We start from the raw sequence: 72,089 nt of genomic DNA, 5'->3' as shown, positions 1-72,089 counted from the left end.
CGTCAAGGATCTTGAACTAGAAATACCATTTGACCCAGCAATCCCATTACTGGGTATATACCCAAAGGATTATAAATCATTATACTATAAAGACACATGCACATGTATGTTTATTGCAGCACTATTTACAATAGCAAAGACTTGGAACCAACCCAAATGCCCATCGATGATAGACTGGATAAAGAAAATGTGGCACATATACATCATGGAATACTATGCAACCATAAAAAAGGATGAGCTCATGTCCTTTGCAGGGACCTGGATGAAACTGGAAACCATCATTCTCAGCAAACTAACACAGGAACAGAAAACCAAACACTGCATGTTCTCACTCATAAGTGGGAGTTGAACAATGAGAACACATGGACACAGGGAGGAAACATCACACACTGGGGCCTGTTGAGGGATGGGGAGCTAGGGGAGGGATAGCATTAAGAGAAATACCTGCCCAAGCGCAGTGGCTCATGCCTGTAATCCCAGCACTTTGGGAATATGAGGCAAGCAGATCACAAGGTCAAGAGATCAAGACCATCCTGGCCAACATGGTGAAACCCTGTCTCTTCTAAAAATACAAAAATTAGCCAGGCGTGGTGGCACATACCTGTAGTCCCAGCTACTTGGGAGGCTGAGGCAGGAGAATCGCTTGAACCCAGGAGGCAGAGGTTGCAGTGAGCCAAGATCATGCTACTGCACTTTCAGCCTGGCGACAGAGTGAGACTCTGTCTCAAAAACAAAAAAACAAAACAAAAAACAAAACAAAGAGAAATACCTAATGCAGATGATGGATTGATAGGTGCAGCAAACTACCATGGCGCTTGTATACCTATGTAACAAACTTGCACATTCTGCACATGTAACCCAGAACTTAAAGTATAATTAAAAAACAAATTATAAAAAAACAGCTCCTGCCTTCAAGGAAGGAGAAGAAGGGTGTGACAGACAGTGAGTAGAAATTGTGACAGTGAGTCACACAGCAAGCAGACGGTGACATTCTCACACAGATTTTGTTGTTTAACACAACACTCCTGTGATACAGGTATTATTATCCCTATTTTATTTTATTTTATTTTATTTTATTTTATTTTATTTTATTTTATTTTTTGAAACGGAGTCTCACTCTGTTGCCCAGGCTGGAGTGCAGTGACGCAATCTTGGCTCACTGCAAACTCCACCTCCCAGGTTCACGCCATTCTCCTGCCTCAGTCTCCCAAGTAGCTGGGAGTAGAGGCGCCCGCCACCACACCCGGCTAATTTTTGTATTTTTAGTAGAGACGGGGTTTCACCGTGTTAGCCAGGATGGTCTCAATCTCCTGACCTCGTGATCCGCCCGCCTCAGCCTCCCAAAGTGCTGGGATTACAGGCGTGAGCCACCGCGCCCGGCCACTCCATTTTAAAGACTGGGGAATTGAGGCTTCAGTTAGTAATCAATAGAGGCAAGATTCAAATTCAGGGAAGAGCAGAAGAAAAGAAGCAGGGCTGGGAAAGAAGGTGAAACTCAAGTGAAACACTGTAGGTAAAGCACTTTCTAGCAATACAAGACTTTGCAAACAGCTATGATTGTAATGTCAGTGAGTGTGAGGCAGAGATGTGACAACCAAGTGGAGAATACCCAGCTGCCTGCTGAAAATAAAAAACCTGGGCAAACGTTAGTTGCCAAGAGAGTCAAAACTTTAAAAGGGCCTAAGGATGGATGTTGGGTGAACTCAGGACAAGTGGAAGGAAAAACAAGTCAGAAGGAAAGCCAGGAGTATTTACTAGCCCCAAAGCCAACAGTGTCAAGCACAAAAGAGTCAAATGCAGCCAAAGGGTGGAAGAGAAGGAGGCCCAGAAAAGAGTCACTGGATTTTGGAAATTGGGAGGCCACTGGAAACCATCAAAAGAGATGGAGGGTAGGTGACAGAGATGTAGGTTAGAGAGAATGTGGGCAGTGAGGCAGTAAGGACATCAGCGTAGAATCCCCACTCAGAAAGTTTTCCCAGGAAGGAATAAAAGGAAATCAAATGCAATGATAGTTTAGGAGATAGGAAGAATCTAAAGAAGGAATGAGCTCTTAATATCCAGGAGAGAAGGCAATGTAGAGGTTGAGTACCATTCCCAACTTCTTCACCTGCATGACTTTGGGACTGTTTGTGTAAAGAGAAATTTCTGTCATTGCTGCTGTACCTAATTAGAAAACATCTCCTCATTTTTCATCCTACCAAATTCTATTAATTCTTCCTGTTCAGTATCTCTTGGATTTGTCTTCCCTTTTCTGCCATACTATCTGAGAGCAGGTTTGTCTCATGGACTTCTGTGCCATCCTGCTGGTTCACTTTCCAAGCTTCCCACCTCTTCCCACAACTTGAATCTGAACCAGATTAACCTGTCAAAAAATCTAGTTTGCAAACATGAAAAACACTGTGTGGTGAAAGCACCCCAATATGCATTGGTTCAAGTCAGAAACCTCCAAAAGTGCAAGAAGTTCATCAGGAGCCTCCATTCCTCAAAGCCAGCCTTTCCTTAGACCCCTTACACCTTGACAGTCCGAAGACTGTCCTCAGCCCTCACTGCACACATTACACTCATCAGGGAAGCTCTAAAAATGCTGAGGCCCAGGCTCATTCCAGAGATTCTTTTATTTGGTCTGCAGCAGGTCAAGGCAAGGGTATATTTTAAAAGCTCCCTTGTCAATTATTTCCTGGTTCTCTTTACCATTCTATGGGATACTCATAAACCCTGCTCTGAGCCTTTGCTCAGCAATGCTTTCCATGCCTGAGACACTTTCCTTCTTCCTTTCTATGAATCTGAATGCCACATTTCCCAAAGGCCTAATACAGTCTGACTTTTTTTAGGAAGTCTTTCCAGACCACCCCAGTCAGCAATTATCTTCTTCATCTCTAAGTTCTGATAACTCTTACAGATGGCACTGCAAAATGCAGCCCTTAATTCAATCAACATGTGCCTTCAAGGAGTTTATAGTCATGGTTTGGTGTGGTTGGTATGTGATGCACACAAAGCAGAGAGAGCTGCATGGAGAAGGGCAGGGCAGTGTGGAGGCCCCAGTATAGCCAGGAGGCCTCCGGAGCTTCAGGCAGCAGGACATGGGTCTGGATCTGTAGTCGATGGCAAGGTCAGGAAAGAGCTTGTATACCAGCAAAAGATTGGATCCTGTGGTCCTCAAACCCTTATTAGTCCTGGAGCTCTGTTTCAAGGAAATTCTGCAGAAGAACAGCAGGTGGGTTCCCTCCTCACCTCCCCACCCCCTAGATATTCCCTTGAAGGTGTCACACAACTAGAACATTTGAAAACCATTGCCATGAGCCATTGAGCTTCTCGAAGGCAGACATAGGTTTTTCTATAATTATTTTATGTGAACAAATCTCAACTCTCCAATAGATTTACAACCCTTAAGGGCAAGAAAACTGACTCATGTTTTCGCATTCCCTAGAGCACCTTGTCATTCTGGAGATAGAGTATAATAAAGAGTTAAAAACACAAGCTTGAGCAAAGGAGGCTACCCACAGTTGGGAAGCATAGAAGACAGAATTTTCAAAGGACTATTCATCATTTCAAGATTGATTTAAACATCTAAGTGGTACATGAGGAATAGAAGTGAGGTGACTTCCAAGAACTTGGAAATGCAGTTGCTCTTGAAGATTTAGGTTGGCAAAATTCATTCACAATGGCTGAAGTTAGCTATTATGCTAAATGAAAGAAAACCATAGCCTAAAATAGTTTCTGTGAGTGTGTGCCAAAGATTTTGGGAACACCTGAGATTCCTTTCAAGGTGACAGGATTGAAATGAAATTGGATTTAACCAATGGAGAATGAATCAGCTGTTTTTCCAGGCAGTATAGCCTGGAGAAATTCTGTAGAAACAGAAAGAGAGTGAGCACATAGAAAAAGGGAAAATGCAGGATCAGAGGCTGGCTGTGTTTACCCATGACTTCCAGAGGAAAGAGAGACAACTAGGTGGACAGAAGCCACAGCAGTAGAGGAGTGTACCTTCTGTGAGGGTCTAACCGAGACCTGCATCTGCCAAGGCTTATGGCTGCAAACTCAGCAACCGACTCTGGACTATTTCAAGAAAACAGTTGGGAATAAGGGGTAGGAGGATGTTCTGTTGGATGGAGTAGTATGGAAAAGCACAGAGGATCAATATAGGGGCTGGAAACCAGGTTCAGAACAGATGAAAACCTGAAGGTCTTGGTCACAGAAGCTATTGCTCAGCCTCACCTGGGTGCTCTCCCCAGCATAAATAAACTCCAACCATACTCCCGGCATTCCAGACACAAAGTTCTGGGAGAGAGTATGATGGATCAAGCTGAGGTCACGTGCCTATCTCTCAGAGGAAGGCTCTGTTAGGAGGAGCCTTCTACCTTTAACAGAGGAGGGTATATATTGGACCAACCAGTCCCAAAGCCTGAACATGATAGTAGAGAGAAAGATCCCTAAAAGGAAACTGGGGTGCCCAATGGGAAAAGTCACTGGACAGTCAATATTCACAACACAGTCTGAGGAACTGCAGGGTTGTTCTCTTGCCTTTGTCCCGACCCTGTGCTCACCTGGCCACCTTTCCACTTCCAATCCACTGTCCCTGCGCTGGGGCAGAGGCTTCTTCCCTGACAGCAGATGTAAACCTTTCTTTCCAAAAGAAGGCAGATCCCTCACTGTAAGTTAGCAGGATTGTCAGTCAGCTAGGATCATGTTTACCTCAAGGCAGATGTCCTGAGTCAGGTCTTGGGATGCGCGAGGGTGAGAGCCAGCCTCTGACAGACAGCTGACCTCACCCATGAGTTCCACCTGGCTGCACGCTGCGGCAATGACAGGCCCCACATGGCCAGTCTGGATCCAGAAATCTGCCACAAGGTTGACTTTCCTTGGATGTATTTTGTGAATTTCCACTTTCATCCATATGAAATTAAAAATCCATCTACAAAGTTTTCATTACAAAATAAAGTCTGCCTTTTCCAATCATTCCTGGACCATCTGTTGCTACTTGAGTGATTTGTCCATCATGTAATGGAGATTGGCTCCCTGTTACATCGCTAACCACAGGCTTGAGGAAGTCAGTCCTACAAATATGCTACTCGGGCAGGAATAAATGGGCCAATGACAACGGGTCAGGCTGCTGAGACTTCAGAGTCAGATATACTAGGGCTGCCATGATAATATTTATCCTTTGGATCATATCTAGAGTGAAAGGCCTTTTAACAAACCCTTGGTTTGGTTTCCTTATTTTTCAGATGAGGAAACTGAAGCCCAGAAAGGGGAAGTGACTTGCTCAAAGTTATCCAGCTCATAAGTGGAAGAACTAAGAAAACCTGATCTCAGCCATCCTTTCCATTACATCATTACACTGTCCTTAAAAATGAGAAATTTCATCAACTTTCCAGGTCTCTTAAAATTAGTGAGTGCTCTCATCACTGGCCCTTTGTATCCAAACAGGAGATGTTGATGCTGTACTTGCTTCAATATGATACTCAGTGAAAAGCTAATAATTAGGAAACTCAAGAATTGTAGTGCCCTGATAATTCACATTTCTGGTAATCTACTGGAAAAAAAAAAAAGGGTGGGCAAGATCTTTTTTAGAAATACATTATTACAAACATTCCTAAGTTGTATGTGTGCGTATACATGTGTGTGTATGTATACGTGTGTGTGTGTGTATGTGTGTCAAAAAGAAAAAGTAATTTTCCACCCTAGTAAATATCATCAATGTCAAATGCAGCCTCCAAAGTGAGGGCCCCGTCAAATCACATTTCTGCTGCATCACCTTGAGCAAGTTCCTTATTTGAAGGTCAGTGTCCTCGTCTATGAAATAAACAACCTACCTCAGCATGTTGTTTTAATTAGACAATCCACAGAAAACATTTGGCAGAGTCTTTGGCCAATAGCAAGCCCTTGAGTTTTTTAAGTTCTTAAGTTATATTAACATAATGAAACCTTTGGTGTTTGCTTTTTTGCTTTTTCACAAGGCCCTAAGAACACCTCCCTGATGTTTCAAAGCATAGCACTGGTTCTCAAACTTGGCTTGTTTAGAATCACCTGGGGAGTTTTAAAAAGTGCAGGTGTCAAGGATACACTCCTGAAGATTCTGGCTCAATTGGTTTAAGGTGCACTTGGGACTCCCCCCTCCCCCCGCCGCCCATTTTATAAAGCTCCCAGGAGACCTTGTATGCAGCAAAGTTTGAGAATCACTGATCTACAAAACTGAACCCATAACCAGAGAACAGGCTAGGCAAGGACCATCAAGCAGTCAAGCTTACAGTCACCGCAACATAACTCTATCTCCCTACCTCATGAAGTTCACACTGAGATCTCGAAGCTTCTCATTCCAAAATATTTAAGATAAAAGAGGCCAGGCACAGCAGCTCATGTCTGTAATCTCAGCACTTTGGGAAGCCAAGGCAGGAGGATCTCTCGAGGTCAGGAGTTTGAGACCAGCCTGAACAATGTGATGGCACCCTGTCTCTACAAAAAAAATTTAAAATTAGCTGAGCATGGTGGTGCATGCCTGTGGCCCCAGCTACTCAGCAGGCTGAGGTGGGAGGACTACTTGAGTCGAGGAGTTCAAGGTTACATAGACCTATGGTCATGCTACTATGCTCCAGCCTGTGTGACAGAGCGAGACCCTGTCTGAAAGAAAAAAAAAAAAGGAGACAGAAAGATTAGACTAAAATTGAACTAACTCCAGACCTTACCTGGTAGATGATTTTGGAGTGGGGAGAGGGAGGTGGAGGGGATGTCAAATCTTTTCCCATTTTCTCCTAAAAGAAGAGCAGCTTGGGAAAAAAAAAAAAAAAAAAAAAAAAAAAACCCAGCTCACCAAAAGTACAGAGATGACGGTCCTAGAAATTCAAGGAGTCATTGTTTTATTTACAATATGGAGTAATGGATTCTTATTTTTTCCTATAATTTTTTTTTTCTACCTGGTAGCAAGGCCTCGAGTTTGACTGCATTTTAACAAGACACAAGAGAATCAGGGAAAGCTTTTGATTAGGGCTGGACTTTGTTTTCCAGGCTTGCTGAGACAAAGGGGAATCAGGCATGTGATCTCCTTTTCCAGCTAATTTCACAGAAGACCTGGAAGAGGAAGGCAGCCTGGAGAGTCCCCATGAAGGTCCCCACTGGCCCAGATTTCGCCCTTTTGCTGGCCTGGCCTAAAGGATCCCGGCATGCTGCCACCAGGCCACTGCAGCTGTTCACGTGCCCCTGTTTGGGGAAGTGAGGCCTGGGAAAGCAACGACGCAGGGGTACAGTTTGTCCCACATCAACGGAATTTTGACCTGAGAGTTGGCTTCCTCCTCTCAGCATGCTGGTCCTGGCAAGTCCCATCACCAGCCAGCCTTCCCAAAGAGGAACGCCTTAGAGTTGGCTCCAGCCCCTCAGCTTCCTCTTTCTTCCCTAGTTCCCTTGCAAGGATGACCCCAGGGCCCCTGGTTCCCAGCAGCTCCAAGATGGTGGGAATCTGGAGGATGGCAGAACAGAACTGGGACCAATGGTCTGAAGCCAGCAAGAGGCTGATTTCAGCTCAAAGTAAACAATAACTTCCCAAGAGTACCATTTGGGGACAGTCTCAGTGGTTAGAGATCCACATCAGGGCAGGTGTTTGCACAGGGCCATAGAAGAGATTCTGAAACCAGACGAAGTTTGACCAGTTGTTCTCAAAGACTCTGTCCCTACCAGAAAGTACACGTCTATGAATCTCCAACTTAGTGTCAATTCACCAAGACAACAATAGGAGTAAGAAATCATTTTCTTACTGTTTCAAACTTGTAAATATGAAACATTTCAATCATACTGACATGTAAAGAAAATAATATACTAGATCTGTGAAGCCCATCACCAAAATTGAAACATGTTTTGCCATACTGGTCTTAGATTGATCTCTCTCTGTCTCTCTCTTTCTCTCCTTCCCCGCCTTCAAAGGAAAGTGTCCAGATTCAACTGAAGCTCTATTTCATCATCCTTTCCCTCCTTCTCCAAAGGTAACTATTAACCTGAAGTTGGCTTGTATCATTCCCATGTGTGTTTTTATTTTTTAATAAATATAAATGTATTAATAAAATTATATTGTTAGGCCAGGCGCAGTGGCTCAAGCCTGTAATCCCAGCACTTTGGGAGGCCGAGACGGGCGGATCATGAGGTCAAGAGATCGAGACCATCCTGGCTAACACGGTGAAACCCCGTTTCTACTAAAAAAATACAAAAAACTAGCCAGGCGAGGTTGTGGGCGCCTGTAGTCCCAGCTACTCAGGAGGCTGAGGCAGGAGAATGGCATAAACCCGGGAGGCGGAGCTTGTAGTGAGCTGAGATCCAGCCACTGCACTCCAGCCTGGGCCACAGAGCGAGACTCCGTTTCAAAAAAAAAAAAAAATTATATTGTTTACATTTTAAGATGAATTGCATCTATCTATGTATATACTTATGTACTTATGTGTAGCACATACCTGTCCTTTTACAACCAACTTTTTCATTCAGCATTGTTTTAAAGTTTATACATGTTGATAGAAATTGGATCTAGTACATTTCTGTTAACTGCTACATAGTGTAGTATTCAATTCCATTACCACATTCCATAAACCACAGCTTGTGGGCTATGTAGTCAGCACTCTTTCATGTGTGTACATATGTTGTGTGCACACATATACATATACATGTGTGTATATATGTGTATCTATATGTATACATACAAACACAAATCTGTATACCTGTATGACGGTTTCTCCAGGCTGTTTATTCAGGAGCAGAATTGCTATTTCATAGCAGAAATGCATCTTTGACTTCAATAGATATTGCCAAATTGTTCTCCAAAGTGACTGTACCAATTTACACTCCCACCAGGGAGTTCCCTTACGGCCACATCTCACCATCCCTGTTGTCATCACACTTAATTAATTTTTACTAATCCGGTAGATGTGAATGGTATTTCATTGTTTCAATTTGCATTTCCCTTATCATGGGGAAGCAGTTATAGTTTTGAGCCAAAAGAAGAGTCTAATCCCTCCCCAGCCCACACACATACACTCAGTGGAGGCAGAAGGATGCATGGGGGTGGGAATGAACCCAGATAGTGAGGTTCCAGAGACCTAGGGCTGGAGCAAGGATTTTGCACCTCGGGGTCAAGCACAGATTAAAGTCAGAACAGAAGGTTGACTTCCAAAAGCACAGACCAAGGAGCTGCCAAAGAGAAGTGACCAAGACCAGGGATAATAGCAGCTTGGATAGAGCCAGAACCCTGAAATCGCAGAGGTAGACAGGAGCAAAACACACTGGAGTCAACGGGAAATGGTCCAAGTTATTTCCTAAATAACAAAGGCAGTTGTTTGCAGCTGGCAGCTGGAGAGAACAAGATTGAGGTTGGGGCAGCTGAGCAGAAAGGAAGGGAGAATAACAAGTGCCAAAGTCCCTGAAGCCCAGCCTGCCACTGTCATTCCCTGGCACGCCATTACTCTCCACTGTGGAACCTGAGTGCCCTAAGTAACTCTTCATAGGTTCTGCCAAACAAAGCCCCTCAGGTCAACAGACCAGCAAATATGGGCCACACTTTGGTCTGAGAGTTTGGGGTTTTCATTTCTTAAGATCTAACAACAACCAAAGCACTGCAGTGGGTAAATGATTTATTTTTGGCAAACTGTTTCTCTTTCTGGTGGCTTCTTTTCAAAACATGTTTTGGAAACATTTAATAGTCCTTCCCATAGCACTGCTTCTCAGGGAAGTTAAACAAAGCTAAATTGACCGACTGACTTCAAGGCATGTGTGCTAAAATATGCCTCCCATATTAAAGATATTGGCGCTTTCTGGAAATAACTCATTTCCTTGGGGGACCCCAGAGGCTGTGGGAATCCCATATATCTCTATGTCCTTTTACCAGGCAAAACTCTGAGAAGCAGAGGCATCTATCAACGTGTGTGACAGATATGGTCTTCTTAATGGGGACAGGAAACCACTCTAACCTCAATGGGTCCACAGTTTCAAAGTCAACTTTCCCTTTGGCTCCCTTTTCTAAGGACAATAGTCAAGGAAGTGTCTAGAGAGACAAGCATAAAGGGGCTAAGAAACCAAGACCCTGAGATCTCCTTTCCCTGATTTGATACCATGCGAGTATAAAATAGGATGAATCCCTCTGTTCAGAATAGACCGTGTTTAATAAAACTCTAGAAACATAAACAAGTGTCTAGAACTATTCTGCAACCCCAAGCTGTGTGAGGGTCAATTCTCACTATTCTGACCATTTTAAGATAAAATGTGACAAAGATATACTACCTTTCTGATGACTCTTGAATAACAAGATCATGCATGACAGTGCTGGTCATTTCTAATTCCTCTTGGCATTGGAATCTATCATTGAATATTTTATCTTTAAAGTAAGTTTTAGAGCCAGTTTATTCATACATTTGCCCACCCCACCCCCCAACACACACAATAACATCATGTTTATATAAGAACATCAGTCATGTCCTCTGGGATATCCAAATGCCACAGAGCCATTTCATTCAAGATTCTCAGTTGAGCATCTGCTATGGTTGATTAGAAGAAGCTACAAGTAGGTCAGGGTCAGAAGGGTGCGGCTCACAAAGCATCACAGATGGTTCAAATGAAAAGCCTTTAATGAATGGACCCTTCATAGAGTTGTGGGCCAGGTTGAGGGAACAGAACAAGAAAGGTGAGGCACCCGGGGACCAACCACCAATGAGAAGCAACAGCCACACCAAGGCTGAAGGGACACCGGAAGGAAATAGTGTTACTGGAGCCCAGTCGAAGCTGGAGTCCTGAAGGATGGCTGCCAGTGGGAATTGAGGTAATGGAGGGGCGCAGCTAATATCAGAGACCCGGGGCAGAGAAATATGCCAATGTCCCTTCCCTCCCACCCTCAGCTCTCCTGCTGGGTTCCCCATTTGTTAAACCCAGCTGGAGCCCAGCTGGCAAGGATGGCTGAGTGATGCAGTCCTCAGGTGTCAGGCCCCACTGGCCACGGAGCAGGGTGGGGAAGAGAAAGAATAGATCAGGAGCTGGAAGGCGCTGGGGGTGCCCAGTGACTAGCAGGGTGGCTCATTTCCCATCCCACTGTGCTTCCTATTTGAATCAGCTGCATGCATCCCTTGGTCACAAGGCACACACAGCAAACTTGACATAAATCCTCTCTTGATCTCTTAATCAAATAACTCATAAATCCTCCTGATCCACGGTCAGTCTCCACATTTCTTAGGAGAAAGATAGTCTAATTCAGAGTCATTTAATTCAAGAGTCAATCAGGCCGGGCATGCATGTAATCCCAGCTCTTTGGGAGGCCAAGGTGGGCGGATCACCTGAGGTCAGGAGTTCAAGACCAGCCCGGCCAACATGGTGAAACCCCATGTCTATTAAAAAATACAAAAATCAACCGGGCATGGCGGTGGGCCCCTGTAATCCCAGCTACTCCGGATGCTGAGGCAGGGAGAATTGTTTGAACCCAGGAGGCGGAGGTTGCAGTGAGCCGAGATCGCGCCATTGCATTCCAGCCCAAGTGACAGAGCGAGACTCTGTCTCAAAAACAAAACAAACAAACAAACAAAAGGAGTAAATCAAACAAGAGTTTCCCTTATAACTTGAATAATGTCATATTCAGTTAGGTGGGTAAGGACCCACACTAGGCTTAAGCAGCAAATTCCATTTCTTCAGACCAATTTGCTTCCGGTTTTCAGCAGAGAGGAGAGGGCTCTCTGTTCATTTTCTGGAGAAATGGCCTCGGATAGGCACCAGGCAGTTAGTTACCATTGATGGGAATAATGGACACCACTTAGTCCTTACCAAGTACAGGCACTGTTCCACAGGTTTGGGGTGTGTGCTGGTTGCTCCCCACTTGCTGAGGCACGAGATCAGAGGGTGAAAGGGGGAGGTGGGGTACTGATTCCTCTGCTCCCCTGGCTGTGTTGGCAGTGACTGCCTGCCTCTCCCTGTGCCCACAGCTCCCCAGCTAAGGGCCCCTCTCCCAGGGCTACACTTCTCCCTGAGTTTTGAGAAAGCACTCCTTCTGCTTGCCCCTTCAGATCTGGGGTGATAACAGCTTCTCTTGCAGGTTTCTCCTTCCCCTTTGGTTCCCAAACCCTCCCCACACCTCTGTAGACTGTCTTTTCATTAAACCTCTCCTCCATTATTATCCCTTTCAGTGTGTCCTCTGCCTCTGGTGGTTCCCTGGCTGATACAATGCACGTAAACCAGGTTAATGATGCTGAAGATCCCGACTAGAGCACCACATTCTCAAGTGCACCGTGGGAACTGATGCTGGCAAGGATGCATCCGTTTCCTCCAGGGACATGGTGACCTGATCTGCCTTCAGCAGACACAGCGTACTTCATCTTGCATTCTTTTTTCACAAAAGGAGTAGTGAACCCAGAAATAGGTTGAGTAATCACTATCTTGAGAGAGTATTTGGCATTTAGAGAAAAACACCAGCTTTGGGATCAGCCATCCCCAGCTCTCCTACCTCCCTCTGGCTGATATCAGACAAGTTACCACTCTGAGCCTCAATATCTTAGTCTGTTAAATGGGACAAAACAAATTTAGTCTACAGGGTTATTAAAAAGTAACAAATTTTAAATGCCTGGTCCAGAGTATGTCTTTAATAAATCTAAATTCTCTCCCCCTTTACTTTAAGGTTCCCATTGTTTTCTCTCGCGTCCTGGTCTTGCCTTTGGGTCTCAGAATCCTCCTCCTGTTCTCCTCCTTAACATGAGTTGAGTTCACTTTACCCAACCATCTTGAATCCTTAAGTCCCAAGGGCTTCATTCTTAGACTGTAATGGGAGGATGGGTTTCTCAATGATTCTAGGTACCAGCGATTTGCCTTGTGATGTAACACACATACACACAGACACACACTTGAGCACGCACATGGAAATCTGATCCAGGACAAGCTCATTCCCACTTATGACTCATGCTTCCATTCAGATAATAGTAATTGGTCTCTAGAGAATATTACAGGCGATAAAACGGCAGGGAGAACAAATGGATCGGAGTGAGAACACTTTTTGGAAATAATAGTCACTAAGGGCCCAGGGAGCTGATGCCCGGCTTGGGTAGAATTTAGTAGGTATTTCTTCCAAGGCAATTTTTAATTGGTGCTCAGTTCTTTGTGGCAAATTCAAGAGAGTTTCCGATTAGTTCAGTCATGACCATGGGGTGGAACCAGTCCGTGCTTCTTCTTCTAGTGATTAGATCTGAAATGATGAAACCTATGAAATTCCAATTTGGAGTTCTCCAACAAGCCATCACCAGCCTTCATACTTTAGGAAAACATTTCAGGCAGTGGTTCTCAAATGTTCATTCACATCAGAATCACATTCCCAGAATCATAATCGTATACCCCATCCAATGATTTTATAATTACCCTTGCATTTTTAAGAAGCTCCCCAGATGATCCTCATGAATATTAAAGACTGATAACAAATGATGCTAAGGGACTTGAAGAAGAGTTGTCCCATCTCCTCAATGCACCTGCCAGATGAATTAGAGGAAGGCGATCTGTCACTGGTGAACACATCCATGCACGTTGCCACTGGCCGATGAGCAAGGCAGCAGCAGGGATGACCCAAGGGGCATTTCTCTCTGGTTTTCAAAAGGAGCTTCTCTCTGACTTATTTCTCGCAAAAGATTTGGCAGGCACATTCAATACGAACTTTCCACATAGTAAAATTTCTGGTGGACAACTGATGAAGCATGTTGCTTGGTAAGTGAAGAAAGTAGAGAGTAAAGTAGAGAGTATAGGCAGTAAACTGGGTCTCAATTTGGAGAGTGAGGGAGCAATTCTGGGTGAGGCAGAGAGTGAGCATATGGCAGAAGCACAGATGTTAAGGCTGGAAGACTCTGGGCTGCATACATTTATATTCTGCCTTCACAGTGTTGCCCTGCCTGCCTAGGTCTCCACACTTCCAGCACAGTGGCCACAAGCCACATGTGGCCATGAGCTCTTAAAATATGCCTGGGTCATATCGAGATGTGACATAGAACACACACCAGCTTTTGATGAGTTATTACTAAAAAAAAAAAAAAAAAAAAAAAAGTCAATTAGGGCCGGAGGCAGTGGCTCACCCTGTAATCTTAGCACTTTGGGAGGCCAAAGCAGGCAGTTCAGGAGTTCAAGACCAGCCTGGCCAACATGGTGAAACCCCATCTCTACTACAAATACAAAAATTAGCCGAGCGTGGTGGCACGTGCCTGTGATCCCAGCTATTCAGGAGGCTGAGGCAGGAGAATCGCTTGAATGATGCTGAAGATCCCGACTCTGGGCAATAGAGTGAGACTCTACCTTTCAAAAAAAAAAAATCCATCAATAAAATCTCTCTCAATAATGTTTCTAGTGATTACATGTAGAAATGGTATTTTTGACATACCAAGTTAAATAAAACATATGCTATTAAAATAACTTTACCTACTTATTTTTTGTTCCATGTGACTTTTATTCCATGATTTAAAATTCCACAGAAAATTTTAAATCATGTATGTGGCTCTCATTTTGTCTCCCATTGTATTTCTAGTGAACAGTGTTAACCATACTAATATTTACCTGATTGTTTTTTCTTTAAATTTGACTTCTCTTTTTTACCTAACTAAACTTAGTCTTATCCCACGTACCAATAACCATGAAATAATAAGTTTGATGTGCCAATTAAATTTTTTTCTAATAAGCATTAAAATAAATATATAACATAGCCTGTCCATCCACTGCCTAAATTTGGTTTGTGTTTTGCCGGTGGTACCCAAAAGCGCGTTTGGGGAAACAAGCGTCTAGTGTAAGCCCTTTGACACCCAGGAAGAGGGAAAGAGAACATGGCGTCCGAGGCAGAGGCAGCCGGGGCTGTTTAGCATCATCTGTGAGTTGCGGCGGGCTGGGGTTACCCAGGGCTTCCAGCTGTGGGAACAGCCCCACACAAACAAGCTCCCAGTCACTCACAGGCGTGGACCAGAGATTGCGTGACTCTTTTCTGGTAACGCTCTCTGGGCTTCCACTCTGCCCTGACATTTCATAAGGTAGGTGCCGTTCTTAAAGGGCCGGTAAGAACTGCAGCTTGCCTTTGAGTAATCGTGGAGGCAGGCCATGCCCTTCAGTAACCCCTGTCTGCCCACTGCCTGCCCGACCACCACCGGCCTCCCTCGGCCTCCCCCTCCCCCCTCCCTCCACCGGCCGCTGCTTCTGGGTGGCAGTGGCCATTGCCACAGTTCAAGGCTCCTCTGGCTCACAGCCTGGCCCTGCCTGATCTCGGGGGAGGAGTTTGGTTTTGTCCTTTGGACACAGTCCTCCTGAGAGGCTGTGTGAGCCCCTTGCCTTGGCCAGGGCTAAGGATCCTCCCATGAAGAGGAGAAGCCAAGCCAATAGCCCTGTCCCGCAACTTTTTGTAACCCCCTAACCCAGTAGGTGCTCCATCAGTGCAGGTGAGGAGGCAGCCAGGGGCCGGGGCCGGGCTGGGGGTGGGGGGCAGTAGGTTCCTACTGTTTCTGCCTGGGTCTCTTCTCCAACCAGCAATGTTTCCTCCTGAGGAGGAGGAGGAGACTTGGGGCCAGTCCCAGCAGCCAGGACTCAACACAGGTGCAAGGTGAGAGAACGCTGGCTTTCCTCAGAGGAGCCTTCTAGAACATTTTGGGCCCTTTAAACCGGCCCCCACAAGAGGTCCAAAACAGTCTCCTCACAGACATCAGGGCACGCCCAGCAGTGGTCCCGGGCAGCTCCCCATTTTGTCAGTCTTGCTGCCCTGGCATTCTCATTCCTCGGAGCTCCCATCTGCTCTCGGCCTTCGTCATGTCTCAGGCCTGCCCCAGTGGCTCCTTTTAGCTAACATGATTTCAACCTTCACCCAAACACCAGATGTAAGCTCCCCACAGCCCCAGCTGAGTTAACCCCTACCCCAGAGCCGATGGTCTCACTCTGTCACCCAGGCTGGAGTGCAGTGGCCCCATCCGACTCACTGCAACCTCCACCTTCCAGGTTCAAGTGATTCTCCTGCCTCAGCCTCCTGAGTAGCTGGGACTACAGGCATGTACTGCCAACACCCAGCTAATTTTTGTATTTTTAGTGGAGATGGGGTTTCGCCATGTTGGCCAGGCTGGTCTTGAACTCCTGAACTCTAGTGATTCACCCACCTCGGCCTCCCAAAGTGCTGGGATTACAGGCGTGAGCCACCATGCCTGGCTCATTTATTCACCTTTAAATGGGCACTGGGATGTTGTGAAGTCACATAGCGTTGAAGTGTGCAGCTTGAAATGCTAAGGAGATGAGGGAACACCAGCAAGGACTCAGAACTCTTTGTGCCTCACTTCCATGAAAATGATAATAGTGAATAATCCTGGAGCAGTTACAACATGCCGGCCTGTGCTTAGCAGTGTATCACCTCTTGCAATCTTCATCACAACCTGAGGGAAAAGATTCAGAGAGGTTAAGTCACTTGCCCAAGGTCACACAGCTTCTAAGCGGCAGAGCCAGTCTGTCCTTAATCTGCGTGCACTGCCTCCTTCCCCGTGCCTTGTAAGATATGGCGGAAAGGGAGAGCGGCAACCAAGGGGGGAAAGGAGGAAATATATTCAGTGCAGCTGCCCCAACGTCCCTCAAGGACGAGCACAAAGGGGCGGTGTGGGTGAGCACAAAGCAATTGGCCCAGGTGGCTTCCTCTCATTTGTCCCTCTTATCACCACAGTCCCACACTCAGCAGAGCCCCCTCAAGGTCGTGCGCCACACGCCTGTCCCCAGGGGTCTGTGACAGGCTTTCAGGGTCTGTGCGGTTGACAGCTTGAATTTGACAAGATCTGTGTTGAAAACGGAGCCCCTTAACTGACTCACAGAAAGCCCCCCCCGGCCCTCCCTGGGGGTCCCCGTGATGGATGGGCCTCTCTCTGAGGCCTCAGTGGGCCGGCTGGGGAGGACCGAGGTCCACAGGGCCTCACTGGAGCTGCCAGGAGGTCAACTGCTGTCTGAATGACTGCTCTATGCCAGCCGCCTCTCTCTTCCTCAATCCAGGCCAAGGTCTGTCTTTGGCAAACCCCACATGCCCCAGGGGACTGGGCACACTCCTGTCCCGATGCTCCCCTTTCTCCCTGCAGGAACAGGGTATAGACCCCACTTCCAACCCCCATTTCTCCTCACAGTCCAGGGCCTGGAGGGGACCTGCTGGATGCAAAGCCGAGGTAACCTCTCCTCCTAGCGTGCCATTGCCTGTCCACCTCTGTAGACACAGACACACACAGGGTGTCAAGAAACAACAAGATGGTATGCATGCCACACCTAAAGGGAATCAGGGAATGAATTCATTCATTCAACAAATTTTTGCCTGGCACCAACTAGATACCAGGCCCTGCTGTGGTCACAGGGGACATAACAGGGATGGAAACAAACGTGTCCCTGTCGTCAGGGAGCTGACTATCTGGTAGCAGTTTTATATGCAGGGGCTCCTGGGAAGAAGAAAATGCTGCAGGATTTTTAGAGGCCATGATCCCAAATGCAAAGGATAAGGCCGTGGCAGCACTCCCTACTCGCAGCCTCTGTCTTGCTTCTTGCCTTCTCAAGGTATTTGCTACTCAGCAGATACACGTCAAGGTATTGCTACTCAGCGAATTCCCTGACTCCAGGTTCCCCAAACCAGTCGTGTTCAGAGTCGGGCTATGAGTATCTTAAATATACAGATTTCTACAAACCTGCTCCTAGAGATTCCGCTTCTGTAGGTGTCCAGCAGGGTCCAGGAAACTGTATTTGTAAAAACTTTCCTAGGTGACTCTGAGACATACCCAGGTGTGGGAAACCCTTACGCTTAACTCTGAGTTCCTTATTTGTCACACTTTTTTTTTTTTTTTTTGTCTTTTTTTTTCCTTTTTGTAGAGAACGGGGTCTTGCTACATTGCCCAGGCAGGTCTCAAACTCCTGGGCTCAAGCTATTCTCCCGCCTCTGCCTTTCTAAAAGCTGGGATTACAGGCGTGAGCCACCGCGCCGGGCCCAAGTTAATTATTTGTCTAGGGATCTGTAGGACCTAGATTAGTGTGGGAATGAATGAATGAATGAATGAATGAATGAATGAATGAACAGACAAATACATGTTTGAGGCATGTTTGGAAGCTTGCGTGTGGCTGTGGTCAGCAGTAGAGGCTTAGAGGACTGGTAAAGCAGTGTGGGCCAGAGCTGCTGGGCTTACTAATACCCCACGATGGGTACACAGGATAGGGGCAGGATGTGGGTCACAATGCCAGCAGACCTGGGTCCTCTTGCCAGTAGAGGCAGATGAGCTCAGTGTATGTGGAGTGCTGATGACTCAGAGGAAAGTGGAGTTCACAGTCCACAGACATTTTGGGACATCTCAGGTAGCCCATCTGTGCCAGGTCACCCAGAGATGGAGATGGACAGACAGTGTGGGGTGGCCCTGCACCCTGAAACTTCCAGGTACCACCTTGCATTGTCAGTTTCTAATTTTACACACAATGGGGAGAGGTCTGCTGTGGGCCAGGCTGGCCACCAGCGCTGGCGAAGTAGGGACTGGCCTAGCCACAGTCCTCAAGGATGCCAAAATCTGGTGAGGGAGACAAGCATGGAGAGAGACAGAGATGGCAGAGGCCAGGACAGGAAAGCTCTGGACATCCTGGCTGAGGACACGGTGGCACACCCAGAGGAGAATGAATCCTGGAAATGCTGAAAGCTAAAGAGAGGGTAGGAACCCCAGGGCTGGGGTAAAAATGTGTAGGGTTCAGTTGGAGAGTGATGTGGAAGGATTCCCACACTGAGATTTAAATGCAGTTTCAACCACTTCCTAGCTATGTGACCTCAGACTTGAGCTCCCAGAGCCTCAGTTTCCTATCCCATAAAATGAGAATGACAATAATTCCTACCTCTCAAGATTGTTGTGTTGACAACATAAGAAATCAGGTGTGAGAACACTGAGCACACAATAAGTACTCAATAAAACAGAACAACGACAATCACTCATTGAGCCCTTTTCATACATTTCTCACATGTATAACACAACCTGAAGGAACTGTCTGTTCTTAGCCCCAGCTCTCAGATAAGGAAACAGAGAAGAGAAGGAGATAAATGGTGAAGCCAGAACGTGAACCCAGGTCTGTCGCATGCGAGAGTCTTCCCTGTAATACTAGGCCATAAGCAAATATATTTTTGAAAGAGAAGATGTTTAAAAATCATAGTATCTGTGATTAGCATGATAATCAAAAGTAGCAGCTCATTGGAATTTCATTGAGGGTTACAAAAATTGGACTGTATCCAGAGGATACTACTAATCTCTTCCTTGTATTGAAGACTTACTGGGTGCCAGGCACTATAGCAAGCACTGTTAGAACACCACACCAAACACCTTGGTTTGTTATTTTACAGATACACCAAGAGGGACTTGAAAAGATTAAGTGCCTCCCTAGCGCATTCAGTAAGTGAAAATAGCTAAGCCAAGATTTGGACGGAAGTCTCCTGGTCCTTGTTGCCTTGTTCCAATCCAGTTCCGCTGTACTGCAGATTCCCACCAGAGATCACAGAGCAGAACATGCAAAAGGTAAGACTCCCTGGACACATGAGGTATTTCCCAGGTGACATCCTCACTGGGACTGGAATCAGGCTTGGTGGAGGTGAGAAGGAAGAAAAAGAAAGGGAACAGAGACAGAGTCCAATCCCAGGGTGAGCTGCTGTCCTTTCTACAGGCCATCAAGAAACTCCTACTGCCCTGGTTGACCTCTGTTAGAGCTTCAGGGACAGGGTGTAGGAGGACACCTTCCTACATGGAAGCAGGAATTAGAGGGACTCTAGAAATCTCATTTCACTGCAGGTGTCCATCCCTTTCTGATGGCATTGATAACTTTGTGATGGCACCATCTGCTTTGGAGGGCTTCCCCATAAACTCCAGGCATGTCAGATTTCGTTTGTCTGTATGGGTGAAAGGCCATTTGTTGTTGCTTGCTGGTTGGTTGCTTTGGTTTCTTTTGTCAACTAAAAATGAAATGCAAGCCTTCTAAACTGACGCTGGACGTGCAAGCCCATGGACAGGTGGGTTCCTTCCTCTCCCCATCTAAAACCTCCCATCCATCAATGATGCCTGTCCTTCCAACCTCATGAGGTGGCTTCAGAGAAGAAACGAGGTCATTTAAAGTATTAAAACAAAACAAGGGGGTTTTTGTTTGGTTTGGGATTTTGTTGGTTTTTCTCTTGTTTTAAGTCATGACACTGAGCAGTATTGCCTCTCTTTCAATGGGTAAGGTAAGCACTTAATTCTGTAGTTCCAACTGAGGAATATGAAGGCCTGAGCTGGGATGTTGCTGGGCATGTGCGTCTCACATGTGCGCGGGCGCGCGCACACACACACACACACACTTACACAAGTAGCCAAATAGACTTCCAACATGCCCCCCCATCATCACCCAGGTAAAAGACAAGTGAAGGGAGAATTCAGAGACCAGATTTTCCTTGCTCTTGTGACCCTGTTGGCAGAAACACTGGAGGCCCAGACATTTCCACAGCTCCAGTGGTCCCACCGCTCAAGGAGAAAGCAGGAGAGAAGAGGAGAGAAGATTTGGCCTTCACCTCCCATGTCCCTGGGAAGTAGGGCAGTCAGAGGCTGTTCCTCTGGGAACCGAGCCTTTGTGAAGTCCAGCTACAGCCTTGGAGATGCCAGTGGAACACACCCACAGCCATGCTCTGATTCTGCACAGCTGCCACGGCTAACCACTGCTCCTGCTCAGCAAAGACCCCACATGGAGAAGGAGCAGAATGTCAAGTCTCAAGGGTTTGTTTCAATTTTTTTTTTTTTTTTTTTTTTTTTTTTTTTTTTTTTTTTTGAGACAGAGTCTCGCTCTGTCACCCAGGCTGGAGTGCGGTGGCGCGATCTCAGCTCACTGCAACCTTCGTCTGCTGGGTTCACGCCATTCTCCTGTTTCAGCCTCCCGAGTAGCTGGGATTACAGGCACCCACCACCGTGTCTGGCTAATTTTTGTATAGTAGAGATGGGGTTTTACCGTGTTGGCCAAGCTAGTCTTGAACTCCTGACCTCAGGTGATCAGTCCGCCTCGGCCTCCCAAAGTGCTGAGATAACAGGCGTGACCTACCATGCCCAGCCTATTTCGATGTTTTTTATAGATTCCCCCCGCCACACCCACAAGCTGCCATTGCCTTTAGGTAGGACAAATGTCCTTTCTTCTTTATTATCTTAGACAGTTCCTTAAATCCATCCCTCTACTTTGACTAAAAACTAAGCTAAGTCTGGAAAAGCTCAGGCCAGGAAGCTGTGTAAGCTATATCATAAATGTTCTACTCAGGGATATAAATATCTTAGGGCTTTGTCCCCTTCCAGCAAAAGGCAGGCCATTCTGTGGAAAGAAAGGTTAAAAGAAGTGAAAATTGGTGACTAAAATGTTCCTCTTTCTTTAGTGAGATAAAGCAAATCTGCATTTAGCAGCTTTTCTGCTGTCCCAACTCCAGGTGTTTAATTGGAGCTAACCACTTTTGAAGTGGAGAGAAAAAGGGAGAGAAGTGAACCCAAGGATGGGAAAGGAGACAGGGGGAGATGCCAGAAGGATGGCTGAGCCTGTTAGGCCCAAACACCCTCATTCTAGAGCTGCAGCCGTGGGACTGGTAGTTCTCCTTAAGAGAGAGAGAATCACTGTTGAATTATCTGTGCGGGCAAGGCAGAGATCACCCACTCCCACCACATCCACACAACGGGGAGAAAGTCCCAATGTCTGAAAAACAAAAACTTATAAATAGGGAAGTGTCTGAGGCTGAAAAAACCAGCAGACACCTGACAATTCTCCTTACGCAAATCTCAACTAGTATACCAAAACAAGTGACTAAAGCCGGCATCACTTATGAAGAAGTTGACCTCTGTTTTCTACAGTCAGATGACTGGAGTCAGAGGCTTAAAAAACAGGAAGTGCCAGATGTAATATCAACTGACCCAGACAGTGAAAAGTAAGGCAGAAAACTAAATTGGAAGACAGGAAGTCACAATCACACCACAAACAATACAGATATTTGTCTGAGATATGCTTGGCGGCGTGCCCTATCACGGCCAGAAAATGGAGGAGCACGCCTGAGATGTTTAGCAGAGGCCAGGCCACCCCCAAGGGCCAAACTGACGCCCTCCTGGAAACCTCTTCTCTGCCGCTGAGAAAAACTTCAGGGCTTATATTGCTGGATGAAAGTGCCATTTGTAGGCTTAAGGCCAAATACCATTACTAAGCCCTGGGATTTAGCTCCTGAAATAAAATCTCTGGCCCTTCCCCACTCCACCTCCTCCTTGTCCAGGGTAAGAGTAGTGGCCCTCTAGTGTTCCCGGCAACGATTCCTCCTTCAGGTAACTGCATGTTCACCTTGCCCATCCCTCGCCTACTCTCAGTTTCCATTCAGCTGATTTGAGTTGGCCCATGATGCTGCAGGCAAACCCCTGGCCACACCAACTGATTCAGGGGTTACCCTTCTGAAGCCCGCAAACATGACTCCTGAGATTCTGCTGGAACTACTGGGAAATATAAGCTCCTCATCAACTGGAATTACTAATCGGGTAGCATAAAATCTTACAGCTGCCAGAAGGCACCAGGTGGACAGAACCTGCTGGGGAGTTAAAACCAACACAAAGGAAAGCAGCACAATTAATACAGAGAAAAAAAGACTTTGTCTTTAGGATTTGATTCCAAACTCCTGGATCCATCTTTACCTGAAGCTAGGCCACACTGCTGGATGTTTCAGCAGTGATGGTTTTGGATCGGAATCTGTTTAAAGAGTTATAACACAGTAAGCAAAGGGTCTAGTTTCTGGTCTTTGTGAGGTATTCAGCGGGACCTTCTCTCCTCTTCATTTGTACTGAGCATCTGCAACTATATTCACCATGAGCCTTCAGCAAAGCTTCTTTGTCTCTCTGAATCTTTTCTCCTCTGGAATAAAGAGTTTCAACCAGAATAGGACTCTAAGGTCCTGTGCTAAAATGATGATTCCAGAACTCTGTGATTTTCTCCTGAAATGTTTCAGACAGACCCCTTAAAGCTCAGAATACACTCGACTTTCCATTCCAGTGAATGATTTCTATATGTTTTCTATATAGCCCAGAGGGTCAGTATTTGCCTGGACAGTTTTTCAATATTACAGAAAACAACAATATTTCAACATTACAATAAAACAAATATATTTCAATATTACAGGAAAGTTAGCTGGAAAATACTGGTTGAGGAAAGTTCTTCAACTAAACATTACCTCTGACTCTCTTCTCTAAAATCAAGGTGGCCAGAAGCCACAGGTATTGGAGATGTAGAAGTACTGCCCGTTTCTGCCACCCAAGATTTCTGTGGTCCCTGGGTGGGTGATAGACTGCTAGTACCACAGACAATATGCAAAGGCACAGTCCTCAAGAAAATACAAGTTCCCCTTAAAAAAACTTTTTTGAGACTGTGTCTTGCTTTGTCACCCAGGCTGGAGTGCAGTGGTGGGATCACAGCGCTGCAGCCTCAAAGTTCCTAAATTGTATTGTACACCTTTTTGATGAACTTTTCATTATCCGAAATTATTTAGGCTGCAAGTGACAAAAACACCAACTCAAAATGGTTCAAACAAAAAAGCTCATTTATTTGGCTTCTGTAATTAAGGATCAACATTCAGGTGCCCAGGTGCTCAAACGCCGTCTTCGGAAACATGTCTCTCTCCCTCTGCCTCTTGGTTTTACTTTATTCTCTGGGAAAGCTCTTCTTATTTATTCATGTAGATAATCTACCAGCAGCTCCAACTTTATACCCTACCAAGTTAGCAGCCCCAGAGGAAAGCAAGAACCTCTTTGTCAATAGTTACATAAAAAACCCTAGAGCTAATACCCGTCGGTCCAGCTTGACTTATATGCTCCATCAAGCACTATGATGCCAACTGGCTGGACCTAGGTCACACACACACACCAGACCTCCAGAGGGTGGGGTCAGCTCTATCTGGCCCACATTGGCTAAGACTGAGGAAGGGATGCTGACCCCAAGGAAAATTAGAATGCTGCTTCTACAGGAAGGGGAAATGGATGTGTGGCAGGGAAAAAACAAACACTGCACAGCTCTTGAGCCAAACGCAAAAGGCCCAGCCTGGAGTGCAGTATGTTTCCTTCTAAATGGAGGAATCATTCTCTTCTCAACGAGAGTAAAAAGTCCTATAGATGGGGTAGTGAAGACGACGCAGGAGGTCAGCTCCGTGGGCTGGAGATTGAGGGTCAACACAGGCATTTGTCCTATGTCAAACAGCAACCAGTGTTTTGCAGGGCTGCGGAAAAGATTCGTTATTATGTATGAGAAGAACCTACGAGGCATCTGATGTTGTCAAGGCTGTGCCCTGAGATGTGTTTGATGCCTTCCCTCTGCTCCTTCAGGCCCCCATCTGCCTGGACCACTAGGCACTGCCACCATCATCTATGTGGTTAGCCAGCACACATAGACCAGGGCAGCCACTGCAGAGGTAACTGGCACTGCCAGGCATCTTGCAAGAGCATTGGCATTGAATGGCCTCTCCTTCTATCATGGCCAGCTCAGTTCCACTGATATTCCAGCTGGAGCATGGCAAAGACCTATTGACGAAAAACAATGGGGCTAGATCAAGGCTTTGGTGCACCTGAGTCACTGTGAGTCATATCCCCTGGGGGACCTTCTCAGCTCACCATTGTCATTAGTTAAAAAGACTCACGTAAGTCCGGCACACAGGAATGTCAAGCAGCAGCCAAGTTTGGGGATGTTGTCCTTTGGCTTGGAAAATAATTCTCCACTAAGAAGTTCACTGATAATGGCATTCAAATGTCCCCCAAAGACTGTTAATTTCAATTAGGGAGAACTTAAACTATAGCATCCAAAGGGATGACTAATACTTTAAAGAGTATGAGGTATTTGGTTTGCTTTGCCAGTCCTCTTTTAGCAATTTTGGTCATTCCTAATCTTCTGCAAAGACTTCCAAGGCTGAGTCTTAAGTCTGGCTAAGCAGAAACCACCCTGGTACCTCCAAATTTTCCACCACCTTCTTCTTCACAGTATAAACTTGTGCCCGACCACCATCACTGACGTACCCCTTTGTCTCCTTCTCTTCTCCTCTACCCCAGAGAAGTTTGGCTGACAACCACGATAAATGCTAATGGAAGAGATGTTGTAACTAAATAGCAGTGCATTTATATCTACATGTGTCTTCTGCAATATAAGATAAACAGACTAATCTTCCTCACCAAGCTTAGAGGGATAACGAACAAAAATTATAGTTGAGTAACCTGCCAACATAAATATTTCACAAAAGCTAAGCCACAGTAAATGGAGCCAAATTGTAGAATTGGAGTGGGACTTTCCAACGAAGATCTCCCTGAAGCATTCTCAAGTTCATTCTCTTAATAGGATAATTTCCAGTTCTTTTAATATTTGGTTTTTCTAGATTGACTACCATTTCTACCAGACTGATGAAATATTTGCATCTTTATATTCTGGAATATAGAATAGAAATATTCTACCAGACTGATCTTCATTTGCTTATAACAGCGATTTATTAGACTCAAGCAATGGGCCAGATATTATGCTAAACACTTTATATGGATTATCTCTTTTATCCTCAGAACAATTTTAGGAGAAGGGGCTTCATTATCCCCATTTTGCAGATGAGGAAATTGAGTCTCAAACAGGTAACCTGACGTGGAGCCAGGAGTCAAACACAAGCAGCTCACCCATGGCCCATGTTCTTAACAGGGTTCATACCACATTTCCACATATGGGAAGAATCTATGACCCAAAGTGGTTACATTATAGCACCTCCTCCCCTGAGAGCCACACAAGGGCCCCCACCACCTTCCAGCTCATGGCTCCACCTTTGTCCTATTCTCAGGGCCTTCCCAGACCTGGCCTATACCCACGTCTCCATCACTTTCCCACTCGTGGCTGCACATTTTCTTCTCTGTCCCCATCCATCACTCAGTTCCCCACCACTCCTAAATGAAATACACAAGCCAAACTTACTCCCACTGCCAGGCTTTTCTGCAAGCTGTCTCCTTCCCTGGAAGGCCTGCCTCCTCTTCGCCACCGTTGGAGACCCTGGGTCAAGTCCCATGTCAAAACACCACCTTCTTACACAGCCCTCCTACCCTCTCTACCTCCTAGAAACTCCTGTGGCCCACTTGGTTTTCTTTACTATTCATTGTGAAACTTAAATACAGCCTTCTGATATTGGTTAGCTTTGAATGCACACATATTATTAGCCCAACTAGCTTGCAAACTCCTAAACAGCACGAAACACACAGCCTGGCTCCTCTGAGTCACTTTCGCACCTAGCACAGGGCCTGGCTACATCACTCAGCTCAGCCCCAAGACAGTCAAGATAATTGAGTGCCTTCCAGCTGCAGGGATATTTGGTATATATAAGACATCCCACTTAACTGTTGGTTTGTGCTTGATTACCATAACACAGCCCAAATTAATCCCTGAAAATGGACAGCCCACAGTGGAACCAGCTCCCAGCTGTGACACCCACGTGGCCGCCCCTCACAACAGTGTATCTGGGGCTTATGGGAGAGCCCTAGGAATAGCCAACTGTTCTTGCACATTGGAAGCTAAGGCAAGGATGCTGCATTGGCCTTGGGGTGGAAACATGTACAGCATGCTTCTCAGATCCTCTCCGATCCTGAGTGTTCAAAAAAAATACCACTTGCTGTTTTTATTTTTGTCATTCTCTAAGTAATACTATTTATGATAAAAAATAAAATAAAATAATGGGCCAGGCGCAGTGGCTCATGCCTGTAATCCCAGCACTTTAGGAGGCCGAGGCAGGTAGATCACCTGAGGTCAGGAGTTCAAGACCAACCTGGCCATCATGGTGAAACCCCATCTCTACAAACATACAAAAATTAGCTGGGCATGATGGCGGGTGCCTGTAATCCCAGCTACTTGGGAGGCTGAGGCGGGAGAATTGCTCGAACCTGGGAGGCAGGGGTTGCGGTGAGCCGAGATTGCGCCACTGCACTCTAGCTTCAGTGACAAGAGTGAGACTCTGTCTCAAAAAAAAAAAAAAAAAAATAATAATAATAATAATAATAATAATGGCAAATATGAAAAAGTGTAAAGAATACATTTTTATTGTCATCTATTACTTCATCTTTTTGGTGTATTTCCTTCAGTTTGTTTTTTTATATCTGCCTGGCACTGTGCTAAACCATAGAGATTTTTTAAATGTGAAGACCCATGCCAGCCCTCAAGCCACTTGCAGCCTAGGAGTGAAGCTTACAAGATAAGAGTAAAAGATCACACAATATGAAGACTGAGGCAAGTACAATGGACAAGGCCATGGAGTATGGAACACACAGAGGGAGAAGTAAAGACAAAAGCTGAGAATTCTGAAAGGGCTTGGCATTTGATTTTCACCAGCACTGTTACTGAGATCCTGCTCTGCACCAGAATGGTGAGGAACTGATGAGATCCAGAGACAGGAACTGACTTGTTCAAGGTCACTCAGCTAGTTAGGACCTTGACAGTTATTTCTGCAATACTCACTGGTCCTCTATTCTGAAACCGCAAGATCCTAAAAATCATTTCATTTAAATAAATACACACAGCAAAAAAGTGTGTACGTATATTTTTACTTATATAAAATATATATATACTTATATATATTTATTTTTATTTTACACATTCACATACACAAAGATGCCTTTTATCAGGCTCCATGTTGATGTATACAAAATGCCCTTACTTTATTGAAAAGACTGAAATTACTTGAAATTGGGGAACATCCTGGAAAATCTGGGACACATGGTTTGGTCACCATAATTATACTATGTGCTTTTTCTCAATCCAATAGGGATTTCTTAAAATAGCCTTGCATTCCAACAGGATATAAAACCCTGTTGAAGATGCCCCAGCCTGGAATCAAAGAGTCAGACTGGCTAGAAACAGATCTGGTTCATTTCACCCTCCAACTAAAATAGGATGCAAAACTAAACAATGTCATTAGAGAGACAGAGAACTTCATTTCCCCCAAACAGTCCTTTTAACCTAGAAAGCAAGAGGGCCTGGGCCACTGGCAAGCAGAACAATTTCTTGCTATTTTGCATTTCCTTCCTCAGAACTATCTTTAATAGTTTGAGCCATGGAGGAGAAAGAGAACAAACTAAAATTAATTTTTAATTGAATACAACAACAAAGTAAAGCACAGGCAGAAGCTTCCTAAGCCCCAGAATTCTACGTGCTCTGAGTCCAGGGCTCAGTTCATACAGACAAAAGGAACAAGGAGATTCGGGCTCTGTTCTGCCTGATTAATTCAACATTGTTCAGCAAAGGTCTGTCCCAATGGTTAGAACAACGACTAGATGATAATCACAAAGCCCTCAGTGAGCAGTTACAAATGAATTTGTCTGAAACGTTCGCAGTGTCTACTGAGCAACATCAAAGGAGCTCAGGGCACAGTAGACTTTGTGGAGTAACAGGTTTAAAAATGAACATTTTTCTGCCTGCTAACTCTAAAAGCCCAACTTGTGTTCTCAGAGTCCAGGAGAATCAATCATCCAAGCAAAGAGATAATACTGAAGACACATGATGCAATTCCAAAAAACCCATTGTATGCCAATTATTAAACCAGAATGCTGATCACATCCCTATCAAAACTGTATGTCACCTTGTAGATCATAGGAAAATATGATCTAGAAAAGAGGATAAAAATCACACTGCAAACTTCATGAAAAATGACTAAAGGAACTCTCCTAGTTCAGCAAAAAAAGGTCAGGCTGATCGTCATTTTTTGATGACTTTCTTGTAGAGATAAACTCAAATGCATTTTCTTTCTCCCTTTCTGTTTGCAAGAATAATTTGTTTAAGAAAACATTTACGGCATCCTGATAAGCAGCACCTAGAAGATAACATTCTGGCAACAGGAATTCCCAAGACAGCAGAAGCTCCTTCCAAGCTCTGAGGCTGAGGAAGTGGGGCGTTTGGCTGGTTTTCAGCATCCATCCAACTCACAGATCCTCCCGCCTTGCTTTATTGTGTGTGCTACTATTTTCCACACATCACTGGTTCCAAAGTTTCCTCTCCCCAGGGCCCTTTCATCTCATTCCCCTTTTCTATGACTCTCTGGGTCTGTTTACTTTCCTTCCCAACCTTCATTAATTTCAGCAAATACATATATTAAGCACCTACTCTTGCAAGACTCTACATCACTTTATCTCTCTTTGTAACACTCCAACATACCCATTTTCCTTCCTCAGAAACGCTACCTTCTAGATTCTTTAAAAGTTCTGTGTGGATAGGAGGAGGATGATAAGTTCTTGGGAAATATTTCAGACTTACAAAAGAACTACAGAGTAATATAGCAAAACACCTATGTACCTATTGCCCACATTAAAGGATAAAACATGAATACAATTGGCATCTCTTGTGTAACCCCTCCCTGGCCACATCTCCTCTCCATCTCCCCAAATATAACCACTAAACTGAATTTGGTTTTTATTATCCCCATGCATTTTAGAACATTTGTACTATGTATGTCTATATCCAGTCACAATTGGATACACAATATATAGTATGGTTTCACATTTTCTTAAACTTGATATGCATGGTTTTTCTTTATATACACATTTTCTTTCTTCTGTTTGCACTTTTGCTCAGCATTGTGCAGTTGAAAAGCCATCCATGTTAATACTTGTAGCTCTTGTTTATTCCAGTGTCACTACTGTCCATTATTCCATTAAGTAAGTTCACTCTGGTACATTTATCCAGTCTCTGCTTGATGGACATTTAAGTTAATTCCAATGTTTATATTACTACAAGCAGTGCCACTGTGAACATTCTTGCATGAGGCTTCCTGCACACATTCCCAATATCCTCTTTAGCTTCACCTACATATTGAATACCAGAGGAGTTGCTATTCCTTAAGTTGTCAATAAAACTCCTTCTGACCCAGCTATATTTCCCCCTGCCTGAACTCTGGCCCTTTTCCATCTCATCCATGACTTAAAAGGACGTGGCCAAGCTACTTTGATCAGTGAGGCTGAAAGATTCCAATAGATACCACCCCCAGGCTCCCTGGTCTTTGGTTCTGCCTCTCATCAACATGCCATGGAGCCAGGGAAGTTGCATTCTCATTCTGTGAACCTCGGTGCAGAATCAAGTCCTGGAGCCGGGGAAGTCACATTCCCATTCTGCAAACCTCAGTGCAGAATCAACTCGTTGCTGTTGGGTTTTATATGACACTTCTGACTCACTGTTTGTTCCCTGACACAAAGTAGGTGATGCTATCCCAAGAAATTAATTTGGATTTCCTTTACACTTTAAATTGTAAAACAAAAATGAGCATCTTAGCCTGGGTGGTCTGTTTCCTAGCTTATTTTTCCTAATCCCTTTCCCCGCAGTCGGCTGAAAGCACCATTATCCGCTCCTAGGCAAGGTCTAGGATGTCACATCCCAGGCTTGTTCAGTTCATTTGGATTGCTTTATTTCCTTTATCATCTCTCTTGTCTGTGCTTCCAGATGTTATTAAATAATCTTCTAGATATGCCTTTAGGATTTGCTGCAAAGACACTTGAGATAAAGTGTCTGTCAGAACCAACCTGATAAGAATAAATGGGAAATATTTGGTATGAGAGTTGGGACCTTCCCTCCAGCAGTGATTATTCCAAGACAGAACAGTTTCTGACTGAAGACAGAGTCTTTTCCAGAGTCTCCTTTATCAAGACATTAAAATCTTCCTCGTACTGCCTAGAAGTCAAATCTCCTTTTTATCGTTTTCCTGAATACTGTTTTCTTAATGACTTTACAAAAAGGATATATGTGGAGAGTCTGAATAAAACCATGATAGAAATAAGGATATTTGAGAAATAAGAATATTGAGAAGGAATATTTGGCTAATAACTAAGTGCAATAGACTTTTAATAGCCATAATCATTGACAATCCAGGCACAAAAGACAAGTTGTTGTTTTTTTTAATGGAATGATTTTTGTTTAAATTTCAATAGGTTTTGGGGGAACAAGTTGTATTTGGTTACATGGATAAGTTCCTTAGTGGTGATTTCTGAGATTTTGGTGAACCCGACACCTGAGCAGTGTACATTGTACCCAATGTGTAATCTTTTATCTCTCACCCTCTCCCACCATTTCCCCTGAGTCCCCAAAGTCCATTGTATCATTCTTACGCTTTTGCATCCTCATAGCTGCCATTTATGAGTGAGAACATAAGATGTTTGGTTTTCCATTGCTGAGTTACTTCACTTAGAATAATGGTCTCCAATTCCATGCAGGTTGTTGCGAATGCCATTTTTTCATTCCTTTTTGTGGCTGAGTAGTACTCCATGGTTTATATATACCACAATTTCTTTATCCATTCGTTGACTGATGGGCATTTGGCTGGTTTCATATTTTTGCAATTGCAAATTGTGCTGCTATGAACACGTGTGTGCAAGTATCTTTTTCATATAATGACTTCTTTTTCTCTGGATAGACAACCAGTAGTGGCATTACTGGATCAAATGATAGTTCTACTTTTAGTTATTTAAGGAATCTCCACACTGTTTGCATAGTGGTTGTACTAATTTACATTCCCACTAGCAGTGTAAAAGTGTTGTCTTTTCACCACATCCACACGGACATCTATTATTTTTTGCTTTTTTGATTATGGCCATTCTTGCAGGAGTAAGGTAGTACGGCATTTTGGTTTTGATTTGCATTTCCCTGATGATTAGTGACGATGAACATTTTTCCATGTTTGTTGGATATTTGTGTATCTTCCTTTGAGAATTGTGTATTCATGTCCTTAGCCCACTTTTTGATGGGATTGTTTGGTTTTCTTCTTACTGATTTGTTTGAGTTCCTTGTAGATTCTGGATATTAGTCTTTTGTCAGATGTATAGGTTGTGAAGATTTCTCCCACTCCATGGGTTGCCTGTTTACTCTGTTGATTATTTCTTTTGCTGTGCAGAAGCTTTTTAGTTTAATTAAGTCCCACCTATTTATCTTTGTTTTTGTTGCGTTTGCTTTTGAGTTTTTGGTCACGAAGTCCTTACCTACACCAATGAAAAGACAAGATTCTTTACCAAAAAATGATATCAACCAAGAAAACAAAAGGAACTACTAATAACAAAGAATATATAAAGAACACGATTGAAATACACATCCCCAAATGACTTACATATTATAAAACTGGTGTTGGGAAGGAAGACAATACCTTCTAAAATTGCCACTTGGAAATCTAAATCGAGAATTTGTCACCAAAAGCATGTACGGCAAGCTTTCCCCATTGAGTACGTATTCCTTGATGTACACATGCACACACACACACATACACACGAACACTCACAAAGCATGAATGCACATATGCATGCACACAGTGTATGCCTGAAACTTGCAAGTACTTTAAATGTTTACAAATGAAATAATATGGAAACATTTCAGAGGTGCTTTGTCTTTGCCAGTAGACCAATTATGCAATTATATTCTATTTAGTGAGCATTCATTATAGTCACACATTGTGCCAGTTACTTTTATGAGGATTTAATACACACCCAAACCAAGGCAATTTGCTTCACATGTATTATTTCATTTGCTCCTCACAGAGGATTTTCTTATTCTCCTTTTTTTCATGAGGAAACTGGAGTTTCAATCAGTAAATAATCTACTGAAGCTTTCTCGTGAATTAAGAGCAGCACTATGAACCCAAGGTTGTCTGTTGGACTCCAAAACCTAAGACTCAAGCACTACCCTAACCTGGGTCCACACAAAAGTTAACCATGATAGTTAAAATCTTTTAGACCTCACAGTACCTTGAATATAGTAGGCATGATGGATAGGTGGATGGATGGGTGGGTGGGTGGGTGGATGAATGGATGGATGGATATGGATGGATGGAAAAATGGATGGATGGATGGATGGATGGATGGATGGATGGATGGATGGATAAATGGAAGGATAAATGGATAAATGGAAGGATGAATGGATGGACAAATTGACAGATTGAGGAGATGAAGGGTGGTTTTTCTCTCCATAATAAGGGATGTATATAAACAAACATCCTTCTGGATATGGAGAGCATCTATTACTATCTATAGTAGGTAGGTAGGTAGGTAGGTAGGTAGAAAATAAAACACTTGATTTATCTGTTTTATGAATTTAATTTTTCTTTAGAGTTTCCTTTAACCTTTATATCTCAATATAAAGCACAGATGGAAGTATTTAGAAACGAGCTTTCCCAAATTGTGCCTTTATGCCCTAAGCTCATTTGAGGAACACATGAAAATAGCAAGTCTAGGGCCTAATCCCTACATGCATCTAGTGGTTTCACCAGCTCTTCCCATACCAAACCTTTCTGTGCAGCCAGCTGCCTCCCCTGAACAGGAGAGGCCTGGCCGTAGCAACCTCCAGGAAAAAAAAAAAAAAAAAAGTGAGGGGGAAGTCTGCACACCCACATCTGCTGTATTGCAACCCGCCTGCCCCAAGCAGAGCCACAAAATCCTCTCTATATAAGGATATCAGCATTTCTTAGGATGGCCAGACCTTGAGCACGAAAGTAGGAAACTCAAGTAAGGAAGAATAAACCTGCACAAGAGCTGCATGAAGCACTGGCGCCAGGGCTGACACTGGAGCCCGGGCAGCCCATGTCCGATCAGCCACAGGCCCTGCACAAGCGGGGCACTCCTACATAAACTCTGATGGGACACTCCAGGGAGGTTTTTGCACACATTGTTTAATGAATCTTCATCTTGCTGAAGTTCATATTGTGTTGATCCCATTCGGCAGATGAGGTGAGTAAGGTTTCCAAGAGGACAGATGATTTACAGGACAGAGCCAAGAGTCAAGCCCACATCTGTCTTATTTCGAAGCTAGTGTGCTTCCAAACACACTGAACTCCCGATGGTCCCTTCCTGCTCCTGACCCATCCATCTGCCACCCAGCTGCACAGTACAGCTCCCCAGGTGCACAGTAATGTGAGAGTTAAATAACAGTAGTAAAGACCCATATAAAATGTTTACAGCCATATTAAGTTTTCCTCATTGCAGAGTGACTGGGTGCTTACTGCATCCGATGAGCATTTGGCTTTGAGATTTAACCAAGACTGCTCAAAGTACACAAACACAGCCCACAGCAGAGCGGACACTGTGTCGAAGGTGGGGAAATGACCAGTGTGATCCATTTTGTGTGCAAGCTATGACGATGCTAGAGACTTTGATCCAGTGGGTCTCCCTGAGATGAAAACAAGACCCTAGTGCAAAACAGTAAGCACATTGATGCATGTTCATAGCTTTCACCTACTTCCCGAAGAGGAGCTAGGACCCCCAGAAGATGGGAAGCATCCTCTCAGGGATTCCTTTTAATGGCCAGTTCTTCAGGTGTTGTCCCAGGGCAGCTGTGGAAAAGGCTCGGTGTCAGCACCTGTTTGGCATTCAAAGCCAAACACAGGCTATTTTCCAAGCCTTCTGTGCTTGGCCTTCCAGGATAGGAAATGCAGATTAACATCCTAAACAGACCCCTCTCCAAGTTAAACTCAGCATTCTCCTGAATCCCTGTCCAATCTGCCTGCAACACTTCACCATGAGCTACAGTGCTTGCAAAGCTGTACTGTGTTCATTACCAGGCACACACTTCACAGCTGATTTCAAATTTCCACAGACAACAATTGTGAAAGCAGGCCGCTAACGGCCCTTAGCTGTTAGCCAAAGAGCATAGATTCTCAAGAAAGAGAAGTCAAGGATGAAGCCACGGCAAGTTTGACATTTGGAATCTAAATTTGACACTGCTGGAAAGGTCCAAAGGCCTCAAGCCCTTGTTCTCTGGAAGGCACTGTTTCACTAAAAAGGAGAAGGATGTCCCCGAGAGATCGAGCAAATGTTTTCAGGACACTGTGGGGTTCCCAGCCACAAACCGCGTGTCAAAACAGAGACCTCAAAGGTGTGGGCATCAGGCAGAATTGACGTGAGGCCAAGGGAATAGGAAACAATAAGACAATAACCCCCACTGAAGCCTAGAAACCAAGAACAAACAAACACACACCCAGGGTGCCTGGGATGTCACATCACGGGCCTCCTGCCAGGGAGTGCTGAGGGGGCACAGAGCTGCCCTCCCTTGCCATCTCTCTGAAGCCCCCCACCTTGAATTCTATGCAAAAGCTGTGCTCCCCTACAGCTAGTCTGGAAGGGAAAGAACTTTCTTTAAACTATAGCTGAAGAAGTCAAGACTTCAAGAAGCAGTTTGAATAGCAGGGAGTTGGATAGAGAGCAGGCACAAGATCGAAAGTTTCCTCCACAAAGAATCAGTCAGGTCTGCAGTCTCACTTTTATATCTAATAGGAAATCTAAGGAGCAGAGAACTTGGCCCCAGCAAAACATTATAATAAGAAAACCCATGATATATAATGTATGACTTCTTACCATAAGTATGCATTATTTTTCTATTTCTTTAAAAACCACTAAAAATATAAAAAATAAAAATTCTATGAAGTAGATATCATGGGTATTATTGTCACCATGTTCTATGAGTAACTCCTGTACCCAAGGTCACATAGTTAATTAGTGGAGAACTAGAACTCAGGCCTTGTAACACTTAACTATTTCTTCAGTTCACCTCACCAGAGGCATTTATAATAGCTGCCTGGGTTCCAATTTTTTTGTTTGTTTGTTTGTTTGTTTGTTTGTTTGTTTGTTTGTTTTGAGATGGAGTCTCACTCTGTCACCCAGGCTGGAGTACAGTGGCTCGATCTCAGCTCACTGCAACTTCCATCTCCCTGGTTCAAGCGATTTTCCTGCCTCAGCCTCCTAAGTAGCTGGGATTACAGGTGCGTGTCACCACGTCCGGCTAATTTTTGTATTTTTAGTAGAGACGGGGTTTCATCATGTTGGTCAGGCTGATCTCGAACTCCTGACTTCATGATCCGCCCACCTCGGCCTCCCAAAGTGCTGGGATTACAGGCGTAAGCCACCGCGCCCGGCGGGTTCCAACTTTTTATAGGCGGTTTCATAGCAGTAAAGGTGACTTTACAGGCCAAAGGAATGGTGACTCCCATCAGATGTCAGCAAGGTGGGAGAAAGAGCCGGATGACCGTCTTATTCAGTTGAGGCCTCCTATATACTTTACACACACAGATGACAGCCTCCCATGCCCTGGGCACTCCTCAAGTTTCTGGGAATGCAAAGGTGTTAAGAAATGGACCCCAGGCCAGGCTCAGTGGCTCATGCCTGTAATCCCAGCATTTTGGGAGACCAAGACGGGCGGATCATGAGTTCAAGACCAGCCTGGCCAATATGGTGAAACCCCATCTCTACTAAAAATACAAAAATTAGCCAGGCATGGTAGCTAGCACACACTGTAGTAGCTGTAGTCCCAGCTACTCAGGAGGCTGAGGCAGAAGAATCACTTGAACCCAGGAGGTGGAGGTTGCAGTGAGCTGAGATTGAGCCACTGCACTCCAGCCTGGGCAACAGACGAGACTCCGTCTCAAAAAAAGAAAAAGAAAGAAATGGACCCCAGCCACCTGAGTTCTCACAGAGCGGCGGGGGAGGGGAGCAGAGAATTAAAGATAATTCGCAATACGGCATGAGAGTACTGAGATAGTGGTGGGTGCAGGATGCCACAGCAGCATTTACCGATGTTTATTTGGTCCCACATTAGGCCAGGCCCTGGGGATTCAGGGACAAATAGGAGGAGGTCCTTATCTTTGAGGATCTCTATAACCAGGGGAAGTAAATTAACTCAGCCTAATGGGATCAGCCAGTAAGTGCTTTAGCGGACATTTGAATAGAACTCAGAGGATGGAGGAGAGGATTCTGAGCTACAGGACACCTGGCACTCACTGCGTAACCCCTAGCAAAGGCCCACAGTCAGCGCTGCCCAAAGGCACTGCCATCTCTTCCACTGCTGTGCTCCTCCACCCTTCCCTCTGATTGTTAGAATAACTGAGAAAGTTCAGAGGTTCGCTTCACTTCAAAGCGATTTTCCTCATTGTAGTTGTTCTTGCCATTCTTGTGAAGCAATCCTTCAGCTCTCTGCCTTCTCCTTATCATTGTTTTCTCTGCCAGACCTGGTGGGGCCTTCAGAGAGAAATCCATTCGGGAATAGCCCTCCTCCCAGAAAAGTCCATCAAAGGCAGCTCCTGTGGGTAAAAGGCTCCACAAGCAGAGGGCAGCTGTAGGAACCACACCAGCTGCTCTCCTGGGTCAATAGGTCAAGCCCAACAAAAACTCGAGCTCACACTTCTGACCCTGAATGCCTCAATAAACTTCAGAAGGCATTTTGAGTATTAAGGTGATACTTGAAAAAAATAACCAGAAGTGTGGCATTTCTACTACGGTGTAATAGCAAAGTAAAATTGGAAATGGCTGACGAACGGCTATCATTGAGTCAAGTAAGTGAACTGAAAAACATGCCAGGAAAAGAAAACACTGCTGTGACAGAAAGAGTTGAAGGTATGGATTCTAAATTGATCCTCCGGCACAAGGAGGCACTTCAAGTGTAGAGGTTAGATATAAATCGAAAGGGATCTGGAGCCTTGGTCCTCTGGAAGGAAAAGGAAGCCTGAGAGCATTTGCGGGTCTCTCCACAGAGCAATAACACAGAAGCTACCAGTGAACGTTTCTTTTCTTTTGAGACAGAGTCTCACTCTGTCACCCAGGCTTGAGCGCAGTGGTGCTATCTTGGCTCACTGCAACCTTCCCCTCCTGGGTTCAAGTGATTCTCTTGCCTCAGCCTCCCAAGTACCTGGGATTACAGGTGTGTGCCACCATATCCAGCTAATTTTTGTATTTTTAGTAGAGATGGGGATTCACCATGTTAGCCAGGCTGGTCTCGAACTCCTGACCTCAGGTGATCTGTCTGCCTTGGCCTCTCAAAGTGCTGGGATTACAGGCGCGGGTCACCACACCCGGCCAGTGAATATTTTCAACAGCTTGTTTTCTTCTACTAAGCACAACACCTTGCTAAATAAAGGTGGATCCTAGTAAGCATTGCCTAAATGAATATTCTAGTGTGATTATTTTCACTAGAATTATACTTGCATTGCAAATGTGGGTGCATCTATTGATTTGGCCTGTAGGCCTTCACGTTGTTTTTATAAAGGTAAATGAACTAAGGGGATGACTCTACGTGTCTCAAGACCTCAACCAACTACTCTTTTTTTTTTTTTCTTTCTTCCTTTCCTCCTCTGTCTCTCTCTCAGCATCAGGAAATTTGATCACTGAGCCTATAGCAAAGGCAGCCAATCAATAGCTCAGAGTGGAAAAAGCCCATCTGGGAAAACTCATATAACTGACCCAGCAGAAGGGAAGTAATCAGAGTACTCCTCATGTCGTGTCCCTACTGGCCAAAAATACACACATTTGGGAATACGTATAAGCAAAATAACCTGGTAGATTACTATAGAAGAATTAAGACAAGGATCAGGAAAGGGAAGGATTTGATGGAAGTCAAGAACCTTTGATTACTCATCTCCTGCAAGGACAATCTGAGAGAAAACACAGTGACATCATTAACCATCAATCATTTTTTTTTTTGGTTCCAGGCCACTTCAATAAAGCAAATAATGCTAAAGCAAGCCATATGAATTTTTTGTTTCCTTGTGCATATAAAAGTTATGTTTACACTATACTGTAGTCTATTACATCTAAAAATGGTGCATATCTTAACTTAAAAATACTTCGTTGCTAAAAAATTCTGACAATCATCTGAGCTTTCAGCAAGTCACAGTCTTTTTGCTGGTGGAAGATCTTGCCTCAGTGTTTCTGGCTGCTGACTGATCAGGTTGGTGGTTGCTAAAGGTTGGGAGGCCTGTGGTGATTTCTTAAAATAAAACAACAGTAAAGTTTGCCACATTAATGGATTCTTTCTTTCATGAACGATTTCCTTGTAGCACGCATTCCTGTTTGATAGCATTTTACTACCATAGAACTTCTTTCAAAACTGGAGTCAATCCTCTCAAACCCTTCCACTGCCTTATCAACCAAATTTATATAACATTTTAAATCTTTTGTTGTCAGATCAACAATATTCACAGCATATTCAGCAGGAATAGATTCCATCTCAAGAAACCACTTTCCATACTCAACCATAAGAAAGCAAGTCCTCATCTATTCAAGTTTTATCGTGAGATTGCAGGAACGCAGTCACATCTTCTGGCTCTACTTCTCGTTCTCATTCTAGTTCTTTTGCTATTTCCACCTAACATGTGGCTATTTCCTCCACTAAAGTCTTGAGCCCCTCAAAGGCAACCATGAGAGTTGCAATCAATTTCTTCCAAACTCCTGTTCATGTTGATATTTTGACCTCCTCCCATGAATCATAAGTGTGTTTAGTAGCATCTAGAATGCTGAATCCTCTCCAGAAAAAATTTTACTTAGCCCAGATCCAGCAGAAGAATCACTATCTATGGCAGCTCTAGCCTTATAAAATGTGTTTCTTAAATAATAAGACTTGAACATCAGAATTACTCCCGAATGGATGTTGTGCTAGCAGGAATGAAAACAATATTAACCTCCTTGTACATCTCCATTAGAGCTCTTGGGTGACCAGGTGTATTGTCAATGAATATTTTGAAAGGAATATTTTTTTCTGAGGAGTCAGTCTCAACAGTGGGCTTAAAATATTTAGTAAATCCTGCTGTAAACAGGTGTGTTGTCATCTAAGCTTTGTTGTTCCATAAATAGAGTATAAGCAGAGTAGATTTAGCATAATTCTTAAAAAACCTCAGGATTTTGAAATTATAAATAAGCATTGGCTTAAATTTAAAGTCACCAGCTGTATTAGCCCCTAACAAGAGAGTCAACCTGTCCTTTGAAGCTTTGAAGCCAGGCATCGACTCCTTTCTAGCTAAGAAAGTCCTATATGTCATCTTTTCCCAATACAAACAAGGCTGTTTCATCTACTTTGAAATTCTGTTGTTTAGCGTAGCCACCTTTATCATTTGTCTTAGTTAGGTCTTCTAGATGATTTGCTGCAGCTTCTCCATCAGCATTGCTGTTTCACCTTCCACTTTCATGTCATAGTTCTTGAAGAAAATTAACAGTGCTACTCCAGTGAACACATGAATGATATGAAAGCGAAACGGTCCCATTGGGTGGTCCATTTATGGAAAAGAAAAAGTTTCTTTCCATAAACTTCATGGACAAACCTCTGCTGTCTTCAAATTTTTTTTTTCTGTAGCTTCCTCACCTCTCTCAGCTTTAATAAGATTGGAGAGAGTTAGGGCCTTCCTCTGGATTAAGCTTTGGCTTAAGGGAATGCTGTGGCCGGTTTGACCTTCTATCCAGACCACCCAAACTTTCCTCACATCAGCAATGGGACCGTTTCGCTTTCATATCATTCATGTGTTCACTGGAGTAGCACTGTTAATTTTCTTCAAGAACTTCTCTTTTGCATTCACAACTTGGCTAATTGTTTAGTGCAAAAGCCTAACTTTCAGCCTATTTCGGCTTTCTACATGCCTTCCTCCCTAATATTAATTATTTATAACTTTTGATTTAAAGTGAGCGTCAAGTGACTCTGCCTTTCTTTCACTCGAATACCTAAAGGATGCTGTAGAATAATTAATTGGTCTAATTTCAATATTGTTGTTTTTCAGGAAATAGGAAGGTCCAAGGAGAGGGAAAGAGATGGAGGAATGGCTGGTTGGTGGAGTAGTCAGAACACATACATTTACGAATTAAGTTCATCATCTTATGTGGGCACAGTTCAAGACAATTCCAATGGTAACATCAAAGATCACTGATCACAGATCATCATAACAGATATAATAATAATGAAACGGTTTGAAATACGGTGAAGATTACCAAACTGCGACACAAAGATTGCAGTGAGCACATGTTGCTGAGAAAATCGCACCAATAGACTTGTTCAATCAGGGTTGCACAGGCCTTCAATTTGTAAAAAACACAATTGCTTCAAAGGGCAGTAAAGCAAAGTGCCATAAAACAAAGCATGCCTGTAATTCACCTCTCTTTCTCCTCTTTCCTGGCCCCATCCTCCCCAGAAATATCACGACTGACTTTTTAAATCCTCTCAGCAAACTATCCCAGCATCAACCTCACCTCCTTTTTTATGCCTTCAGGGATGTAGCCAAAGCTAAGGAATATGTCCTGTTCCGTGGAGAGCGGACGATCAATAGGTGGTTCCCAGATAATGGAGTGACTGGAGTGAGGGTGAGCCCCCCGTTCTCCAGCAGCTGTCAGAACTGACTACCAAAGTGCTGAACTGAAGACAGCTCAAGATAGTACAAAGAGTAATTTGGACAGTGGAGTGACCATTGTTCTCAGAAAGAGGACAAAGCTGGGGAAAATGGAACACATTAAAAAACATTTAGAAACACAGACAATTCAACTCTTTTTTGGGGAAGCATGGGGAGAGACAGGAGGTATTTTTCTAGGTCGTCTGATGTGGAGGAGCAGAGCTGTCCATAAGTGTATGTGTGCATTTTTCTAGAGCGAGTGAATAGCTGTCATCAGACTCTCAAAATTCTCCCAGAACCTTCCTTCCCTCTCTATCCCAAAGAACCATTAAGAGACTGCCCAGGAAACTGTGTCGAATGTAAAACATCACACAGTGGAAGAATTCCAAAGTTGGACACCCAGGAAGTCTGCCCTCTGCCTTTAAACACAAGCACGTGGGGATCTTTGGCTCTGTGGCTTCATTTAGCTCATGTATTGGCTCCCATTGAATGTCTCATAGGCAAGTACTCTTTCTTGGTCAGTCCTCTGTAGGTACAGTTTGAAAAATGCACTCCAGCCAAGGATCTGCCTCAACTAAAACGCTCTCTTCCCACCGCACATAAACACCTCAATCCCCTGAAGAAGGAGGCTTAAGAGTTTCCAAGTTTGTGACTGGTTATTACCACAATGGACAATTCACTGAGAACTGAAAAGTTTAAACTTTCAAAATTTGAATAACTTTCGTTGTGGCTATTCAAATAAGGAAATGTTAACGTTTTTTTCTCACCATTTATTCACTGACTCATTGAGCAAGAGTTTATTGATCCAGGCCCTGGGGATGTTCCATGAATGACACCATTCCTCCCCTCAGGAAGCTAATTGTCCCAGACTCTGTCTACCTTCAGTTACTCACAGTGACAATTTTCAAGCTTGCTATAGTATCTAAACTAAGAATCCACCAGATGACTGTCTATGGCAGTCGCCCTGCTCTTTGAAAGTGACTTTAAAACTTACTGGCCAATTCTATCACAAGGATTCTGATAAGGACCACCTGGGACTGTCAGGAGGCTTAAGTGAGAAGAGATAGGTGAAAGGTCTTTGTAAGCTCCAAAGCACTTTATAAATGTAGTGTATTGTGACAATGACCTCCTTCTACCCAGTTCTTACAACTTACAGATTTTTCTTTTTTTCTTTTTTCTTTCTTTTTTTTTTTTTTTGGTGGTGGTATATGGAAGAAAAGAAAATATCAGTAAGGTTATGAAGATAGACTTTAAAATTTTAAGGGCATTGCAAAACCTGTACTACTCCTTTTGCCACTGCTACCACCAGCAAGAAAAGGAAGTATTTTCATATGGGGAGCAGGATACAGAATAAGAGGACAATTTAAAGCAGATAGCCCAGGAATATAGATATGGGTGCACAGAGGTGCTGGAAAGCCTGGAACCTGAACAAACACTCCCCTAAATTTTAAAAGAAGAAGAAAATAGATTTTGCAAACAGACCTCAAAACCAACATTAACCTTGGGCAAGAATTGAGAACTGATTATAATAACAGCTGCTAATATATATGAAGGCTTGTCATGTGCCAGATACCATGCTAAGCATTTTTCATGTATTAATTCACTTCCATTTGGTAAGAACTCAATGATAAGAAATTAGTTAATATACGTATAATTAGAACAGTGCCTGGCACGTAGTAAGTACTCAACACTCTAGCAGGATTATCAGCTCCATTTTATAAGTGTGGAAACCGAAGACAAAGAGACGAGTCTGTGTGTTTATATTTACACAACGAATTTCAGTGATAGACCCAAGCTGCCTGATCTTAAAGTCTAGAGGAAAAACATCTTCAAGGACTTTTCTGTATTTAAATTTTTATTATTCTTTGAATGACTAATTCAATTCAACACACAGTACCTACTTTAAGTAAAAGAGTCCAAGTTCCAGGAGAACTTGGAGTTTTTAAGTACCTGCTTTGAGTAAAAGATTCCAAGTTCTAGGAGAAAAGGGAACTGGGTTATGTCACTGCTGTATCTCCAGTCAATTAATTGCAGGCATTTGGAAGAATAACAATTACATCATGATACTGCAGAAGCTCACGAGCCAGTGGAAAGATACCTGCTTAAAAACCTAATATCTGTCTGGTTGATATACGGACTCCAATAGAAGAATGTGCTGGGGAATGAGAAACTGCAGATCAGGGAGAAACCTCTTGAGCTGGGTGTCCTTCGCTGTGAGTCAATGTTAGAAAGCTTTGAAGCATAACCAGGCAGGAAGGGGACTGATGCCCTCTTGGCATAATAAGGCCAGTGCTATTAGTCTGTTATAAATAGGTTAAGGTTATGTTAATAAAATGAATATTAATTTCTCCTGATTACCAGATGGGAGTCTTTAGAAGGAAATTAATCCCAGGGGTCATAAACTGTCTTTGAGTTTTTATACTTTGGGAGAAAGCCAACCCAGCCTGGAGTTAAAGCCCTACTGTGTGTTCCACCCCACCCCCAAAAAATCCTCTAGGCCAGATCTCACCCCTTAATGGTACCAGGGAGTGAGGTGCCCGGAACAGGAATACAGCGCCCTACCCGATCTGCCACTACCACTTCCATCACATGCCACACTTGACCAAAGAGAGCTTTGGAAAAATCACATAAAACCCTTCAAAAACAACTCCTTAAACCCTCCATTAATGTCCAAGGGAGTGACCAGCTAGAGTGATTGTGTTGAGGCAGCAACATAATAGTCATTCAGAACTACCTTTTCCCAAAGCTGTTTATAGATTGCAATGGCCACTGACAGTTCTAACCTTTGAAACATATGTGGAAGGTTTTAGGCAGGGCTGCAAAGAAAGTTCCTAAAAGGGAGGAGAAGGCATTATCAGCTGTCATGCACCTTTTTGCCTTTCAGTCTTCCACCATCTTCCTTCATGAAATCCAGAGATGGTGGCTGGAGGCATGGCAGCCCTTTCACAGCCACAAGGAAAATGTCAGGAGACTCATAGAGCGCTCATCTTAAAATCCCCGAGTTACCAAATCAGTATCACAAACTGAATACCTAAAGATTTCTTCTTATATCATAAAAAAGAATTCCTATTGTATTTAAGCCATTGTTATTTGGGTTTTCATTCCTAAAACTGGACTCAAAACTCAAAGCAGTCATAGATTACTAAAGAGCAATGAGGTACAGTACAAAGAGCTAGGAGGTCGGACTCATGCTGGAGTCCTAGTTCTTTAGGAACTGTGTGACCTGAATCAATGACCCTCCTCTGTAAAGGGGAGTGTCTTACTGTGGGTGCTCCCAAAAGCCAAGTCTGAACAAGGACTTGGGTGGCAGCAGGTGATTTATTTGAAAGGTGATCCTAGGAAGCCAGAGAAAGGTAGTGGACAAGGAAGGAGGGAAGATCAATAAAGAGTGTGCTATTGAGCTGGGTCTCACAGTGGGCAATTCTGATTCAAACCCCTGAGGACCTTCAAAGAAAATTCCGTAGAATCTTCCTACTGAAAATGTGGGCCATGGGCCAGCCTCAGCATTAGCTGGCAGCGTGTTAGAAAAGCAGAATCTAGTCCCCGTCCCAGACTTCCCGTACAATAATTTGCACCAGGAGATCCTGTGCACATTCAAGTTTGAGATGTCCTGGTATAGAATGCACCTCAATGCTAGGCCTTGGAAAGACAGAAGCCTCTTGCCACTCATTAGTAGAGGAAGCATTTGCTCTCTTGCATTTCCTGGCTGAACAGACTTCCACAGCTTAGGACAAAACCCTAAAGAAGGAAAGCTGGGAGACTCAGTAAGCACTTGAGGTAGGAACCCTTCATGAGGGGAAAACTGATCACCCAGGCTGAGGGGATGAGGTGTGGAGCACCAGCAGCATCCACAACTGCGGGTAGTTATAATACCTAGTTCATATGGACATTGGAGACATGAAACGAGCTACTGTATATAACAGGAGAGATGCCCAATAGTCTATTGCTGTTATAATCATAGCTACAACAACCAACCTCATTTGAAAAGACATCTTATGACTTACATGATAAAAGCCAACCTAGTTCCTGTATCTCCAACTCCCTGAGATAAGGAGAAGCACACTCCTTGAACTCAAGAAACTTCCAACCTTGATAGGGAGATAAGGCTTGGGGACATGAAGCAATGCAAGACTGGCGTCATACATTATGTAATAACACACTCACATCAGTATTAGCAAGAGTCCTTTTGTGTGCTTATTATATACTAGGCACTCTTCTAAGAGGGGTGTGTGTGTGTGTGTGTGTGTTTTAATTCATTTGATCCTTATAAGAACCCAATAAAGTCGGTTCTATTACTAGCACCATTTCACTGATGAGGAAACTGAGGCACCAACAGGTGAAGTGACCTGCCCAGAGGCTATACATTTAATCTCCACACACCACTAAAACTAGTATAGCTCCACATTGCCTGCCATCCCTCCTGCAGTGAGCCTCTCACTGTGATTTTAGACATGTTCTCTTTTTCCATGCTTAAGTCTCCTTCAAGGTAAGCAAGTCGCCTAACGCTGTCATCATTGTATAGATGGTGTGGGAACTGGAATTCAGTGAGATTACATTTCAGAGCAGAGCAATAGCCAGGGCTCCATTAAAGGCTTCAGAGGAACCAAAACCAGCTGAGCTCCTATTCACCCGGAGGTCAGGGAGGTGGGGTGGACAATGCCTAGACCTGGAATCAGGAATGCTGAGTCCTAAGCCAAGTGTGGCCACTAACTCAAGCCATTTAGCCATTTGAGTGTCACTGTTCTCATCTACAACCCAAAGTGGGTAGGATTAGCTCATACACTAGTGTTCCCTTTAAGCTCTAAATTCCAACGGTTGGATGACTTGCTTGAGCCCTCTATTCATCTCTCAGTCCTCCTGGGAAAATACCTATAATGCAAAATCTGAAAATAAGGAGAGTTTTTCCAGTCTTATTTGCTGTAATATTCTTTCACTAAAGATTTAAATATTGATCCTTTAAGAAGCTGCAAAGTCAAAAACCCACATAGTGATATCTATAAATAGTCTATGGATGTCACCTCCCATCTAATGTCAAGGTGTACTGTACTTTCAAGACTATTTTCTAATTTTGCAAAGCATTTGCACTTGGACTAACCTGGCCTTCCACTTTGTACTCTATATGTCTAATTCATTTGCTCTCTGTGACCTGATGTAGCCCTCAGCACCCTTGCTCCTTCCACAATTGTACCGTATAACTTCATCATTAATGCCACAACGTGAACTCACCCCAGCAACTTCTTACCATGTGTGCCAGGTTACTTTCTTGCTGCAGTGATGCAGTCTTCCTACCAGTGTGCAGCTTTTTAAATGGATCAAAGATCGGAGCCTATCTTCTGAAAAGTCACCCTCCAGGCTCCAATATTCCAGAAATCCATTGTTTGAAAATACCGGTTGGACAACTTCAACACAAACAGAAAAATGCCATCCTGTAGGCTTCAGGAAAAACATTTATGAAGGTGCCCTATCCAGTCAGTTCTCTCTTTGCCCACCCACAATCCTCCTCCACCCTCAAGAGAAGGTCCTGTGAATTGAGAGGAGGCTCAGGCCCTAAGAAAAAGCCCAGAAAGGGGGTGATGTGAATGGCACATTGTTCTACTCTGCCAGTTGCTCTGACTCAAGGACCACAGGTTATTTTCATAATCTTCCCCTTCCACTCCTCTTTCTATTTTTCTTTTAAAGCAAACAAGGCATCAGCAGGACTCCCAAAGCAATTTAAAAGTCATAAGCATCTGTCACTGTGAAGGATACAGCATCCACTATTTGCAAAGAACTGTAGAGACACAAATAGCACAAACTCAGTTCCTGTCCCTCCAAGTGCCTAAGATAAAGACAGCACAGCCTCTGACCTCAAGGGACTTACAACCTTGATAGAGAGATAAGACTTGGGGACATGAGGCAATACAAGACCAGTGCCACACATTATGTAATAACACACTCACATGAGTATTAGCAAGTGTCCATGGCTGGAATTTCCCCTATTCTCTTCCCCTCTTCAGTGCCTTCAAAGTCTTCTCTTGAGCCAATGTTGTTATTTGTGCCTAGTTGAAAGACTGCTCCCTTCTGCCCCTGGGCAGCAGAGACAAAGACCCTAACTTCTCTGAGCAGCCTGAAAAGCGACAAAGGGGAATTGGCACAGTTGGAGTTGAGAAACTGGCAGAGAGGTGATAAGATAGCGTTTAAAGTCACAGACATTGCTCTCAGCATTTATTGATTGTAATTCAAGAGAGGAAAAAGGAATAAAATTATTCCCACGCTGGCAGTCCTTTGGAATATGTGCCAAACAGTGTCTAGGGAAAAACTGGCATGTTCTTGAAACACATGTTACTCCTCTCCCCTCCCACACCCACAGCAGACATCACTAATCAATGACAGCACTCTTCCCTGCTGAGCACTGTGTGTCCTTAACACTGTTAGCACAGCACTCCAGGCAGCCACAGCAATTGAACAGAGTTGCCACAGGACATGAAGTCTCTTCTGTCCCAGCTAGTGAAAGGGAGTGAAGACACCTGGTGCTGCCCTCTGGGTCAGCCTCACCTTCTCACAAACACAACATGTTCATCCACACCTCCTGGCCATTACAGGTCAAGACACTGTACTTGAATGTTCTCCCTTGTGCTTTACCAAAGCAGAGTCATCCTTTCAGGTCTGGTTCAAATTTCATTTTTCCAAGAAGCCTCTAGGGTGCCCCAACCCAATCTTCCCTCACCCAATCTCTCTTTCCTTCCATTTCCCAGGGCTGCCTTCTGATACCACACAAGGGAGCTCTATCCTGTGCCCTCCAGTTTTGTTTCCTTATTACTCTTTCTTCCTCTACTAGACTTTAAACCTCTAATGTCTTCCAAACTTTTAAAAAACTTTGTTCAAAAAAAAAAAAAAATAACACAGGACATCGGATACAGTAGAATATCTGGTAAATAGTAGTTTTGTTTGTTTTAAATTTCAGTAATGGAATTGTTAACTTTGGGGGTGATTTTTAGTTTTGCTTTCTAGAAGTAGAGGCTGCTGTTTGCTTTGGAGCCCTTCCCCTCTTTATTTGGGGAAGTTCATAGGCCTTTCAGTTCCATCAAAGGAAGATAAGTCCCCACTCATTGTCCCCGGAGGAAACTGTGAGGTCTTTTTATATTTGCATGTATGTGCCAAACATGTAAAGTGAGCTCCCAAGGCAGACTGTACACTTGAAAGCAGAAGAAAAATGGTTTTTCCTAGAGAGAAATGCATACTGGACTGTTAGCTCTCCCCATTCCCTACCTGTCATGGACTGAGTATCTGTATCCTCTCCAGATTCATATGTTGACATTCTAACCCCTGCTTTGATGGTATTACAAAGTTTGTGGGGGTGATTAAGTCACAAGAGTGGAGCCCTTGTGAATAAGATTAGTACCCTTGAAAAAAGCCTCAGAGAGCTCTCTCTCACCCCTTCTACCAAGTGAGGACACAGAGAGACAACAGTTATCTGTGAAGCAGGATATGGGTGGGCCCTCACTGAATACCGAATCTGCCATCACCTTCATTTTGGACTTCCCAGCCTCCAGAACTGTGAGAAATAAATGTTTATTGTTTAAACCACCCAGTCTATGATATTTTCATTATAGCAGCTCGAACAAACTAAAACATTACCCCCAATGGAGTTAATAAAAGTGAATACCTGGGACTCTGGAGAATGTGCTGAGGACTACTATGCTGGGTCAAGGAGCTCGCCCTTAGTTAGACTTCTAGAGGGGAGGGAGAAGATTGTGTCTGGGCTTGGAGCAAATGTGCAAGGAGTGGTTCTTTCTTGAGATATGGGGCCAGGGCAGGGGTGGCAATGAGCAGAAGAACTTGTGGCTGAGCCAGACAGTCTGGCTTTCAGCAGTGGCATCATGACAACCCTGATGGCAGGGGATAGCAGGCCTGCAGCCAGATTGACCATACTTCCTGACCACAGTAACCAGGCTGATGTCCTGGGACAGAGTAGCAAGCCTAGGAGTCCCCAAGAACATCCTGGGAGAAGAACAGCCACAGGAAAATGGACTTCTCCATTCAATGAGGGGTCAGAGATACATGGGGTCAGAATCATGTTAATTGACTGTTAAGATACAGAGAGAGAAAGCTGCTGCAAGTGATCTCTTTCAAGTAGGTGACATAGATCTGGGGTCCTACCTATTTGGACCCTATCTCTTCCTACCTCTCCCACTTTCCTAAAGGGCTCAAGTTGAAAATCATAAGTTCTAATCTAAATTCCTTGTTTTATGCCTAAAAGAACCAGAGCCCAGAGACATAGAGAAGATCATTCAAGAGCACATGCCAAGCTAAAGACAATACCAGGGACAGAACCTCATCTTCTGACTCCTGGTCCAGTTCTCCCTCCAGCACAGCAAATAGCCTTTGGATTCCACTTGGGAGCAAGTCTTCCCTGAATGCCCACCATGTGCTCAGTCCTGTGCTGCGCTGAGTGAAACACACAGATGTGTAGGACTTAGTGCCTGTTCCCCAACCCACACCCAAGAATCTTACAGTCAGGTTGGGGAAATAAGGCAAGTGAACCCTGACTTCCTCATGCTGTGGGTGGTACTAGAAATCAATCTTCCTGCTTTAGATTTGTACCATTGCTAGGTCCGAATATCTGTGATCCTCCCTCACACCCAAAACTCATCTGTCAAAACCTAATCATCAATGTGATGGTATTAGGAGGTGGGGCTGTTAGGAGGTGATTAGATCTGATAATGGAATTAGTGCCCTTATAAAAGAGGCCCCAGAGAGCTGCCTTTCTCCTTCTACCATGTGAAGGCACAGCAAAAAGGTACCATCTAAGAACCAAAAAGCCACCCTCACCAGACACCAAATCTGCTGGCACCTTTATCTTGAACTTTCCAGTCTCCAGAAATGTAAGAAATAAACTTCTATTTATAAGCCATCTAGTCTAAGGTATTTTGTCATAGCAGCCAAGCTAAGAAAACCCATCTATACTCATGAGAGTCATGCAGTTGGGGTACTATTACCATTGGCCTAGCTCAAGAGATTTCTAGCAACCTTTCCCGCTCTCCGCAAGTAGGGTTGCCAGGTAGAATGCATGCACTATTGCATGGGGCCTACTTATACAAAAAAATGCATTATTTATTCCAAATTCAAATTTAACTGGGAATGCTATATTTTTTATTCTAAATCTGGCAGGTCTACCCCCAAGTCTGGATGTTGAGGAAATTGTGCAACCACTGGCCTTATCTTGAGTTTACCCTAGTTTACCTAGGGTAAAAGACACAGAAGAAGTACATAGGTAATTAGTGGGGACTGAGCAAAACCTTGGAGCGTGGATGGATATCACTCTGGTCAGGCAATGATGGGCCAAGGTGCCAACTGTTGATGAAAGAAAAGCATCACCAGACACCTACTGCAAGCTCTGCTAACAGAAACCTGGGCTCCTTTCAAGTGCCATGATCAGCTTCAATGTTATGCTTGAACAACACTTCTCTTGCTGGTCTTTTGTCAGCTCCATTCTCCCAGCTTTACCTATACAGCAGACCCATCCCCTCCTTAGTAACTTCCCAGGCTTGGTTCTAGCTCTTGAGGCCACCTTGTGCTTCCCTCCTTCTCCCTCTCTGCACTCCCCTTGCCCACATTCTTATTGGCACTGAATAAATGCTTCTTTCTACCGAGGCACTTCGTTCCCTCTACCTCCTCCTCAAACCCTCTTCTCTTATTCCCTTAACATAAACATGATGACCCATCTGACCCAAAGCTCAAGTAGAGGAAAAATCAGTTCCCACCTCCTGAGAAGCAGGAAGAACAGAAGCCTCACACCCTCCGTGGAGGTTAGGGGAAACATCTGTGCCTTAGGCCTAGCAAGGAAAGGGAAGAAACACAAAGCATTTCACTTCTTTATTAGTTTAAGTATAGAATAAGTGGCTACAACAAGACCAAAATTGCAGAGTCTAAAACAAGACCTAAATTTCTCTCTTATACTTAATATCAGGAGGCAGATAGGCAGTCTACAGCAGGTAAGCAACTTGATTCCCTAAAGCCAACCCAGGACTGAAGTCCCTTCTTTTCTTCCATTATCCTACTGGCATGTGCCAGCCTCTATTCTAGCCAGTAATAAAGGGAAGAGGGCAAAAAGGGGAAGGCCAAACACGTTCTTTTAATAAGGAACAATTGTGGACTTCTCCTCACAGGATGTCAAGTCACATTCTTCTATCATCGGCCACATCTAGCTGCAAGAGAGGCTGAGAAATACAGATTCTAGCTGGGCAGCCATGTGCCTTGTGCAAATGGGGAAGAGAAATGTCTTATGAAAAATGAAGAAGGCATGATTATTATTCTCTGCCAAAATTAGAACAGTCTGAAAATTCAAATCTCACTATAATACACCAGCAATACACAACTATACATGATGCAATAGAAAGATGAGTAGTGCAAATGACATACTCTTAATATAAGCGCCCCAAGGAGAGAGGATTTGTTGTGAGGTTTATGATGGGGATAAAATTTCACCTGGGCCCTGGGAAGCCAATAATCACTCAACTTTCATTTCTTTGAAAGGTAATTTTTAACCAGAGCCCCCAATACCACTAAGGACATCTACTTATTACAACAAATTGTTAGAAAAAAAAACACTGGATCCTTGATAAGACTGAAGCATACACTCAAGACATTCATATCTCCAGTTACTTTGCAAACAACATATTAAACCTCAGGCCTCTCTCTCTTTCTGGTTTTACAGGTGTATTGTAAGAAGTTAAGCAACTAAAATATCATAAGGAGATAAGAATTAAGTTTAATTTCCTCTCATAGCCCTCCACTCCTCCTGAACAAAGTCATTTCCTGATGTATTGCAAGACAATGTTAATCATCCCCACCCCATTCAATCTATTTGCTTTCATTACATGTTCCTAATCCAGTTGAGCATGGACAAAACATTGGATTTACTTCCAATGAATTTCACCTCTTATTTTAATAACTACTTCCTTCACCTATTTTTCCTGGCTTGTCTTTCATCTTCTCCTCCCTAATCCTTCAGCTTCCTCACGATCTGGGATATAGAGAGCTCAAAGAAACTCTAACAATGCCCTTTCTTCACGTCAGCCAGCTCCCATCTGCACCCCCAGCTTGATCTACGCCCCACTGGTTCTGAGCATTAGTCTGATCTCAGGGTCAAGAGCAAGAACTACAGCAAGATATTTTGCAGGCAAAGGTACTGGGCTACGGCAAGCTCCCTCATCCTCTCTGTAACAACATTTGAAGCAGGTGTAAAAAGTCACACCAAACCCATCTCCCTTCGGAAGCACAAAGTCAAAAGGATAAGAATCAAGGGGCTGGCACAATCCTAGTCATTCTTCTTGTTCACTCCCTCTTGCTACCAGGTCAGGAGGGTCCAGGGAGAAATTAGACTCAGAATTATAGTCTGAGCAACTTGGCTTTCTCTAAAATGAATGCTTCAGAAATGCCCCATAGGCAGATCATTAAAACCTTCTTAAGCATTGTTATGGGAAGGCCCCTGAGAGCCACAAATCTTGCCACAGAGGTACATTATTTATCCAGTCAGCATTTCCATAGTGAGCTGATGGCTGGTGAAGGATTTAAGAAGGTGGTCCTCCCAGTCCCTTCACTTTACAAAGTGCCTGTTACAGGTGTGTAGGCTGACCTTCAGTAGGTTCGTGTCTTTTCTCTGAACCTGTTTACTCGTCTGTAAAACAAAACGATTTGGTCAAATCCTACAAGCCTGAGTTGTAAGGAGATAGTTTTAAGGACCCTGTTCCCTCTATCCATTCCAAAGGGCCTGGATTCCACTCTGGAATGAAATGATGGTTCCACCTTGGGAAAACTGGCCCAAACTCAAATAGACTAATTGGTGACAGAAAGGCCATTTAGCCTGAATATTTAATTAGGCAATGGGAGTAGACATCTCTCAGGTGTCTGCTGAGCTCGGCCCACAACCCACTTTTCTTCCCAACACAGTTCACATGGTTGGGCTTCCAATAACCCTTCTGGTGGTTAGACCAACTGTAGACACCTGACCCATGGACAGCCAATCAGATTGCCTCCCTCAGGAACTGGGGTTGGCCAGTCAATTTCCCCCTGAAACTGAAATCCTAATGTGTTTGTGGGCTGCTCTGGGTCAAGATGGAAAATTCATGCTCACCTTCCATTCATTCTTTCTTGTCTTTGAACTTTAAAATGTGAGATGTTCATTCTCATAGAACCTCAATTGCCTACGTGTATCTGCCCAACAGAACTTACCATTTCTCCTCAAGGTAGGAATGGGCATGAAAATATACCAGTTGTGTAACCCCCATTTCATACCAGAAGAGCTTCCTTGCTGGTTTTCCTGGCTTGGCGGCATGATATGGGAGCTTAGGCACATAGACCAACCTAAAAGGTGAGCTTGAAGATAGCATTAAAGGTAACCACCTGAACTGATGATTCAGAGCTAGAAAGCCCATACCATTTAATTAGCTCCCTTTGCACTGGCCTCAGTGGCATTTGAATAACATGATCTTGGCACTTACTGCAAGTTGTGAGGCTAATGAGACTTACCTCTACAGCATTTATATGGACTTTGGAGGCCAGGGCAGTGCAGTGAGGAACAAAGGGGAGTTGTGGAAGGATTATGTAATAGGGCCTCTGGGTTGTAGGGCTGTCATGGTCAGCCCTATGGACCAAAGAAGAGACTGTTGATCTGCTGATAGAGTGATGATACCCCAGGTTTGTAATAGAATTAGCCGTTCTATTACTGGCCACCACAGCATCCATAGTTAAAATCCACTCTGAATGCTCCTTGAGAATCCTTGGGCACAGAGTGTCGGAAGAGAGGCTGACAAGCCTGTATCTTGTGAGCTACTCTGTCCTCACAACAATGCCCAGACATCTGCGCCACAACCTGTTCTGACTTCCCTTTTTCTGTGCTTCAAGCAGCCTTTTCCGTTCTTTGCACTAAACCAAGTTTGCTATCACTCGCCTGCCTCGATGGTTTCAGGGGGAGAGCTGTTGGTAGATGTGCTCACTCGTGACCTGGTGCTCAAAGCAGTGAACTAGAGAAACAGCCTGGTGGGTGGAGTGGCTAAAAGGAAACCAGGGCTCAGGATAAGGAGGAGCAGCCTGCTGATGAGCTAGGTGCCCTTGGGCAAGTCCCTTAACTTCCCTGACTTTCTCTTAACTCCTCTGTAAAACAAGCAGAGAGGATAAGGTGATCTTCAAGACCCTATGACTACCTGGTATGATTTCCCTTGCTCCCTCCTCCTGCAATGCCTCCTGTATCCTGAACAGTTCCTGTGAAAGTTACTTTTAGGAAAGGTATTTGCCCCTCCAAAGCCTTTTCCAGATGCTGCTTGCCCAAAAAGGAGCGAGCTCTGATTGGGATTCACCCCAGACTTTTTTCTTCTAACACCAGAAATGCTCATTTGAATTGATGACTTGAGGACTGGACGTCTGTGTTGCTCTGGCGATAGACAGTTGAGTTTATTGGAAGTGAACACCAGGCTTTCAATTCACATCAGTGTGGGCCCTCGGATTTGCATGATTGCACATTCAGAGACAGGCACCTGCACTCGGGGCATCCTTGGCTGCCCACACGTTCCACTGAGCCAACCCCAGCTGCTACAAGCTGCCTGTTTAAACAAGGCCTGCTGAGAGTTGAGCAGAGTTGCTGAGGCCAAACAGTGCGTTAGTGGTTGAGGCTGTTCACACGGAAGAGTCCCCACTGTTGACCAAGCCTGTCTGGTAGCTGCTGGGGCAGCTGCAAAGGGTGTGTGACCCAAAGGAACCTCCTCCCTCGTGGGCTGGAGCATCCGCTAAGGCCTGTTCTTCATTCCTACTCAGCATCAGAGCTGAGTCCTATCATGCTCAGCTCCTCCACTAGGGAAACCTCCTTGGACCTCAGTCCAAATTCAGAACCTCCTTCATGAAAATTTCATAGTAGCAGACAATCCATAGTTAATGTCAGGGGTTAAGTCCCAACATTACATTGACTAGCTGTGTAACCCAAGGGCTTTTGGAGCCTGTTTCCTCAAATGTAAATGGGGATAATAATATTGCCTACATGGTTGGGCTGCTGAGGATTAAATTAATTAATACACGTTAAACACTTAGAACAGGGTCTGGGATGTGGAAAATGCTCACTAAATCTTAGTCATTATTTTGTTATTAATTTGGTTGAGAGAAGTCAGATGTGGAAAGCACCTGGAAAAATACAATTTAAGTTCATCGTTGAAAGGCAGTAATCTTATTTAAGTATCAAAATGTTCCTTGTAAGCAAGATGGAATTGTTTAACTGTGACACCAGGTACTATAAATTGCAAAGTAATCTCTCATGAAATTTTAGAGTTTGAAGATTAAAATGCACTGCTTAGAATGCAGTCTGGAGAAAGGGTAGGAGAATGGGAAGAAGGTCTCTTCCTTTAACCAGATCTGGTAGACCACCCTCAAGCTTTCTAGTCTCCCTCCCATGGAATGACTTGCCGTCTTGCTCAGCTCCAAGCAAGAAAACCAAAGAACCGAGAAGTTAAACAATTTTTTTGCTGATCTGCAATTCAAGACCAGGTTCATCTGGATCAAAAATCCTTTGCTGATTCTGCCTCTCCAACCAGTCAAGCACTGTGCCGGGCAGACACTCTGGAGGAAACACAGATATATGACATGGCCCCAAACCCAAGAGTCAGCACTCTAACAAGAGTGTCTAATATTACACAGAAGTTCTGGAATACAGTTGAGAAAACCTCTCAGCAATTGAGAGAGAGAGAGAAAATTAGATGATCAAAGCAAGAGATCCAATATCCAACAAACAGGAATTCTAGCAAAAAAGAGAGAGAATGAAAGAGAGGAAACCATTAAAGAAATTTAATAAAGTTCCTCACACCTGAAGGGCATGAGTTTCCTGGATGAAAAGGATCTGCTAAGGATATAGAACTATAAGTGGCAGGGAATCCATCGTCATGAAATTGTGTATAATCAGAGATAAAGAGAAGATTCTAAAGGCTTCCAGAGAAGGAAAATAAGATACAAAGGATGAGGCCCAGGATGGCACCAGAGTTCTGACCAGCAACACTGGAAACTAGAAGAAAATGGAGCAACATGCCCAAAGTTCTGAGTAAAAACTATTCCCCACCTAGATTTTAATATCAAGACAAAGTCAATTGAATGTGAAAGTTTAAAAAGTCATTTTCCTAAAAACGTGAAGTTTTCAAAACATTTACTTCCCATGTACCCTTTTTCACGAAGTAGTGGATGTGTTCCATCAAAATAAGGGAGTAACCCAGTGGTGTGCTGTAGTTGGCTCATGCCAGCACTCAAGATTATCTCTTTTCAACTCTGAATTTAGTGGCATCACATTGGTTGCTTAAAACCAGCCATGATGGGAATATTGATGCCACAGAAACCAGCAAACACTATGAACTAGGGTTTCCCATCCCCCTCAACCCTCCCTGACCCCCAGGTGGTTGTACATTTACCAGCAGACCACTGGAATAAATCAAGAAAAAGAAAGATAAAGGATCTGCTGTGGTCTGAATGTTTGTGTTTCTTCAAAATTCATATGCTGAAACCCAGTCCCCCACTGTGTTGTTATTAAGAGGTGGAGCCCTCATAAATGGAATTAGTGCTCTTATAAAAGAGGCCTGAGGAAGTTTGTTTGCCTCTTTTGCCCTTCTGCCATGTGAGGAGACATAGAAGGTGCTAACCATGAGGAATGGGCCCCCATTAGACACCAAATCTGCTGGTGCCTTGATCTTGAACTTTCCAGTCTGCAGAACTGTGAGCAATACATTCCTATTGTTTATAAATTACTCAGTCTAAAGTATTTTGTTACAGCAGCCTGAACTAACACAAGACCTTTAGGAGAAAAAGCTCAGTGAATTCCAAAGATAATGATGAAGAGAAATCTCAGTATAGCTGAGGAGAAATCAGATAGAAATAAGGTTCCAGGGCCAGGCATGGTGGCTCATGCCTGTAGTCTCAGCACTTTGGGAGACCGAGGTGCGTGGATTACTTGAAGACAGGAGCTCGAGACCAGCCTGGCCAACATGTTCAAACTCCGTCTCTATTAAAAATACAAAAAAAACAGCTGGGCAAGGCGGCACGCACCTGTAATCTCAGCTACTCAGGAGGCTGAGGCAAGAGAATCACTTGAATCCAGGAAGCGGAGGTTGCAGTGAGCTGAGATTGCGCCACTGCACTCCAGCCTGGGTAACAGAGCAAGACTCTGTCTCAAGAAATAAAAAAATAAAAAATTAAAGAAATAAGGTTCCAGAAAAAAATATCTTTCAAAAAGAAGTTAAGACTGATAAATTATCTGAGAGTTTCAACAATGTTGAGAGATCTTCTAAAACTCTGGTAAAGACTTTAGGGACACACTAGTCACAGATACCAATACCAAGAAAAAAAAGGGCAATTATTAACTACAGGGGAAATACAACATTTCACAAAAAAAGAAGGAATTGTAACTGTAGTACATTATTTGGCTCTGCTATGAATAATGTTGATATAATCACAGTGAAAGGAATATTAACATTGATGTGACTAACACTACAATATAACTTTATCAAAATAATGCAATGAGGGAAATAGGGAGATGTTAAAAGAAATAGAATACTTTCTAAATCTATAGTAGGAAAACAATAAATAAATGTAACATAAAAATATTTGTATTATAAGCATGTTATATAGAACTAAGAAAAGGCTGGGCACAGTGGTTCATGCCTATAATCCTAGTACTTTGGGAGGCTGAGGGAGGCAAATTGCTTGAGCCCACGAGTCTGAGACCAGCCTGGTCAACATGGTAAAATCCAGCCTCTACAAAAAATACAAAAATTAGCTGGAAGTGGCGCCACTGTGGCCCAGCTATCCAGAGAGGCTGAGGCAAGAGGATCACTTGAGCCCTGGAGGCCTAGGCTACAGTGAGCCAAGATCATGTCATTGCACTCCAGCCAGAGTGACAGAGCAAGACCATGTATCCAAAAAAATAAAATAAAATAAATAAGGAGAAATACAGCCAAAGAAACAAATTTTAAAACTGTACATGGTGAACTTGGGGTGGGGCAAGATGGCAGAATAGAGCCTCTACCAAGCATCCCTGCCGTAAGAACACTTTTTTTTTTTTTAGATGGAGTTTCACTCTTGTTGATCAGGCTGGAGTGCAATGGCGTGATCTCAGCTCACCACAACCTCCAACTCCCAGGTTGAAGTGATTCTCCTACCTCAGCCTCCTGAGTAGCCTCCTGAGTAGCTGGATTACAGGCATGTGCACGCCTGGCTAATTTTCGCATTGTTAGTAGAGACAGAGTTTCTCCATGTTGGTCAGGCTGGTCTCGAACTCCTGACCTCAGGTGATCCACCCTCCTCGGCCTCCCAAAGTGCAGGGATTATAGGCATAAGCCATTGCGCCAGCCCAGGATGCCAATTTAATAATTATCTACACACACACACACACACACACACACACACACACACAAAAGCACCTTCATAAGAACCAAAAATCAGGTGAGCACTCACAGTATCTGGTTTTAACTTTGTATTTCTGAAAAAGGCACTGAGGAGGTAGGAAAACAGTCTTGAATCTCCAATACCACCTTTCCCCCATCCCCTGGCAACTGCAGCGCAGTATGGAGAGTGTTTTGGTGCACTGGAGAGAGGAAGATCACAGCATCTGTAAGGCATTGAGCTCAGTGCTGCCCTATTATAACAGAAAGCAAAGTCAGACCAAACTCAGGTGATGCCCAACCACCAACGGAGCATTTAAATCAGCCCTAACCAGAGGGGAATTGCCAATCACAGTGTCTGAATTTGAGTTCCTGCAAGCCTCGCCACTATGGGCTAACATGCTCTGGGGCCCTCAATAAACTTGAAAGGCAGCCTAGGCCACAAGGACTGCAACTCCTAGTTGAATACCAGTGCCGAACTGGGCCCAGAGACGGCGGGCTGAGGGGGCATGCAACCTACTGAAACACCAGCCAGGGTGACTAAGGGCGTGCTGGCATTTCCCCTCCCCTAAATCCAAGCTGCACAACTCACAACTCCAAAAGAGACCACTTCCCTCCACTTGAGGAGAGGAGAGGGAAGAGTCGGGAGGACTTCATCTTGCATCTTGGATACTAGCTCAGCCACAGCAGGATAGGGCACCAGTCACAGTCATGAGTCCCCCTTTTCAGGCCCTAACTCCCAGATGACATTTCTAGATACATCCTGGGCCAGAAGGGAACATGTAGCCTTGAAGGGAAAGACCCAGTACTGGCAACATTCATCACCTGCTAACTGAAGAACTCTTGGGCTCAGAATAACCAGCAGTGATATGCAAGTATCACACCAAGTATCACACACTTGCTGGCTTCAGGTGAGACTCAGCACATTCCCTACCGTGGTGGCTATGAGACGATGCCCCTTCCACTTGAGAAAAGCAAAGGGGACTTTGTCTTTCACCTTAGGTACCAGCTCAATCACAAGGGGTAGAGCACCAAGATGGCTCTTGGGGTCCCTGATTCCAAGACTTGGATCTTGAATGGCATAATTTCTGGACCTGCCCTGGGCCAGAAGGGAGCCCACTGCCCTGAAGAGTGGATCCCAGACCAGGCAGCATTCATCACAAGCTGACTGAAGAGCACTTGGGCCTTAAGGGAACATAGGTGGTAGTCTGGCAGTACTTCCCATGGGCCTGTGTTGGCAGTGGCCATGAGGTGAGGCTCCTCTACCTTTGGAAAGGGAAGGGAAGAGTGGGAAAGACTGTGTCTTGTGGTTTGAGTGCCAGCTCAGCCACAGTACAATAGAATACCAGATAGACTTCTAAGGTTTTTGACTCTAGTCCCTGGCTCCCAGACAGCACCTCTGAACATGCCTGGAGCCTGGGGGAACTCACCACCCTGAAGGGAAGGACATAGGCCTGGCTGGCTTTGCCACCTGCTGATTGTAGAGCCACAGGGCCTTGACCAAATAGAGACTGTAGCCAGGGGGTTGTTACAGCAGGCAATTGGTGAGACCCAGTGCTATGCTGGCTTCAAATTTGACCCAGCGCAGTCATAGTGGTGGTGGCCACAGGTATGCTGTGTCACACCACCTCCACCTCCACCTCCAGGCGGCTCAGGACAGAAAGAGAGAGACTCCATTCATTTAGGTGAAGAGAATGCAACCTACTGAGACACCAGCCAGGGAGACTAAGAGAGTGCTGGCATTTCCCCTTCCCTAAATCCAAGCTGCACAACTCACAACTCCAAAAGAGACCACTTTTGGAAAACAAGAGTCTCTGCCTGGTAATTCAGAGAATTCTTTCAGATCCTTTCCAAGACCATGAAGGCAGTACCTCTAGGAGTCTACGAGAACCACAGTGTTACTGGACTTTGGGTGGCCCCTAAAGCAAATACAGCTTAGATCACAATATCCAAGTTTGTTTGAATATCTGGAAAACCTTCCCAAGGACAGGTACAAACAAGCCCAGACTAAGAAGACTACAATAAATACCTAACTCTTCAATGCTCAGACACCAAAGAACATCTACAAGCATCAACACCATCCATGAAAACATGATCTCACCAAATGAACTAAATGAGGCAGCAGAGACCAATCCTGAAGGAACAGAGATATGTGACCTTTCAGACAGAGAACTCAAAATAGTTGTGTTGAGGAAACTCAAAGAAATTCAACATAACACAGAGAAGGAATTCAGAATTCAATCTGATAAATTTAACAAAAAGATTGAAATAATTAAAAAGAATTAAGCACAAATTCCAGAACTGAAAAATGCAATTGGCATACCGAAGAATGCATCAGCATTTTTTAATAGCAGAATTGGTCAAGCAGAAGGAAGAATTAGTGAGCTTGAAAACAGGTTATTTGAAAATACACAGTCAGATGAGACAAAAATAAAAGAATAAAAATCAATAAAGCACACCTACAGGATCTAGAAAATAGCCTCAAAAGGGCAAAGCTAACAGTTATTGGCTTTAAGGCCAGGTGTAGTGCCTGTAATCCTGCACTTTGGGAGGCTGAGCTCAGGAGTTCAAGTCCAGCCTGAACAACATGGTGAACACTGTCTCCACAAAAGATTCAAATATATATATCTCCAGGCATGGCAGGACATGCCTGCAGTCCCAGTTACTTGAGGGGGCTGAGGCAGGAGGATCACTTGAGTTTAGGAGGTCAAGGCTGCAGTGAGCTGAGATCACACCACTGCACTCCAGCCTGGGTGACAAAACATGACACAGTCTCAAAAAAATAGATAGATAGATAGATAGATAGATAGATAGATAGATAGATAGATAGATAGATAATCAGAGCAGAATGAATAAAATTGTAATAAAGAAAATGATATCAAATATCAATGAAACAAAGAGTTGGTTTTTTGAAAGTTAAAATTGACAAACATTTAGCCGGGCTAATGAATTAAAAAGAGAGAAGATCCAAATAAAATCAGAAATAAAAAAGGAGACATACAACTGATACCACAGAAATTTAAAGGATCGACTATATCCCAATAAATCAGAAAATCTAGAAGAAATGGACAAATTCCTATACATGTACAACTGTATAGGACACATACACCAAGACTGAAACAGAAAGAAATCCAAAACTTGAACAGATGAATAGCAAGTAATGAGACTGAAGCTGTACTAAAAGTCTCCCAGTAAAGAGAAACTTTTGACCACATGGCTTCACTGCTGAATTCTACTAAACATTTAAAGAAGAACTTATACCAATCTACTCAAACTATTCTGAAAAACAGAGGAAGAGGGACTACTTTCAAACCAATTCTATGAAGCCAGTAATACCCTGATACCAAAACCAGACAAAGATACATTAAAAAAAAAAAAAAAAAAAGATCAGAAGATCAGGCCAATATCTCTGATGAATATTGGTGCAAAAATTCTCAACAAAATACTAGCAAACTGAATTCAACAATATATTAAAAAGATCATTCATTTTTACCAAGTGGGATTTATCCCTGGGATGCAAAAATGGTTCAACATCCACAAATCAATCAACAAGATACATCATATCATCAGAATGAAGGACAAAAACCATAAAGTCATTTCAATTGATGCTTAAAAAGCATTTAATAAAGCTCAACTCTCTTCATAATAAAAACCCTCTGAAAACTGGCTATAGAAGGAACATGTCTCATCATAATAAAAGCCATATATGACAGACCACCAGCTAGTATCATACTGAATGGGGAAAAATGGAAAGCCTTTCCTCTAAGCTCTGGAAGATGACAAGGGTGCCACTTTCACCACTATTATTGGACATAATACTGAAAGTCCTAGCTAGAGAAATCAGACAAGAGAAAGAAAGAAAAGGCATCCAAATTGGAAAGGAAGGAATCAAATTATCTTTGTTTCCAAATGATATGGGCTTATGTTTGGAAAAACCTAAAGAATCCACCAAAAAACTGTTAGAACTGATAAATTCAGTAAAGTTGCAGGATATCAGCATAGGAAAATCAGTAACATTTCTATATACCAACAGTGAACAATTTGAAAAAGAAATTAAAACCTAATCAAACAACTCTATAGGAAATAATCTAATAATCTGATTTAAAAGTGGAGAAAAAATTTATTCGACATTTCTCAGGAGAAGACACACAAGCGCGGCGGCGGAGGGACAGTGACCTCACGCGGCTACTGCAGCACTGGGGTGTTAGTCATTGGTCTGACCCAGAACACTTCAGTTCTGCTCTGCAAGGATATATAATAACTGATTGGTGCGTCCATTTAATACAAGAATGTGGAAACTGAACAGCCAGAAGAAACCTTCCCTAACACTGAAACCAATGGTGAATTTGGTAAACGCCCTGCAGAAGATATGGAAGAGGAACAAGTATTTAAAAGATCTGGAAACACTGATGAGATGGTTGAATTACGCATTCTGCTTCAGAGCAAGAATGCTGGGGCAGTGATTGGAAAAGGAAGCAAGAATATTAAGGCTCTCCCTACAGACTACAATGCCAGTGTTTCAATTCCAGACAGCAGTAGCCCCAAGCCTATATTGAGTATCAGTGCTGATATTGAAACAATTGGAGAAATTATAAGGAAAATCATCCATACCTTGGAAGAGGGCCTGCAGTTGCCATCACTCATTGCAACCAGCCAGCTCCCGCTCGAATCTGATGCTGTGGAATGCTTAAATTACCAACACCATAAAGGAAGTGACTTTGCGAGTTGAGGCTGTTGATTCATCAGAGTCTAGCAGCAGGAATCACTGGGGTCACAGATGCTAAAATCAAAGAGCTGAGAAAACACTCAAACAACCATCACACTTTTCCAGGAATGTTGTCCTCATTCCACTGACAGAGTTATTCTTATTGGAGGAAAATCTGATAGGGTTGTAGAGTGCATAAAGATCATCCTTGATCTTATATCTGAGTCTCCCATCAAAGGACATGCACAGCCTTATGATCCCAATTTTTACGATGAAACCTATGATTATGGTGGTTTTACAATGGTGTTTGATGACTGCCGTGGACGCCCAGTGGGATTTCTGATGCAGGGAAGAGGTGGTTTTGATAGAATGCCTCCTGGTCATGGTGGGCGTCGCATGCCTCCATCTAGAAGAAATTATGATGATATGAGCGCTCGTCGAGGACCACCTTCTCCTCCTCCTGGACAAGGTGGCTGGGGTGGTAGCAGAGCTCGGAATCTTCCTCTTCCTCCACCACCTAGACGGGGAGATCTCATGACCTATAACAGAAAAGGGAGACCTGGAGACCGTTACGACAGCATAGTTGATTTCAGTGCTGATGAAACTTGGGACTCTGCAGTAGATCCATGGAGCGCATCAGAATGGCAGATGGCTTATGAACCACAGGGTGGCTCCGGATATGATTATTCCTATGCAGGGGCTGGTGGCTCATATGGTGATCTTGGTGGACTTATTATTACTACACAAGTAACTGTTCCCAAAGATTTGTCTGGATCTATTATTGGCAAAGGTGGTCAGTGGATTAAACAAATCTGTCATGAGTAGGGAGCTTTGATCAAAATTGATGAGCCTTTAGAAGGATTAGAAGATAGAAGGATTTGAAGATCAGATCATTACCATTACAGGAACACAGGACCAGATACAGAATGCACAGTATTTGCTGCTTAACAGTGTGAAGCAGAATTCTGGAAAATTTTTCTAAGACTAGTGAAGAACTGAAGGAGTCCTGCATGCTCTTTTTTTTTTTCCAATCTGCTTCTGTTTAAAAAGCCAACATTCCTCTGCTTCATAGGTGTTCTGCATTTGAGTGTAGGGAAATTTTTGCTGTTCACCAGATGTAATGTTTTAGTTCCTTACCAACAAGGTTGGAGGGGGGAAGGGCATGCCAAAAAAACAAACAAACAAAAACTAAAAAACAAAAAAAAAAAAAACTAACATTGAAATTTTGAAACAGCAGCAGAGTGAGTGGATCTTATTTTTTGTTATTGTTGGTGGTTTGAAGAAATTCCCCCTATGTAATTATTGTGAACACCTTGCCTTGTGGTCACTGTAACATTTGGGGGGTGGGACAGGGAGGAAAAGTAACAATAGCCCACATGTCCCTGGCATCTGTTCAGAGCAGTTCAGAATGCAATGCTCTTTTGTAAGAAACATTTTATGATTTTTAAAATAAATTTAATTAACCCAAAAAAAGAAGACATACAAATGGCAAGCAGGCATAAGAAAAGGTATGCAACATCACTGATCATCAGAGAAATATGAATCAAAACTACAATGAGGTATCACCTCACTCCAGTTAAAATGGCTTTTATCCAAAAGACAGGCAATAGCAAATGTTAGTGAAGATGTGGAGAAAAAGGAACGCTCTTACACTGTTGGTGGGAATGTAAATCAGTAATCTCATTTACAATAGCCATAAATATAATTAAATGCCCAAGTATTAACCAAAGAAGGGAAAGAGCTTTATAAGAAAACTATAAAACACTGATGAAAGAAATGGAAGAGGGCATTAAAAAAATAGAAAGATATTTCATGTTTATGGATTGGAAAAATCAGTAATGTTAAAATGTCTATACTACCCAAAGCAATCTACAGATTCAATGCTATTCCTATCAAAATACCAATGACATGCTTCACATAGAAAAAATAACTCCAAAATTTATATGGAACCACAAAAAAACCAAAATAGCCAAAGCTATCTTAAGCAAAAAGAAGAAAACTGAAGGAATCACATCACCTGACTTCAAATTATACCACAGAGCTATAGTAACCAAAACAGCTTGGTACTGGTATAAAAACACCCAGACCAATGGAACAGAACAGAGAACCCAGAAACAAATCCACGCACCTACAGTGAACTCAATTTCAACAAAGGTGCCAAGAACATGCTTTGGGGAAAAGACGGTATCATTGATAAATGGTGCTGGAAAAACTGGATATCCATATGCAGATGAATGGAGCTATGCCCCTATCTCTTGCCAAATACAAACATCAAATCAAAATGGATCAAAGACTTAAACCTAAGACCTCAAACTATGAAACTACTACAAGAAAACATTGGGGAAAATCTCCAGGACATTGGTCTGGGCAAAAATTTCTTGAGTAAGACCCCATAAGCAGAGACAACCAAACCAAAAATGGACAAATGGCATCATATCAAGTTAAAAAGCTTCTGCACAGCAAAGGAAACAATCAACAAAGTGAAGAGACAACCCATAGAATGTGAGTAAATATTTGCAAACTACCCATCTGACAAGGGATTAAAAACCAGAATATATAAGGCACTCAAACTACTCTATAGGAAACAATCTAATAATCTGATTTGAAAATGGACAAAAGGTTTAAATAGACATTTCTCAAAAGAAGAAATACAAATAGCAATCAGGCATAAGAAAAGGTACGCAACGTCATTGATCATCAGAGAAATGCAAATCAAAACTACAAGATATCATCTCACTCCAGTTAAAATGGCTTTTGTCCAAAAGACAGGCAATAACAAATGCTGGTGAGGATGTGGAGAAAAAGAAACTTTCTTACACTGTTGGTGGGAATGTAAATTAGTACAACCACTGTGAAAAACAGTTTGGAAGTTCCTCAAAAAACTAAAAATAGAGCTACCATATGATTCAGCAATCCCACTGTTGGGTATACACCCCCAAAAAGGAAATCAATATATCAAAGATATATCTGACTCCAAAGTTTGTTTGAGCACTGTTTATAATAGCCAAGATTTGGAAGCAACCTAAGTGTCTGTCAACAGATGAATGGATGATACGGTTTGGCTGTGTCCCCAACCAAATCTCACCTTGAATTGTAATAATCCCCATGTGTCAAGGGTGGGGCCAGGTGGAGATAATCTAATTATGGGGGCAGTTTCTCCCATACCGTTCTTGTGGTAGTAAATAAGTCTCATGAGAACTGATGGTTTTATAAATGAGAGTTACCCTGCACAAGCTCTCTCTTGCCTGCTGCCATGTAAGAGATGTTTTGCTTCTGCTTTGCTTTCGGCCATGACCTTGAGGCCTTCCCAGCCATGTGGAACTATGAGTTAATTAAACCTCTTTCCTTTATAAATTACCCAGTCCTGGGTATGTCTTTATTAGCAGTGTGAGAGCAAACTAATACAATGAATACAGAAAATGTGGTACTTATACACAATGGAGTATTATTCAGCCACAAAAAATGAATGAGATCCTGTCATTTGCAACAACATGGATGGAACTGGAGGTCATTATGTTAAGTGGAATAATCCAGGCACAGAAAGACAAACATCACATGTTCTCACTTATTTTGGGGAATCTAAAATCAAAACAATTAAACTCATGGAGCTAGAGAGCAGAAGAAGGGTTACCAGAGGGAAGATGGGAGCGGGAGGGGAAGGTGGGAATGGTTAATGGGTACCAAAAAAATAGAAAGAATAAAGAAGGCCTAGTGTTTGCTAGCACAACAGAGCAACTATAGCCAATAAAAATTTAATCATACACTTAAAAATAACTTTAAAAAATAAAATTGGATTGTAATACAAAGAATAAATACTTGAAAGGATGGATACCCCATTTTCCATGATGTTGTGATTACTCATTGCATGCCTGTATCAAAGCATCTTACGTACCCCATACATACACCTACTATGTAGCCACAAAAATTAAAATTAATTGTAAATGGCTACCTCTGGGAAATTATAGAGAATTGGGAAGTTGGCAAGGGTAAGGTGAGTAACCCCTTGTTCTAATCCTCACAGTACAGATGGCCCCTGACTTATGATGGTTCCACTTATGACTTCTCAACTTTATGATGGGGCAAAATTGACACTTGTTCAGTATAAACCGCATTTTGAGTACCTATACAATCATTCTATTTTACATTTTCAGTAGAGTATTCAATAAATTATATGAGATATTTGATCCTTTATTATAAAATAAGCTTTGTGTTAGATGATTTTGTCCAACGGCAGGCTAATGTAAGTGTTCTCAGCATGTTTAAGTTAGGCTGGGCCAAACTGTCATTCGGTAGGTTAGGTTTATTAAATGTATTTTTGACACAATATTTTCACTTATGATAGGTTTATCGGGACATTCAGGACATAACCCCATCATAAGTTGAGGAGCATCTGTACTATCTTATTCTTCAACTGTGTCCCTAATTATTTTAAACAAACAAGGAGAGGAGCCAGCATGACATTGATGATCTCAGCTTCAGGCCTTGTGGGCTCCTGAGATGAAGAGCAAGACAAAGTGAGCTGGGGAAGACGGAGAGCTCTAGACTTCCCTCTGTCACAGGCCTGCGAAAGGAAGGAGAACAATCAGAGAGGAAAGAAGAAATAGGACAGACAGGAGCAATAATCCATACTGGAGCTGGTCAGCCGAGACCTTCTAAGACTGAGTCAGCTTCTTTCTGAGCTGTTCCCAAACGAGTCTGCTAGCTATAAAACTCAGAGTTCAGGGATAACAAGTATTATTGACAATAATGTAAAACACATGATGCAAAAGTGTCTCACCATAAGGATGGTTTAAATAAAAATAATATATCCAAATATAGAATACTGAAAGACATTTAAAAGGATGTTTAGAGGGCTATTAAATAACATGGAAAGGCATTTAAAGTCTATTTAGTTTAAGGGGAGTAAAAGCGGAGATCAAAAAAGGAGAGTGTACAACAGCATATACAGCATGCCTTTTTGGTTTAAAGTTATATACACAAAATATTAAAACTATACACATATACATGTGCACAGAAAAAAGACTGGAAGAAAACAACTAATAAGTAAGATTTATTTTAAATTGTCTATGTGTTTTTAAATCATCTACAATGAGCATATATTCCTTTCATAATAAAACAATAAAGGTGCTGCTGTTATTTTTTATTTTATTTTATTTTATTTTATTTATTTTATTTTATTTTAATTTATTTTATTTTATTTTATTTTATTTTATTTTATTTTATTTTATTTTATTTTATTATTTTATTTTATTTTATTTTATTTTATTTATTTTATTTTTAGACAGGGTCTCACTATGTCACCCAGGCTGGAATGCAGTGACATGATCATGGCTCATGGCACCTTCAACTTTCTGGGCTCAAAACAATCCTCCTACCCCCGCCTCTACAGGCAGGTACCACCACACCTGACTTTTTTTTTTTCTTTGTAGAGGGAATCTCCCTATGTTGCCCAGGCTGGTGTCAGACACCTGGCCTCACATGATCCTCCTACCTCAGCATCCCAAAGTGTTAGGATTACAGGCATGAGCCACTACACCCAGCCATGCATTTTTAATTAACAAAATGAAAGGTACGATCTTATCGCTGTCACCCTTACTCGATATGGTAATAACGAAATGTCCACCTGCATTTCACATTTCATTGCAAGCATTTAAATTACAAAAGGCTGACACATTAAAAGAGTATAACTATCATTTTTATTCAAGTTGGCCAGCCTCTACCAGAAGAGCTTCAGTTGTCTTGATACCAAATTTTTTTAGTAACACTCCAAATTTGGCCATCCCCTTCTAAAGCTGTCAGACAACAAATAGACATCCAAATGCAATGTGTGTCAATGTGTAAATGCTGGTGTCTAAGTTAAAATATAGCTCTTAATGTGGCTAGCATCGTGGCTAAGATCAAAAGGAGTGCTCCCTTTCCATCAGCGTGAATATAAACTAGGACAAACATTTTGGGAAACAACTTGTAAATATGTATTTAAGCCTCAAAAACCGACTCAGAGATTCCTCTTCTGGGAACATAATCTAAGAAAACTATTGAAATGCAGAAGAAAAAAGACATTGCAGCATTATTTATAATGCAGATGGATAGGTAAAGTGTTTAATCCCAAGGATGAGATATTACACAGCCATCAAAAAATATGTTTTCAAATAATTTTAATGACACAGCAAAATGGTTACGATTGTTATGAAAAAAAGATACCCAATTGCATAATCTCAAATATTTAAACAAAATGCATAGAGTAAGTGCATTTTGGGAAATGCATAGTGTAAGTGCATAGCGGAACTTTCCTCTTGGCCCTCCAAAGTTTCACTGAAAAATCAACTTACAAAAGGCACATTAATTGGAGAAAAGGCATATGAATTTATTTAATGCATAGACACAGGAGCCTTCAGAATAAAGAAGCAAAGATACAGGAGAAATTGTCCATTTTTATGCTTAGGTTCGACAAAGTATGGGTATCCTTGTAGAAATATGACTGATTGAACAAAAAGGGTACGAGCTAACGCTAATAGACTGAGCCAGGAAACCCAGCAAGGCCTGTCTGTCTACATTCCTCTTGGCCTCGCTGAGCAGTATTCCACCCTTCTGGGTGTGGCGCAGGACCCTCTCTGCAATGGAGTCTTATGACCTCCACCAAACAAGGTAGGTCAGCTACTTTATTTATGGCCAGTTTTGACACAGAAAGAAGTGGGGAAAGTTAGATTAATATTTTTAAGTTTTGTGGCTGACTCTGGGGAAAAGGGGTTCTGGTTTCTATGACCCATCTTGGGGCAGAGGGATTCTAGTTCCTATGGCTAGCCTTGGGGGAGAACAGGACTGAGAGACAGGAAGGCAGGAGAAGGTAGAGAGGAACTTTTGCTTCTGAGGCTCTTTCCGAGGCCTCCATTTTGGGGTATTGTTTTGTGAGCCCCAATATTGGCATATGTGATGGTTAACTTTAAGTGTCTACTTGACTGAACGAAGGAATACCTAGAGAAGTGGTAAAGCATGCCTTCTGGGTGTATCTGTAGGGGGGTCTTTCCAGAGGAGACTGGCCTGTGAGTTGGATTGCATGGGGAAGATCTGCCCTCAATGTGAGTGGGCACCATCTAATCACCTGGGAACCTGGAGAGAACACAAAAGGCAGAGAAAGGGTCTTTCCTCTCTCTCCTGGAGCTGGGATGCTCTTTTTTTTACCTGCCCTCAGACATCAGAACTTCAGATTCTCCAGCCTTTGGACTCCGGGACTTACACCAGTGGCCTTCCAGGTTGTCAGGCCTTTGTCCTCCGACTGTGAGTCACACCATCAGCTTCCCTGGTTCTGAGGCTTTCAGATTCAAACCGAACCGTGAACCAGGTCTCCAAATTGCAGACGGCCTATTGTGGGACATCTCAGGCTCCATAATCTTGAGGACCAATTCTTCTAATAAATCCCCTCTCATATATTATTTATATTTATATTTATATCTAATCTATATTTATATCAATACATAGATATCTATCCCATTCATTTTGTCTCTTTGAAGAACTCTGACTAATACAGCATGGAAGATGAGAAATTCATCAAAACATTAATCATACTTATCTTTGAGTGGTGGAATTACGGATGACTTCCATTCTCTTGCCTAGACTATCTACGTCTTCTGAATTTTTGATACCTAAGAGGTGAAGTGACATTCCTTAGTTCATAGAAACTAGCAAATGCCAATGTTGTTTTAAATATATTCATTCAGAAGTGCGCTCATAAACTGATACTCTAGAAACAAACAAAAACCATCTTAATGTATAACATTTGCTATTTCCATGATGTAAATAACTTCCACTGTGGCCAATTTCATGTGTCAAACAGGAGGCCTCTTAGAGATGGGCTGGAGCAGGGCAGAGGTGGCGAACACCAAGAGCAAAAGAGCCCCAAGGCAAAGGGAAGCTGAAGAAACTGGGAATGAGTTGCTCACTAAGCACATCACCCCTAGCCCCAGGCTTCCCCTTCCACTCTTGTAATCCAGCTAAGAGTCACTTTTACCTGTAGCTGTGATAAAGAACACTGAAAAGTGAGATTTTTCGGTCCTGAAGGTAGATTCCAAAAAGTTGTATGGTACAGAAGCCAAACTAAGAGCCATGTGGGTCAAAACCTGTGATTATCAGGGGTCACCCAGAGAAAGTAGGTAATTAGCAAGGAGGCCCACCCCCATTGCTTCGATTCCTAGTATGCCTGGGACTGGGCTGGAGAATGTGCATTTATGACATGCTCCCAGGTGATGCTTATGTGCTGGTCCAGAGATCACACTTTGGGAACCACTGACCTGGATGGTTCAAGTTACCAGCAACAAAGGAGGAGGATTCCAGTAGGCGAATGAGTGCAGGCAGTCCAAATATAGATTGAAGGAAGGAAGACAGCTTCTGTTCCTTCTCAACACACAATTAATACGGTAGTTTTCAGTTCATGTCTTAATAATTTATAGGCCTCTAAGGCAGCAGTCCCCAACCTTTTTGGCACCAGGGACAGGTTTCATGGAAGACAATTTTTCCTTGGACCTGGGAAGGGGGGTTGGTTTGGAGATGATTCTCAAGTGCATTACATTTATTGTGCACTTGATTTCTATTGTTATTATATGATAATGGAATAATTATACAACTCACCATAATGTAGAATCAGTGGGAGCCCTGAGCTTGTTTTCCTGCAACTAGACAGTCCCATCTGGGGGTGATGGGAGACAGTGACAGATCATCAGGCATTAGATTCTCGTAAGGAGTGCGCAACCTGGAACCCTCACATGCACAGTTCACAATAGGGTTTGTGCTCCTATGAGAATCTGATGCTGCCACTGATTTGACAGGAGGCCGGCCTCAGGCAGTAATGTGAGCCATGGCGAAGAACTTTAAATACAGATGAAGCTTCATTCGCTCACCTGCCACTTACCTC

At 43.3% G+C, this 72,089-nt stretch overlaps 1 pseudogene; it reads left to right on the top strand.

Moving 5' to 3' along the window:
• Positions 1-37,255: 37,255 nt before the first annotated feature.
• On the top strand, positions 37,256-64,166 carry LOC113220387 (annotated as a pseudogene).
• Positions 64,167-72,089: the final 7,923 nt, after the last annotated feature.

The sequence above is a fragment of the Piliocolobus tephrosceles genome, chromosome 11 (genome assembly GCF_002776525.5).
Source record: "Piliocolobus tephrosceles isolate RC106 chromosome 11, ASM277652v3, whole genome shotgun sequence".
NCBI lineage: Eukaryota > Metazoa > Chordata > Mammalia > Primates > Cercopithecidae > Piliocolobus > Piliocolobus tephrosceles.
The sequence above is the reverse complement of the archived record's forward strand: the minus strand, read 5'-3'. Positions and strand labels throughout refer to the sequence as shown.